Source organism: Bidens hawaiensis, unplaced genomic scaffold, assembly GCF_021521415.1.
Source record: "Bidens hawaiensis isolate Kalapana, Puna unplaced genomic scaffold, B.hawaiensis_p1.1 tig00038989_1, whole genome shotgun sequence".
Lineage (NCBI taxonomy): Eukaryota > Viridiplantae > Streptophyta > Magnoliopsida > Asterales > Asteraceae > Bidens > Bidens hawaiensis.
The window spans coordinates 78,546-150,634 of NW_027505582.1; the positions used below are offsets into that span (position 1 = coordinate 78,546).

At 37.7% G+C, this 72,089-nt stretch overlaps 2 protein-coding genes and 2 non-coding genes across 4 annotated transcripts; 2 read left to right on the forward strand and 2 right to left on the reverse strand.

Annotated features, from left to right (window-relative positions):
* Nucleotides 1–28,429: 28,429 nt before the first annotated feature.
* LOC143614086 (uncharacterized) lies at nucleotides 28,430–29,239 on the forward strand. Its single transcript, XM_077087620.1, has one exon. The coding sequence runs from the start codon at nucleotides 28,430–28,432 to the stop codon at nucleotides 29,237–29,239; it is 810 nt and encodes a 269-aa protein (XP_076943735.1).
* Nucleotides 29,240–29,431: 192 nt separating this feature from the next.
* On the forward strand, nucleotides 29,432–32,007 carry LOC143614087 (uncharacterized). The gene is made up of 3 exons (XM_077087621.1): nucleotides 29,432–29,873; nucleotides 31,206–31,375; nucleotides 31,621–32,007. Exons 1-3 carry the CDS (start codon nucleotides 29,432–29,434, stop codon nucleotides 32,005–32,007), a joined length of 999 nt encoding a protein of 332 aa, XP_076943736.1.
* A 2,193-nt stretch (nucleotides 32,008–34,200) lies between these two features.
* TRNAC-GCA (transfer RNA cysteine (anticodon GCA)) lies at nucleotides 34,201–34,272 on the reverse strand. The gene has a single exon. It is a non-coding gene; the product is annotated as a tRNA-Cys (tRNA).
* A 1,787-nt stretch (nucleotides 34,273–36,059) lies between these two features.
* On the reverse strand, nucleotides 36,060–36,131 carry TRNAQ-UUG (transfer RNA glutamine (anticodon UUG)). Its single transcript has one exon. It is a non-coding gene; the product is annotated as a tRNA-Gln (tRNA).
* Nucleotides 36,132–72,089: the final 35,958 nt, after the last annotated feature.

Consider the following 72,089-nt stretch of genomic DNA (forward strand, 5'->3'; position numbering starts at 1 on the left):
CCTTTCATGGCTGTGTTGAGAAGGAGTATGAAAAAGAATAAGTTTTGCTGGGATAGGGAGGCAGACACAGCTTTTCAGGACTTAAAGTCGCATCTAGGGAACCTCCCTACAATTGTGTCCCCGTTGCCGGGAGAAACCCTAATTTTGTACCTCTCCCATACTGACCAAACCATTAGTTCGGTCCTCATGGTGGAAAGGGGAGGAGCTCACGTGCCTATATATTTCGTTAGTCGAACGCTAAAAGGTCCAGAAGAAAGGTACTCCCTGATAGAAAAACTGGTCCTATCTTTGGTATACACCGCCCGGAAGTTGAGGCATTATTTCCGAGCTCATGTGATTCGGGTACTATTTGATCGTCCTCTACAACAAGTCCTTATGAAGCCAGAAGTTTTAGGGTGGCTAGCTAAGTGGGCAATTGAACTGGGGGATCATACGATTAAGTATAAACCTCGGGCCGCGCTCAAGGGGCAAGTATTAGCTGACTTCCTAACAGAAATCCCGTCGGGAGTCAAAGAAAAAAAAATGTAGAGAAAGAGTCAACGTCAATAAACAAAGCAGAAGAAATTGAGGTCCCAAAGGAGGAATCACTATGCAACCTTTATAAGGACGAGGCCTCAAATGAAGGGATGTGTGAAATTCACATGGGAGCTAAGATGGTAGTGGCAAGAGATATGAGGGCCGGTACCATTGGCCCGCTATGTTTTTAAGTGCGGTGAAAGAAATACAGAAGTGTGATAGCTGTCAAATACACCCCCATGTTCCCAAACAACCCAAGATCAACCTCATCCCAGTCAGTTCCTCCTGGTCGTTCCAAAAATGGGGGATTGACATAGTGGGCCCATTCCTTGAGGGGTCCAGACGAGCAAAGTTCTTAGTGGTCGCCGTGGATTACTTCACTAAATGGGTGGAAGCAAGCCTTTAGCCACCATCACGGGGAAACAAGTGAAACGGTTCATGTGGGAAAACATTGTATGTCGCTTTGGGCTACCACACTACATCGTCAGTGATAATGGGAAGAAATTCGCTAACAACCCCTTCCGAGAATGGTAGCAACAATTAGAAATCAAACAAATATTTACCTACGTAGCACATCCTCAGGCCAACGGTCAAGTATAAAGGATAAACATGATCTTGGTTGAAGGAATCAAAGCCAGATTGGGTAGACACCAAAACGCTTGGGTTGAAGAATTACCACATGTCCTATGGGCCCATCGTACCATGCCCAAGACAAGCCATGGGTAAACACCTTTCAGTTTGACGTACGGAACCGAGGCAATGATGCCAGCTGAGATTGGGTTGCCAACTAACCGAATGTATGGGACAGAAGCTGAGAACGAGGAAGATCTCTATCTAAACCTAAACCTGGCAGAGGAAAGAAAAGAAATGGCAGCTCGAAGAGAGGTAGAGTACAAGAAAAAGATAGAAAATATTACAATGCCCGGGTCAGAGAGGTCAAGTTCCGAATAGTAGATCTTGTCCTTAGGGAAAATAAAGCAAGCAGACAGAAGGATTAAGGCAAACTAGGCCCCAAGTTGGAAGGTCCCTACCAAATCACCTGGGTTGGAGAAAAAGGTTCATACAAACTAGCTCACCCCACGGGGAAGGAGGTGCCAAGGACCTGAAACTCCATGCAACTGAGGAAATACTATTCCTAAACCACCAAGAAGAAAGGGAAGTGATGTTGTGGACCAGAAAGGGTCCGTTTTTTTGGTAACACCTTGAGAAAACTAAGTAACCTCCCCGAGAGGAAAACCAGCCGTTATAACAAGCTTTAAATGGTTTCTTTTTGTTTATCCAAAAATGTAATGCGTGGTTTAATAAAACAAGAAGGATTCAAGTACCTTTTGTTTATCATGCAAAATGTTATGTTTCATACCCAATCATGCAGTTGAGTACTTATAAAAAAGACATTAGAAATATCTTCATACCTTCTCTGGGAGGGTAGAAAGGACTTTCCCCAAGGGAAAAAAGGATTCAATCGATCAAAGCTCGCATAACTCACCACATTGCTAACTAAAGGGAAAAATTACCTATACTTACCCAATATCCTCGCTGACGAGCAGGCCCTGAGAGGGGAATCGCATACACACCTTTGTGTCACAAAAGGCATAAGGAAGGCCTCGCCGATAGGCTAAATGGTTAACCAAACGTGCACCAAAACCTACAAACAACCTCCGAGGTTCACAAACAAAAACAACTACCACATTAAAAAACCACATGATAAACAAAAGCAAAGCCCATGAAGGGGCAACACAGTTACATAGTTCCTACAAAGTTCATAAAAACAATCGGCAAAGTACCACAAACCAACGGTTGGACAAAGTACAAGACACATAGTTATTAATGTTCAAAAGACAACATAAACCAAATACTAAATGAACGATGCGCCTGTTCAAGGATAGGAGATGGTGGGTCTACCACTTGGGCTAAGGCTTTTATTTCTTCCACTAAAACACCTGGAGTAGTAGAGAGCTGAAGCAAGATAGGTGGCACAATAGCATTGTAAGTGCGAAACATTTCCTTGGCTTCAGCCTCCGCCGTATTAGAGAAAGTAGGAATCTCAAGGAAAGGGGTTCCCTCGGCACTGTAATCATGACATGCTTTCAAACCATGCTGAAAACCGGAAGCAAAGACTGCACGGTTCAGAGAGTCCCGCGCTTGAAGAACCTACCGACATGAATGGGCCCTCTCATAAATCAGCTTCAAACCCTTGGTTGTGATCCACTCTTTCTCGCTCTTCACTTTAGCTAGCTCCTGGTGAATATGGTCGGTCTCCTCCCCTAGTTTCTCAATAATTTTGTTCTGCTGCTCCCAGGTTGCATCAGCATTCTTGGAAAGATCTTCATACTTGGCTCGTTCCTGGGTAAGGGAGGCCTCCAGCTGATGTATCTAGACCAGTGGGGGAGAAGCCTCCGACTACAGAGGCACAAAGAGGATGTTACAAAAAAAGGTGGGGTGAGAAGGAAACAAATATCTTGAAGAAGAACTTACCGCAACCAACTTCTCCTAAAAAGCTTTAAGTGACGAATGAAGAACATCATCTCCAACAACCGGTCATTAGCAACAGCTAGCTCAGCAGTCAAGCGGGAAATGTGGTCCTTGGAGGTTTTCAAACCTGCTTCCTGGACAGGAAGCTCCAAATTCTTCTCTTCAGCCACAACAACCTGCCTCCTCATCTCCAAGACCTTTTTGCTACTTCTCTCCAAAGACCTTTTCAACACTATTTACTCTTGACTCTCATGGAAGGAAAGATTCAGCTCTATCAGTGCCTTCGGGGTTACATCCCCTAAGACCAAGGTCCGATAAAAGTATGTCCTAGATTCACCAACCAAACCATCAGCCGTCAAAGATCGAACATGAGCATAGTTAACAGGAGGGACTACCTCAGTTAAAAACTCATGAGCTAATTGGGGGGAATGAACTAAAGCATTCACCATTAAGCCCTATTTAGAGACAAAAACACCCGAGGAAGGTTGCCCACTCTCAAGAGGAGCCAAAAATACATGAGGAGGGTCTTAATAGATTTCCGTCTATTTCCCATGAGGATCGGTGTCAACATCTTGAGGTGCCATGGGTCTAGAAACCACATCAGTCTCGTTCACTGTCGGAAAGCTGAACTCAGTATCAACATCCACCACTTCGTGGGAGGTAACATCAGGAGAGTCAGAATGCATTTTTTGGCCAAGGAAAGGTCGCTTGGCTTTGCGCAACTGATGTACATAAAATTATACATCTTTTTAGCATCAAATAGTCTTTAAAAACTGCAACTCCTATCAAATAATATAGTTCAGAAGGCTACTTATCATATTAAAATGCAATTTCAGGTAAAACCAAGCCTTAAACGAAGAAACAAGTGAAAAGACGAAGAAAAACAAAAGAAAACTCAAAGAATACCCTCAACCACGAGACCATGCCTCAAGGACCACGCCCCCATGCTTTTGAACCCAAGAAAAGACAAAAATCTACAAGAAAAGACAAACACTGGAGAAAGAAGCACGAGGCCGTGCTTATGTCACGTGGGGTCGTGGTCACCTTACAGATAAGACAAAAAGAATTAGCACATGTCATTAAAAAGCACGGGGCCGTGGTGAGTCATCATGTACGACCTGACAACATTTAATGCAACTAGACATATGGACACGGGGTCGTGCCTCTAAGGGCACGGGGTCGTGCTTACCTCCTCAGACTACCTATAAATAGAGGAGAATGTTGCATTGATCAAGTGTGCTTCAAGAAAATCTCTAAACGGGTTTCTCTTATTAAAACGCTCACTTTACACTCATATTGAAGATCTTGTGAAGAGTTTGAATGCTTGGAGGTTACAATCATCATCCATCATCATCATCAACATCATCATAATCCATCATCATCATTAAGAAGGGGGATTCATCCACATTTGGTCAGATTGTTCTAGTTTAATCATGTGTTTGTTATCATCATCTCTTTTAATGTTCATAAAAATGCTCATTATGAGCTAAACTCCATTTACCATCTTACGTGAAGTCGAAGACTCACTAAAAAATAAATTGATTATACTAATTAGATAGTGATAAACGGGTGCCAAACACAAGGAGTTTGTGGAAAATGTGTTACTAAGTAGATTTGTAGTTAATCTAGATTAAGCTAAGTGTAAAAAAAGTAAATTCAATGATTTGGTTGTTTGATTGGAATAACAAAAAGAACTAAAACAATTTAACAAGTTTTAAAACAATATGAGAAAATATGTCTTCCCTCGGTTTCAGGTTTCAACGAATGACAACATAAATGTTTAACTGAGATGAACGATAAAAATATAGTTCGTGCTTATGCAATGATTGTGATAATTGAAGACTAAGTACTTGGATTATAAATGCAAGGTAATCACTCAATTATCAATTAATTTGTCCAACCCCGAATCCCTCCCGATTAATCTCGATTGCTTACAGCACCAAGAACTGACGGTTAAGAATACGAACTCAACAAACTAACAATCTACTAATCAATTCATAAACACCATAATAATTAAATCAATAAGATCAAATTATTATCTCAAAAATTTCATAAACATTCAATCAATATTCATAAAGAAACCTTACAATCCGAGGGAAAACACAAAGAGAATTATCCGAGCATGATTCGGTTCATCATCCTTTCGATTATAGTAATCATACGAATCACAAAACAAAACTAATGATTGTAATTCACACAATATTGTTATCTACTTCCAAATTCGTCCATAGGATGTTCTCTATTGAAATGTATATGAAAAGACCATCAAAAACTGAATAAAAAACAATAGGCCCGTCGGTTACAAATGCTGGATCGTGGCCCACGGTCCACACCGCGGGTCACGGTCCACTCCACGGTTGAAATAGAAGCCACGGTACGGTGGCTTCTGCCATTTTGCTTAACTCGGACCGTGGCCCACGGTCCCTAACTAACCCCGTTTGGTATGGAATGGAATATTTAAAGTAACTCAAATGATCCGATCCGACTTATTACATAACAACTAAATAAATAATCAAATAACCAACTATATGCATCACTAACTTCTTTTTTTTCTTTATTTATATAATACTTGAACATTGAATCTCTAACAAAATCTTTTTTCAACTAAAGCATAATAAACATAATGCTTAATATATCCTATTGATAAATACTAAAACAATTACGAAGAAACCTATTAAGTCGGATCATCTCGCAATATAACACTGTGGTTGATTAAATGAAAGAATAGGCCCAACAAAGTTTTCTAAAGTAACCAACCCCCCGCCCCTCTCATTATCCACGCTCATATATATAATGTATGAGGCCCAACCCCAAACCCACACTCGCACTCATCCAGATGAGGCTCAAACTAATTGCCTCTATCACTTTTGCATTCATGCCAAGCTAAGATCTCGAAATGCACTAATTGCACAAGTTCTATCGGAGAACATCAACCTTCTCACCAATCATTACTTTCTCAATTCTCAAGTGTAAACGAACATGCTATGCAAGTTATTGCACCGAAAGCATGCTAACCTTGGTTAGAAAACTACATAATCTCCTTTTAAAAAAAACTAGGCAACATGTTAGTTAGGGAATTGTGATCATGAAAAGGGACCAAAACCTTACCACGCCATCTTACCACTTTCTGGTTTCTTTAAAAAATTTTAAAATTTTTCTGACTTTTTGTTTATTTTTTTACAAAAGAAAATTTATAAAACAAACGAAATTTTCCTCATCCCCACACTTGGGACACATTGTCCCCAATGTACGGTTTTGAGAAAAATGAAAACAAACTACTTCTTAAACGCAACCTTCTTCTCAACATAACCTACAATACTTAATCATAATATTTCGTCCGCCACCCATCCGCCCAAAAATAAATAAAAACAAAAATTATAACAACTATACAGAAATATACAGAACGGTGTTCACCTGGTAAAACGAGACTCAATCAGGAGTAAGGCGGTTGGGCTGGCCCAAAGATGGACGTCATGAAGTCCGAAAATTGCCCAAAGGTAACCGCCCCATCGTCACTGCTACTACCTTCTCCTTGTGGTGATGGTGGTGCCATTTATTTCATTGGATTGACCGTACAGAACCATCGTACGGTGGTAAAGTTGTGTAATCCACAACTGGTGGATCCGGTATAACTGGTTCCCCCGCATGCCATTGTTCATGCATCCGTCGATTCCTAGCATCCAAATATCGCATGTTTATCTCGTGCTCCCACCCGTAAGCTTGGGCACGGTTCCACATCTCCAATCTCTCATGTCTCTCCTTTTCAGCCCGCTCAGCATAGGCCCCCATGAAGATCTGATGATCAAATAATGCACGCGACTCCCGACCAATTTTCATACGTTGAAGGCCTATACCTTTCTACCACCTCATTCATTGACCCCACAGGGGCCCAATTATTACCATATGAGTCATAACCAGCCGAATAATCCCAACCCCCGTGTTGGGATCCGCTACCACCACCCAAATCCATGAAATCTGGCTCACCCACTTCTTCCACTTGCTCATCCACATCTGCCTCCACATATTCTCTTATTACTCTCCATCACGTTATCACTCACAAGCTCGTGATGTCTATCAGTTCTTGTGTATACCCACCCCGGTAAATCCGTCAACTTGAAATCTTTGAAAACTTTGGTCATTCCCACCGAATCCTCATTGATTACACCATGATTATTTAATAATGTCGTGATCAGTCGACAATGCGGTATTAACTTCCACTTATTGCTTTAACGACTGATCCAAATGTTGTGGATTACTATATATCAGAAATAAATGAGGGGTTTTCTGCACATTAACGCATACAACACGGGAATATCAATGTTTCTCACTATCGAAATGTCCCCCCGACGGGGCACCACATTGTATAAACAAATAGATATCAACAATTTTGCCACAACCTTTAGGGCATTTCTCCTAATCTGATTATTCCAACCTCGACCCCCTTTAAAGACTTTTTCTAACATGTTGTGCCATTGGGGATGCTTGTCAGAACTTTCAAACAAATCTTTGGCAGAAGGGTACACATATGAATTGCTCGGTTTACTGTCAAATAGAGCGATCTGATTGAAGGTGTCAAATGACATCACCACTACATGTCCACCCAACGTTCCAATCAATTTCATGTATGACCCCTTCTTGTATGTGGGACATCTCAATGTGGACACCCACTCCTCAATTTCTCTATCATACAAAGTGTTACTCTATCCATCGTAACATTTAAGAGTTGCTTCCCAACCTAAGTCCTTAAATCTTTCAATTAACCCGAATGCCTCAAACCCGGGATCCGTTACCTCTTTCTCACACATATACCCCTCGATCTGATTTTTCAAAGTGGCCAGTTTATCAGTAAACAACTCCGCTTGCCATTCCATCGCGTACTTTGACAACACCCCACCTCTCCAAGTGGGTTTTTCAGTTGGTATATGCACCTGCGCTTGTATTTCGTGCAGTCTTTGCCTTTTTGCTTGGGCTGCTCGGCCGCTAGATGATGATGCCTTCCCTTTTCCTTTATCCGAGGTTATACCCATCTACACACAACAAACAACCCAAACAAACCAAATTAAGTCAACATATACCTCCCCACACTTGCTTGTTACTATGGTTGTGGATAATCACTCGTTAATCAATTTACCAAAAATTTCGAGAATTGCTTCAACACATGATTTCCAACTTAACAATATAACAACCATATGTTTGTAACACTTATCCATTATCCATAACCATAATGTACACCCATTATGCTAATTACTCAAAAAAGCAAGTTGGTATATAGTTCAAATCAATTCTACCTTAACAATTTTTCAATATGTACAAGAAAATTGATAACGAACATACCTTGAGAGTTGAATAGGATGAACACTAACTCTTTCTTCACACAATAACAAAAACCCCCAAAATTTCTTAAGAAATTCGTCAACCCTTTTGCTTAACAAACGGATTAACACTTAACAATGAGTGGAATTAGGCTTGTTATTGTTAATCCTCATGAAAATCTAATGAAAATAGGGTAAAAAAATCTTAGAAATTGATGGTGATATGAAGAAGTTAGGATGTGAGGGCTAGGGTTTGTAGAGAGGAATTGGGGCGAGGCTGATGTGAATTTGAAAGTTAATAATGAAGGTATATGTGAATTGTTGTGTAGATTGGTTTTAACAATAATTTTTAACTTGTTTTTTAACCCCAAAACCGAACCCACAAGTGTAGTCCTGACTGGACCGTGGGCCACGGTTCACACTGTGGTCCACGGTGTATCACATTCTGTTCGCCCGTCTCAGGTAGACCGTGGCCCACGGTTCACACCGTGGGTCACGGTTCAGTTGTGTCCATTGGAACAGAAGTCACCGTACGGTGGAGAAGCCGTTCACCGTGCCTCACGGTCCCTTCACCGTGATCCACAGTTCACTTTTTTTTTGTTTTAAGAAAAAGAACCAAAAATAACAAAAATGATCAAAAAATTACTTACCAAATCAAAAAGAATAATTACCCAACCCCCCATGAGAAACTCGAGTTGTCCCCAACATGGTAAAGAAATTCATAAAGACTTCCCCACACTTGATTTGGACAAAATCCAAAGCGAGACAAGTAATTTTTAAAACCAAAGTTGACAAAAAAACTAGACTAAACTGTACAACATACCTGGACCTTTACTAAGTGGAAGCATCCGGTGAGCTTAGGAAGAAACTCACCTTGTCATCTTCAAGCATATTAAGATCTTTACCTTCTAGGTATGGTTTGAGGCGATGTCCATTCACAACTTGTTTGACTTCATTTTGCATATCTTCAATTTCAACATCACCAAACCTCCCTACTCTTGTGATAACATATGGACCCATCCATTTGCTTTTTAGCTTCCCGGGAAACAATTTGAGTCTCGAATTGTACAACCATACTTTTTGCCCAACTTCAAATGTTCTTTTCCTTATCTTAGCATCATGCACCCTTTTTAACTTTCTTTATACGTCGAGGCACATTCAAACGCTTCATCCTGGATTTACTCTAGTTCACTCAACTTCAACTTCCTCAACTTTCCGGCTTCAAGATAATCCATATTAACACTCTTAAGTGCCCAGAATTCCCGGTGAGCCAACTCCATTGGTAAATGGCACCCCTTTCCATACACCAACCAATAAGGAGTAGTACCAGTCGGTGTCTTGTAAGCGTTTCGATATGCCCATAACGCATCATCCAACTTAACCGACCAATCTTTCCTATCTACCCGAACCATTTTTATCAAAATTTCCTTAATTTGGCGATTGGAAACTTCAACTTGACCACTCGTTTGAGGATGGTAAGGTGTTTCAATTCGATGATTAACACCATAACGTTTTAACAACTTACCAAACGTGAAGTTCTTGAAGTGCGATCGACCATCACTTATAATTACTCTTGGGATACCAAATCTTGAGAAAATGTTAGCTTGTACAAACTTACAAACCACGGAATGATCCTTAGTCCTTGTTGCAACCGCTTCAACCCACTTTGAAACATAATCAACCGCAACAAGAATGTACAAGCACCCACACGAGTTCAGAAATGGGCCCATAAAGTCTATGCCCCAAACATCAAAAATGTCAACCACCAAAATGGGTTGTAAAGGCATTTCATTCCTTTTTGATATACCCCCCATTCTTTGATAATTCAAGCACTGTCGGGCATATTCATTAGCATCTTTGAAAAATGTTGGCCAATAGAACCCTCATGTTAGTACTTTATACCCTGTTTTTTATCCACTAAAATGACCCCCACATGCTGATGAATGAGGATGCGTTAAAATCTCATGGACTTCATTTTCAGGTACACATATTCTAAGAACTTGATCCGCTCCAACCTTGAATAGGTCTGGTTCATCCCATATGTATTTCTTAACTTGGGAAATGAACTGTTGCCTTCGTTTCTTTGACCAATGTTCCGGAATCACACCCATGGCTAAATAATTAACATAATGGGCATACCACGGTGCGGTTGAGACGGCAAGCAACTGTTCATCCGGAAACTTTTCATTTATCTCCATCGGATCATCAACACCTTCAAGTGGAATCCGAGACAAGTGATCCGCCATTACATTCTCACAACCTTTCTTGTCCTGGATTTCAAGATCAAATTCTTTTAAAAGTAACACCCATCGAATCAAACGAGGTTTTGCATCTTTCTTTTCCATAAAATATCGGAACGCGCTATGATCCGAGTACACCACAACTTTACTTCCCAAAATATATGACCGAAATTTATCCAAGGCGTACACCAACGCATGTAACTCTTTTTCGGTAGTGGTGTAATTCAATTGCGCCTCGGATAAAGTTTTGCTCGCATAATATATCACCACCGGCTTTTTCTCCATTCTCTGACCCAATACTGCTCCAACCGTGCTATCGCTAGCATCACACATGATTTCAAACGGTGGTCTTCCCTCTTGCATAGCTAAAGCATCTTTTTTTGTTCTTCCATCCGCAAAGCACACACGTGTACCTGCTCAGAATCATTACTAATACAAGGTTCCACACAATCTTCATCATATTCATGAGGAATACAATGATCCATCAAATTTGCCATAAAACATTCTTCACCACTCAAAGAATTAGCAACGTTAGTATAAACATTAAGGCGCATTTTTCGATTACCAAACGCCATGTCAACGGTACCAAATCTACAATCAATGATTGCATGGGCAATGTTCAAAACTGGTCGACCCAAGATAACATTTTGTTGTTGACTTGAGTCACCCGATGAATAGTCCAACACCAAAAAATCCACAGGATAATAGAAATCCTCCACTTTCATAATTACATCTTGCACGATTACACGGGGGAGTTTATGAGACAAATCTGCCAATACAACCGTGGTCTCAACACGTTTCAAATGACCAAAGTCATATTGATCATACAAATCCCCCAGGATAATGCTTACTCCGGCCCCAAGATCTAGTAATGCCTTAGACATTTGAAAATTGCCAACTTGAATATTAATTAAGGGCGTTCCAGGATCTTGGAGCATAGGAGGAATATCTCCTTTAAAATCCGCACTTACCGGCTCGGTTAAATCCACCCGCTTAGGCACTTTTTGTTGCCTCTTTTGGGTGCACAATTCTTTCAAAATTTTAGCATAAGCGGGTACTTGCTTAATTGCCTCAAGTAGAGGTAAATTCACTTTTACCTGTTTAAATACCTACCACATTTCCTCATTTTGAGGACCCCGTTTAACAATTACGTTTTTCTTACACGGGTCAAGCAAATCCGAAGGGAATGAAACCGCATTTGGTTCGACTTCCTTATTTTTATCTATAAAATTTGGATCTTGACCCGAAGTTTGTAATGGTTTTTCAAAAGTGACATGTTTAGTGGGTTTATTAGTTATAATTTCATTATCACTTTCATTACCCGTAATTTCTTCAACTTCCCCATCAGCTTTATACTCTTTACCACTTCTCAAAACAGTTACATGGTTAATAGGAACATTACGAGAAGAACTATGAGAAGGATTTACCTTAGTGTCACTTGGTAATTGACCCATGTTTTTCTTTAAGTCTGACACTTCGGTTGCATGTTGACCCATTTGAGTGGTCAATGATTGAATGGCCTTATCACGAACATCATCCTTTTGCATGCGAATCTCATCAAATTGATTCCCCCTTTTCATATCTTGTTGCATCACATTGAGCATCTCTATAACTTCATTTCCACTTGATGAACCTTGACCCGCGGACCCACTTTGACCACCACCCCTTGACTATTCCCGCCATGAAAATTACCTTGATTGTTATATTGTCAGCGAGGAACATAATTTCCTTGAAAATTCAGGTTGGATTGAGTAGCCAGATTTCCATAAAGAAAACTCGGATGATTTCTCAACCCAGGGTGGTAAGTATTGGAGTTCTTATTGTAATTCCTACCACCTCCCTTTTGAAGTGCATTCACCTCCTCCACTTGCACTTGACCCACCGTACACACCTCTAAAGCATTACCTAACTCATTACAATTTGTACAAACATAAATTACCTGATAAGTAGTTTGTACCCCTCCTTCTTTCACGGCTTGTACTTGTGGTCTTCCGACTATCGATCTTGCTCTTCTTCTGGTTTGAGCCTTTCTCTTTGATGTAACCGAAATTTGTTCCAAATATGCCCAATCATCTTGTTCATAGTTAGTACCAAATGTGCCATTTGTGATTGATCTCAAATCCCGTTCATCTTCCATGCTCAACCCCTCATGAAAAGCATTCAACAACTTCCAAAGAGCAATACTGTGATGAGGACAATTTTTAATCATCATGTTAAACCTCTCGAATGCTTCATGAAACATCTCACCCGATTGTTGTTGGAAGGTTCTCAAACTCCTTCTTGCATCATTAGTCTTCTGGGCCGTGTAGAATTCTTCCAAGAATCTTTGTTGCATTTCGGCCCAAGTATAGATGGATGCGGAAGGCAAAGTGTAAAACCTTCTCTTTGCCTTGTCTTCCAACGAGAATTGGAATAAAACCAACTTAACCTCATCCGATGTAAAACCTTGACCCCCCAATCGTGTTGCAAATGGAGTCACAGGCCTCCAAATGAACGTAAGGTTCCTCCGTTGCTAGACCCTTATACTTAAGTAGACTTTGGAGGGAATTTGTTCTCACCTCAAATGTCCTCCCTTGTTGGTTGTGAGGAATCACCACCGGAGACGGATTATTAGTAATTATCGGTCGGAAATGAGCTACAATACCCCTTATCATCTCTCTTGCATGCCTTCTTGGTACCCCCATTGGTACTCTTGGTGACCCATTTGCCTATAAACGGGCCTTGGAGGTGCAAATTGTTGAAACAGTGGTTGGGGCAGTTGTTGTTGAAATTTTTGATCTTGTTGTTGCCCTTGTGGTTGCCCTTATCGTGGAGCTTGTTGTTGTTGCATAACCGGTGGCCGTTGAACTTGTTGTTGAACAACAACCGGTTGTTGTTGAACAACCGGTGATGGTTGTCTATTAAGCTCTTGCACCGATTCCGTTTGTTGCCATTAACCATAGGCAAAATTTCCCATATTTAACCTTTGACTTCCATCACCTCCCGCATAGTACCCTTCCACTTCATACCCCTCAAATTCATTGTCAAACCCATACCCATAATTGTCACCTTGCGTTCTTGAATGTTGCATTAAAGGTGGGGGTTGATATTGGTAACTTGATTGTGGTTGTTGAAATGTTGGTTTTGGGTTTTGTTGAGATGATGATGCACCAAAGGTGGGAAAAAGGTTGGAAATAGATGGCAATGTGGATGATTTTGAGTAGGTGTACTGAGCAGTGATGGGTTCGGTTGTGTGAGTTGGTCTCAGTTCACTTGATGCAGTAGGTATGGTAGTAGTGATCGGTGGAGGTGGTATACACGGAGGTGTGGATGGAAATGTTTGACCTGAAGTAGGAATTGGTGATTCCATGGTGTCGTTCGATACAGTTGGAGAGCCAAGAAGCTTGTTCTCCCTAAGTAGGACTCGGTTTCTTGGAAGTGTTCGGTCAATCTCAGGATAACTAGTGGTGATAACCTGTTAGATCTTCTAGTATGCATACACCTGTAGGTACCTGCACACTAACACAACCAGCGTAAACCCAAAAATAACAAACAAAAAACTATAAAAGCTAACACACGTTGCGCACTACTCCCCGGCAATGGCGCCAAAATTTGACATGAAGTCGAAGACCACTAAAAAATAAACCGATTATACTAATTAGATAGCGATAAGCGGTGTCGAACACAAGGAGTTTGTGGAAAATGTGTTACTAAGTAGCTTTGTAATTAATTTAGATTAAGCTAAGTTCAGAAAAGTAAATTCAATGATTTGGTTGTTTGATTTGAATAACAAAAAGAACAAAAACAATTTAACAAGTTATAAAACAATACAAGAAAATATGTCTTCCCTCGGTTTCAGGTTTCAACGAATGACAACATAAATGTTTAACTGAGATGAACGATAAAAATATAGTTCGTGCTTATGCAAGATTGTGATAATTGAAGACTAAGTACTTGGATTATAAATGCAAGGTAATCACTCAATTATCAGTTAATTTATCCAACCCCGAATCCCTCCCGATTAATCTCGATTGCTTACAGCACCAAGAACTGACGGTTAAGAATACAAACTCAACAAACTAACAATCTACTAATCAATTCATAAACACCATAATAATTAAATAAATAAGATCAAACTATTATCTCAGAAATTTCATAAACATTCAATCAACATTTATAAAGAAACCTTAAAATCCGAGGGAAAACACAAATAGAATTATCCGAGCATGATTCGGTTCATCATCCTTTCGATTATAGTAATCATACGAATCACAAAGCAAAACTAATGATTACAATCCACACAATGTTCTTCTACTTCCAAATTCGTCCCTAGGGTGTTCTCTATTGAAAAGTATATGAAAAGACCACAAAAAATGAAATGAAAAACAATAGGCCCGTCGGTTACAAATGCCGGACCGTGGCACACTGTCCACACCGTGGGTCACGGTCCACTCCAAGGTTGAAATAGAAGCCACGGTACGATGGCTTCCGCCATTTTGTTTAACTTGGACCGTGGCCCACGGTCCACACCGTGGCCCACGGTGGACTTTAACCACAAATTCCAATTTTCCACATAATCCGAGGGAATACACAAAGAGAATTATCCGAGCATGATTCGGTTCATCATCCTTTTGATTATAGTAATCATATGAATCACAAAACAAAACTAATGATTACAATCCACACAATGTTCTTCTACTTCCAAATTCATCCCTAGGGTGTTCTCTATTGAAAAGTATATGAAAAGACCACCAAAAACAAAATAAAAAACAATAGGCCCGTCGGTTACAAATTCCGGACCGTGGCACACGGTCCAAACCCTGGGTCACGGTCCACTCCATAGTTGAAATAGAAGCCACGGTTCGATGGCTTCTGCCATTTTGTTTAACTTGGACCGTGGCCCACGGTCCACACCGTGGCCCACAGTGGACTTTAACCATAAATTCCAATTTTCCACATGTTTTGACTTCTCTCGTGTCTCCGGTTCCTTCGGTTTCTTCGTTAGACACCATACTGACTCCAGAACATCCTTTTTGCCTGCAATTAACCGCAAAACAGTAGTTATCCAATTTCCATGAAATTAACACTTAATGCATATCATTTCTTATTGTTTAAGAACACTTACGGGTCATCCTCCGATGCATCTGTCACCATCTAAAATCTATGAAGAAGCTTTGTTTTACTTGATGATTATGTGAACCATGTGGTTTAGCTTGGTAAAGTACATGGTTATTTGTCAATTATCCATTGATGAAGAAATGTTTTATCACTTTAACTCAATACATCAAGGTTTATGACTAAAAATCATTCATGATCACTCATGTCTTGGAAACTAGAAATGGTAAAAATAATACTTTGGTAATTTATTCAAGATAAAACATGGATCTCTATGTTGCACTTAAAAATGATGAGATATAGGTTATGATCTATTTCTCTAGTTTTGATAATTCTAAAATAACATTGTTAACACGATTGCTTAGGTTATCATGATAGTTAAAGAAATCATATGTTAATGGAATGTGTAATTATAACCTTTCCATTTTACCCACCATACTTCATTCGAATTTTAATCTTTTTATGAATATTTTCACATTGAGGACAATGTGAGATTCAAGTGTGGGGAGGGGAATTACTTGACTAACTGCTTGCTCAACTAATTAAAAAAAGTCTCTATACAAAATTTTGGTAGAAAACAAAGACTATTTTTCATAATCAAACCAAAAGAAAGTCTTGGAAATTTTTTTTGCAAATAACCTAACTAAAAATCTATTATAACCAAAAACATGAAAAAGAAAAAAAAAAAGAAGTTTTGTAATATTGAGAACAAATTTATGAAAAATATGGCGTTTATACCCAATTCCTCCGTTACTGCGAGATAAACCTCATGCCATATAAATATTTTTTCGGAAGCATTGAGTGAGTCATATGTTTCGTGTGATTTAAACCTTGTCACAAATGTTCATTTCAAGACCGCATGAAGCATTGTATAAGGAAGAAGGTAATATTGTTACAAACCCCTCAAACCATTCTCCAAATTACAAAACTCTAAACCAAAACCTCACCACTTTATCCTTCTCACCGGTAAAATACAACACTGGTCTTTTACCGGCAGACCCTAAAGATCTGGAAATGCATTCTTTCGATTTCAATTTCCTTTGCTACATACATTTTGCAAAACCTAGGTTGCCTCCAGAACTTAGGGAGAGATTTTTTCTCTTTAGCAATGAGGTGAGGAAAAAGTGGCGCCAAGACGAACAAAGGCCACCATTCTGTGGAGTTTCCAAAAGCGTAATGAAAAGAAGTACAAAAAGATATGAACGATACTTAGGATGCGGAAACTGGTCCCACGAAGGAAGATGTAGAAAAAGTCAAACTCAGTCTCAACATGAATATACCGAACTAATGAGGGTGGGGGCTATTAGGCTCAAATCTGAACGATTCATTAGAGTTGGGAGTTACGTTTAGAGTAGGATTGAAGAAGAACTGATTCAAATCCTCGACAAAACCGGTCTTAACGATCTGACCCTAAAAGAGTCACTAGGTTAATGATATATATATATATATATATATATATATCACAAACGGGAGAAAATAAGCTGACCATTGAAGGCATCTTAAGATTCCCGACAATCAGCAAAAATTGTATTTACCATCCTCATTAACCAACAAAAAAATACCAAATCCCTATAAAACCAACCCATATTACCTTCTGATCTATGCAACCCTTCACAAAGATGGAGATTTGAACTTGTTACAAGCTTATTTTTCACATGTCACATTTTGGCTAAGAGTGTTCACATACATACATCACATGTATGATCAGATATATAAACCGAGTGTGAGTGAACATTGTGAGAACGTGACGTTTTGCATAAACCATATGTCATAAAAACAAATCACCTTTCTATATATCACTACATATATTCCTATGATTTAAGGTTGGTTATTTTGTTCCCATTTTCTTAGAAGTCTTTTGGGGATATTTGAAGCTATGGTCCTAACTTGCTATTTTTAGAGAATATTTATAAGTAGCTTGCTTGAGGACAAGCAAGGTTCAAGTGTGGTAATGTTTGATGTACATAAAATTATACATCTTTTTAGCATCAAATAATCTCTAAAAACTGCAACTTCTATCAAATAATATAGCTCAGAAGGCTACTTATCATATTAAAATGAAATTTTAGGTAAAACCAAGTCTTAAACGAAGAAACAAGTGAAAATACGAAGAAAAAAAAAAGAAAACTCAAAGAAAACCCTCAACCATGGGGCCATGCCTCAAGGACCACGCCCTCATCCTTCTGAACCCAAGAAAAGACAAAAATCTACAAGAAAAGACAAACACTGGAGAAAGAAGCACGGGGTCGTGCTTATGCCACCATGGGGGCATGGTCACCTTCCAGATAAGACAAAAAGAACTATCACATGTCATTAAAAAGCATGAGGCCGTGCCTCAGAAAGCATGGGGCCGTGGTGAGTCATCATGTACGATCTGACAACATTTAATGCAACTGGACACATGGACACAAGGTCGTGCCTCTAAGGGCACGGGGCCGTGCTTACCTCCTCAGCCTGCCTATAAATAGAGAAGAATGTTGCATTGATTAAGTGTGCTTGAAGAAAATCTCTATACGGGTTTCTCTTATAAAAACACTCACTTTACACTCATATTGAAGATCTTGTGAAGAGTTTGAAGGCTTGGAGGTTACCATCATCATCCATCATCATTATCAACATCATCATTATCCATCATCATCATTAAGAAGGGAGATTCATCCACATTTGGTTAGATTGTTCTAGCTTAATCATGTGTTTCTTATCATCATCTCTTTTAATGTTAATAACAATGCTCATTATGAGCTAAACTCCATTTACCATCTAAAATCTATAAATAAGCTTTGTTTTACTTGATGATTATGTGAACCATGTGGTTTAGCTTGGTAAAGTACATGGTTATTTTGCAATTATCCATTTATGAAGAAATGTTTTATCACTTTAACTCAATACATCAAGGTTGATGACTAAAAATCATTCATGATCACTCATGTTCTTGGAAACTAGAAATGGTAAAAAGAATACTTTGATAATTTATTCAAGATAAAACATGGATCTCTATGTTGCACTTAGAAATGATGAGATATAGGTTATGATCTATTTCTTTAGTTTTGGTAATTCTAAAATAACATTGTTAACATGATTGCTTAGGTTATCATGCTAGTTAAAGAAATCATATGTTAATGGAATGTGTAATTATAACCTAATTTAATCAACCAATGGGAGGCTGTGTGAGTTAACTACAACCACTCGAAGTTGTTAGGATTGGTATTTGAGAAATCGAAGTCAATCCTAATCGTTCTACTTTACCAACTATTTGTCTACTTAAATTGGCATTCTCGTGGTAGCATGCTATTAAGCACAGGATAGACTTGAAAATACACATGCTATTTTCTATTATGCCATAGAATATATTCACTCAAAAATGAGGAATATAGTCTATCATATTTATTAGGGCAAGTTTATCACGTGTTTACTTTATAATCATCAAGGATAAATGGAGTGGATTCTTGATCTTAGATGGTAACCTTCATATAATTGAAATACTCGTTTAGAACTTCTCTTCTTGTCACCTATATATATTATAAGTATTTATATTTTATAAAAAGTTTGAAAATCAAACCCAAAATGATTAAAACTTTCCGTTTGAACTAAGCCAAAGATTCATTATTAGAAACATTTGTGTCTACGGATTGATACTTGGTTCTTACCAATACTATTCTACATATACGATAGGTACACTTTCCTATTTTGTGTGTGTTTAGTTTTAGTAGAAATCGCTTTTATAAATTTAAAACACAATCTTGTGCAAAGTTAAATCCCCAACTCATTAATATTTCCACCCACTAGCACATCAACATCAGCAACCGATTCTTCAAAGAAGCATTAAAGATCTCATATATGAGATCCTTGCTTTTGGAAGGCCCTTGAACATCAGCACTAGCAGGAAAACCCGGAGCACTTGAACCCTGAGACACAGCAGCCAAAGGTGTAACAGGTTCTGATGCATCACCCATTTGAACTGGAAGTGTCACAAACTCGGCAGACTTTAAAGAGCCCTTTTGAAGGAGCTCTTTCAAACGCATCTTTGCAAAAAAAAATAAAAACATGTGATTAATACCAGATACACATAGAAGTAGATAAAGGGGGTAAAAGAACCACCGACCTCGATCATCCACAAATATGGTTGGAAGAGTCGACGAATATAACCATATTTTATTCAACCCAACTAGATACAACAAGGGTTCAGGATAGGTCACGACCTCAGTTGGATTCTCTATCAAGAGTTCGTATAATTGGTGCTGGCTTGTAGGTAGGACGGGAGCTGGGTCGTGAACTTTAAAAGATATGGAACGACAGCGAGATAATTCAGGAGCGAAGGAAGAAGAAACGAAGATTAAACCATCTTTCCAATCACGGGAATAAAAACCCGTTGGCATTTTGGAGTAACAGGGAAGGTGACCGGATTGGCGTTCGAACGTGAACCGGTCACAGTCTATTTTCAAAAGGTAGAACCACCAGAATAGAGGAACCGTCGCAACACCTCCCAGCGCCCTACAAGCTACTTCAAAATGTATCACTCTTAGAAAACCCAATGGGTGAACTTGAGAGAAACATAGCATGTGGTGTTTTATCAAAGCGAGTTGAAACTCCTATAAGGGATAGCGGACATTCACACACTCAAAATTTTTCATGTACAAAGCTATGAGTCCATCATGAATAGCAGTGGTGTCACTAGGATCAGGGAGAGTAGGAGACAATGAGAGGGGAATATGGAATTTAGAACAAAAAGATAACATTTTAGCTTGAGAAATTGTGGAGGTAATGGTGGAAAAACCCTCACGACTCATGATTTATGAAGATCAAAGGGATATAGTACTACCTGGTGGTAAAACGGCGGAGAAAGGAGGGCATCGGAAGACAGAAGGTCGCTGGAAAAGTGAGAGAAAAGGGGTGGGTGAAAAGGAGAAGTGAGTGAGATGGGATGTGCAGTAGGTAATTATTATTACCTCGATCGGGTACCGTGCGTAAAAAATATTTACCGCCCAAAATAATTCCCATTGGGCTGGGAATTGGGCCTAAGCCCAGGACAAGACAACCCACATTAAGGCCCAAAATGGAAACGGTGTATAAAACTTGGGCTGATAGAAAAGGGAGGGCTAAATGACTAAGTCCATTATCGTCACCATAAATAATAACGATAACTGACTAGGGGAATTGAAGAGCTTACATAGGATACAGGCCCATAAGAACAAGCCAAATAAGAGGAAAGCCCAGGCCCAATCAAGATGGAGTGGAATGGAGAGAATATCAGTGAAAGGTCTTGTCATGGTTGCAAGAAAGCACTGTAGCCTGGTCTAGGTGAACGGCTCAAGAAACATGGTCTCCTAGGCTCAATGAATTGTAAGGCATGCTGGATTAAAAGAAGGCTAAGGAGGGTTCAACGGAAAAGGCATGGACCCGAGGAAAATAGCTTGCACCTCAAAACTTTAGTATTATACTCTATGTAATCCTCATCCTCTCTTCTCCTATAAGAGGGAATGAGCAATATTTGTAATAAGCATATTATAATCAATAATACATTCATACTTTCACATAACTATATTCATTTGCATTTGATCAATCATTCCCAAGTATTCTATTACCTAAGAATTCATCTAGGGTATCAACAGTTCCATATGTGTGTTTGGATTTGGGTATTAACTCATTGTGTGATGATTGTGATTTAAAAAAAGTATGTGATATTACAAGAGGTAGAACTAGGGTTGTTAAAATGTATGTTGAACACTAGCATTCACGTGTGATGATGAACGCACCGTTTTCCCATCATTTTCCCATTACAAATGAAAAAGGGCATAATGGGATATAATACATTGAAAATTATTCGAAGGAGGAACATACTCCCATTGGTAATGGAAATGGGGAAAATGGGAAAGAATGTAGTGAAAATGATTTAGAGTATACAAATTTGAAGGGTAGGGAAGAAGATGATCTTTGATTATATTGCAGAAGATGATGATAATCCTATAGATAGGAGTGTTATTTGGGTTGTACTTCCGGGTTTCGGGTTTCTCGGGTCGGTTTCTCAGGGTTGAGAAATTTATTTTGAGTACTCATACTCAACCCTAATCTCTACCTTGTTACTCGGGTTCAGGTTATTCAGGTTCATGCTTGATGAGTACGGGTTGATCGGGTTTTGAGTATTTGACCGGGAGAACAATATATATAGATAAATGATCCGATACATTAATATCTTATCGTACAATAGGTACGCGACTTTCTTCGCCCTTGATTTTAAGAAACCCTAAATCACCCGCTCTACCCAACGATCTCCTCTATGTGACCAATCACTGGAAAACGATCTCCGCTCAATCCATCTCCACCTCCACCACTCGCTAGCGCTATCAAAACTCTCTTTCACCATCATCGGCGTCGACAACAAAACTCTTCGGAAAAACACGCATAACGCCGCTCCCTTTTGTTCACAAGTTTCTTTTTGATAAGAAATGAAATTGAAATTGCTAAACCTAATTGATCAAGTAACCTTGAAATAGATCCAATTAATCATCAATTTGAAGCTTCAATTGCTCAATTTTTGACTTTGAGTGATGGGTTTTTAACCTTGAATGTATCGGGATTTAAGCCTGGACGTTTTAGGTTTTTAGCCCAAACATTTTAGGTTTTAAGTCTAAATGTTATAAGGTAACATTGAACATTTTAGGATTGGAAATTTGGCTTAGTCTAATATTTACTACTTAACATTGATTGATTTACCCTTGTCGTTCTTGATGATGCTAACCGGAGACATTATATATATATATATATATATATATTAAATCACAGGTTACGGTTTACTCACAAATACTTACTGTTCATAAGTGAAGCCAGTTACTTTATGACACATGTGCAAGGCATTGCAAATTTCAAGAAGACAGATAACTGTATGCTTCTTTGTCTGTATCTGTGTCCTTCTTCAGAATCTTCGGCGACGAAGATGAAAGAAACGAAAGCCATCGATTGATGTTGGATCTTGGATTTTCTCCACCTTTCATCGGCGATTTCGACCACGTTCCGCCGCTGCTTGCTGATCCCGACACCGACGTCGTACGCCATCACTATTTTCTCCAATCGTTGTGTTGTCAATTTTTTTGGTCGGCGCTTGATTAGGGTTTTTAGTCTTCCTTATATCCTGTCTATATTCGTAACGTGTTATGTTATGCAGTGTCTTATTTCCCGCTTTACATACTGTTTTGTAGTGAGTGTTCTTATTATTATTTGGTGGCTTTATTGACTTTAGTTTCTTCTTTGAGTTGTTTGACTTGGCAATTACGGTTGCCTCAAGAGTTCATTATGCCTTACCTTACTTCAACTCTTTAAAGTGTTCAATTGAAAGCATTTCATTCATATGTGGGCAGTCACAATTAGGGTTGTTTTTTCTAATTCTTTCATTAACTTTTTAGATTTTTGTTATATATCGTATGTTTATAATTGTTTGTTTGCTGCAGTTGGTTCTGCAATTGGTTTTTTCATTTTAAATTGGAAGCGTTAGTTGTTTAATTTTATTTTTCCTTCTGTCTATGCATTTGTTTTTCTGATAAATAGGTTTTGTGGGATTTGTGAGGCTTTTTTGGCTTTTTATATGGGAACAATAAGAAGGATGAAAAATCATAATCATGCATATCGCTATATATGATTATAAATTCATCTGTGACCACTTTGGCTTAGTAATCACAGAACATGTTTTTCTTTTGTTTTCGTAGGATAATGTTTTGTTACTTTGTTCTCTTTGTGTAAGTTATTTTCTTTGAAAGCTATATGGATTACGGTATACCTATAATTGACGAACATGAAGTTTAATATACAAGTCACATTTTATTTACATAAATTCATATTTTTGTTGCCTATTTGATTTGCACAAGAATGTGAGTGAGTTTACAAATTGGTTGACAAATTTTAGGTTTATATATGCTTTAGCTGTAATGTAATTTTGATTGCTTCTTTTGTTTCTCAGTTGCATAAAGGTGTGGCAATAGTATTATCTAAAGGTTTGAAACACTAAGTGGTTCAAGGGTCTTGCCTCGGTTGCTTTATGTGGTAAGTCCTCGAGTTTATATACTTTTGTTGTCTTTAATTTGTGTTTATATGTGGTGTTTACATGCAGTACTCAGATTGTAGTTAAATAGGTTTTGATAGTGTTTGTGTTACCTTTTGGACCTTTGTGTTGTTAGGTTTCAAATGTTCGATTCTGCACGAAGTAATATATACCAAAACTATGCACCCATTGTTTATGGAAAAGAATCAATCGGGTGGTGGATGCGGTGTCCAGGTGGATAATTATACACATATCTTGAATAAATTCTAATTTTCTTGAAGTAGAACGATTCAATGGACTGTTGTTTTGTTGGCTGCTTTTTCTTGACAGAATTATAACGTCAGATGTCCAATATGTTCAAAAAAGGGGGTATACTATCACACACAACAGATAATTCTAACTTTCTGACACCTTTTTCTTTAACTCATGGCATAACTAAAAGGGATATATCTTGATGGGCCAGAAATGAGTAATGTAACAGCACGCAGGTTCCGGTTTTAATTAAATATCTTATGGGTCATTATTCATCTCAATCTGGTGTATGGCGGGTTATAAAAAAACAGAGCTGGTTTCTCGGGTTTGACAATAGTAAAGATCGGATATAGAGGAAATGGGCGGCTGCTAGTTTAATAGCGGTTCAGATTTTTCAAGAATGGAATTTTGGCTGTTTCTGCAGTTTGTTCTGATAATAGGCAGGTCGGCACCAACGTAACATTCAAATCCAAAACGTAGCGTAATGCAAGTTGTTATATGAACTTGAAGCAACTTCAGATTCAAGAAAGCAACTCATAAGTGCCATATCAGCTAGACGTTTTGGAAGAAATTGGAAATGTCAGAGAAGTGCATTGTTTTAAAGAGGTCGTATTGTCACTTGTAATTTTTGGCTTTGGTATCTTAGATGCTTATTATAAACAATGTAATTCAATACATTTACTAAATTCAAATAGTTTACTTAGTAGTTTAATTTTATATAATTTTGTATAGTTAAGGCAGGTTGGCTAGAGATGAAAGAATGGAATAGTCAGAGTACCTGCACGAGTACCGTCACAACATGCAAGTACGCTAATTAGTTGATCGAAAGTTGCCGCCCGTCGCGAAGCTAGGGGTAAAAATCCTAGTTATATTAAATTACTAATCATAGTTATATCCAACAGTAGAGGTTGTAACAAACTCCTTTAATTAAATATTTTGTTGGGGATTTTCTACAAACCAGTATCTTTGGATATCTGAGAGTCGTGAAAAAACTATCAGATTAATTTGAGCAAGACTTGATTATGATATTTGTAAGAGTATGAAGAACTAGAGAAGTTACATATGATCAAGATGAAATATATATTGGGGTTGAATCAGTTATAACTGCTTAGGAGTTATCACAACAACATGTTTGAAATTCAAAACAACATATGACGCTCATGTTGGTTTCATTAAAATTAATAATAATCTTAATTACGAAATTTAATTAAATAAAATTTCTCAACCCCAGCCAGGGGCTGCCGCCCCTTGGACCCTGCTACCTGGGCAACGCCCCCTTGGAACCCCCATGACTTAGGGAATTCGCCCCTAAGTAACAATATGATTATACATTATAATAAGATCAAATAAGTGTGCATCCCGTACCTTTCTTATTTAGATTTATATTACAATTAACTTGATCAACAAGTTAATCCCTAATTACACTAAAATCACTAACATATTTAATATTAAAATGACAAGTATTAATTTACAGGATGATGAAACTGTAACACCCTCTCTATGATGTGGATGACACTAGTAAGTCCTATCAACCGCTGCTAGTGGCAACAATAGGTTTGGGTAACGTCTAAAATGGGTCAGGCTTGGGTTGCATCCCACACTTTTCTAATGTCTTAAATATGATTACAAAACTAAATTTTGTTATAAACAGTAAATTTTTTTAACTACTAAAGAGGTTTAAAAAGTTTTAGTCTTTTTAAACGATTTTAACCATTTGACTCTCTGTTAAATTTTTAACATCTTTAACCCATTTGACCCGTTACAAATTAACATAGCCTACATTGACCCAACTGTATAAACAAGCCAGAATTGCCCGTTTTAATTTACCTAATTCTGCTCTATTTGCTTTGCCTACAAAAATTTAAATATATCTATCAAGAACCTGATGTTGTCAAGTCTATATATAATAATAATTTAATATTCTTTTTTCCAGCATTGACTGAATGAACTCAAGGTAGTGGACCGCTCAGGAGACAAAAAGACACCTTTTAAATTCGTTAAGGACTAAGTTTTGTGCTTGATCTTGGTACTAATTATGTTTGAGATTGCTTATTTTCACCAACTTATAATTTATAAACTTTTTAAAAATTAATAAGGTGTTTGGGATTGCTTATATTATGAGAGGAAAAGTTACACTTTTGTAGCTTATTAACTTAATGAAAAGTTATAAGGATGTAAAATAAGAAATCCCAAACACCCCGGCAATAGACTCGGTTTTTGTGGAGACAAAAGCAGTTGTGACTCAAATACTTGATTAGTATCGTCTTCGTACTTCATCTAAAGCATGAATGAACGATTCACAGTGTAGGATGTATTGCTACATGAAATACAAGTGTTTGGTAATTGAACAGCTAAAATCAATTCAAATACCTTCAAATAACTTGAATAATCAAGATATTGATTAATGATGAGTACAAAGACAACATAATTTATCAAAAGATATTATGAAACTTTTTTGTTACATCAAAAGTTAATTTTGGTAGCTCGATATATACAAAAAGTAAAAGGTGCATAGTTGAATTCATCTTAATAAGTGTTGTTTATTTTAACAATCTTAAGTTCAATTTATACAGTTCAAAGGTAATAACACGGATTCTTTTCTATGTTTTATGACTTTGTTTATTATAGGCTTTCAAGACTAGAAAGGCTTAGTTCGAACAAATTTTTCCTAGAAACTTGTTCATGGCATGGAATATATTCAACTAGCAACGGCTTATACCGTGTATATCTTATAGTTGTAGTGTTTAAACTTTCAATTGATTATTGAAAAATTTAAAACTAAAAGACATGATTATGTTTGGGTTTATCAAATAGTTGTGGTCTTGTGTAATAAACTGAAATTTTTTAGAACAAGAGTACACAACTATGTACGTGTTATGTGAAGCTTCCGACGTAGCCAATTCATTCGACACTTGTAGTTTCCTTTGAATTAGGAGTGGCGAGTCTAATGGTTGTTTCCTTTGTTATTTACCGTAGGCCTATAAATGTCTATACGTTTTGAGTCTAGGTTTGATGAATTGATCTAAGTTTCTTTCTAAATTATGTCCGGTTTCTATCTTATTTCTTTGGCTAATAAATTACTGGATTGAACCACATCAGTACGTTTTTATGATATGGACGTGTGGTTTTCTAGTAAGAAAGGGAAATTTTTTAACCGAAGTGCACAACTATGTCTTTTCTTACAAAGACATTCATGCAGGTTACTTGATTTCAAAACCATAACAAGCGATTGCATAAACAAGATAACAAGGAATAGTTAAAGACACTTTTCTGGGATGTTTAAAGACGAACACTACTGGTGCTGAGAACGCAATGACAAAATCAGATGTGTGGTGTTGAATGCACCTTGGAACAAAAAACTCTTGTGATACATCAAAGAACAAAGATAATATATTCCTTGCAGCAAGTATTTATATCTGGGTTGTGGCTAAGGGTGTTTGGATGCAAGTTTTCATATGCTGGGTATGAAGAACAAGTCAGGTGACCTGATAACCATTTCCTTAAAGATGAAGATAATTAGGTCATTTTACTTTAACCTAAAAACTGAGCAGTCTGTTTATTACTGCTACTTGGTAATATTAATCAGTCCAAAAATCAAACTGTATGGCAATAATAGGTAATCAAGGCAATTCAAGATACCAACACCAACAAAGCAACGAACAATAAAAAGAACAATTAAAGTGAATGTCCAGAAATAGCAACGCTATATTAATGAGGCAATTTGACATCATAAGCTCATCCATCACATGATAAGAGCTTGTTCTGTGCATTGGAAAACTGAACAAGTTGTCCTAAGATGGCAATACAGAGTTTTTCGACAAAAGGGGATACGTGAAAGATACACACGCACTTTAGACAACCCTATTATCATACAAAACATACTTGAAACTACCTGGGAACCACACGCAAGCCAACAAAAAGCTCTGTGTAAAATTCTTCTGTGCAAAATGTTAACAAAAGATGTTTACCACAAAACTACTTTAAGAGCTACATTAGTCAACAAGTCAAGCAAAACATTTTGATCACCTTATCAAGAGTTTGAGTAATAAGAACATAAGATGAAGGAGAAACCAAACATGTACAAAAGGAGATGAAGCTTACTTCATAATCTTTTAGAGCAACCGTGGTTATTCTTCAGTGAATCAACAAGTCAAAAGGGTTAACACTAGTTAGTTAATGAACACATAATCTATAAGAAGGAAAAGATTTTGTCAATATATGTTTTTTATTATTGATTGTATTGCCTCTTATTTATCCTTGATTTTTGGCTTAATTTAAGCCTTTTGATGTATATAACCTTTGTATGTGATTACTGAAATACACACATAATTATTGAAGATACCAAACTTTTATGGTATCAGAGCGTGGTTTTACAATCAGCTCGTTCTTATTTTCAAAACCCTAAACACAGCCGCCTACTGTTTCACCATGGCAGGTGAAGACCAAACCAAATAAACCCAGCTGCTGATCATACTTCTCCTTACTACCTGAACCCCTCTGACTATCCAAGGCAAATGCATGTTAATGACGCCTTGAATGACAACAACTATCTTGATTGGGTCCAAGAGATGGAGACTTTTTTGTTTGCCAAAAACAAGGTTGGGTTCGTCGATGGAACCTTGAAGAAACCAGAAACTGAAGATTCTAATCACGCGTCATGGTTACGCTGTGACGCCATGATTAGAGGATGGCTAACTACAGCCATGGAGAAAGAAATAAGAGTTAGTGTGAGGTATGCTAATTCTGCCGAAGAGATATGGAGTGATTTGAAAGATCGCTTCGGAAACGAAAGCGCCCCTAGGGCATACGAATTGAAACAACTGCTGATTTCAACTAGCCAAGATGGGTCCTCTGTGTCGGCCTATTTCACAAAACTAAGAAGTTTATGGGATGAAATCGGGTCAACCATCTCTGTCCCAAGATGCTCCTGTGCAGGATGCACTTGTGGAATAAGCAAAAGGTTAACCGACTTAAGAGACAAAGAAAGATTGTACGAGTTTTTGCTCGGACTCGACAGCGATTATTCCACCATCATAACTCAAATTCTTGCTATGAAACCCATTCCTACATTATTAGAAGCATACCGTCTCGTTTATGAAGATGAACAACAACGTGCCGTGTCTACAGGGAAGAAAACCAACACCGACTCCGCTGCATTCCAAGCTTTCATGAAACGAGATGGAGCTGCTGCTGCGCATAACCAAAACGGGCCCAAAAATAACAAAAGGATCATTGTAGACAAGGCAGAACATTGTGACTTTTGTGGGAAAGATGGTCACAACCGTGACGTATGCTTCAAGCTAGTCGGTTATCCGGAATGGTAGCCCGGAAAGGGAAAAGCAGAAAAAGGAAGGACAAAGGCGGCATGCGTAGAGGCTGTTGCTACATGCGGCGAGCCAAGCCGAAACGAGTCAAGCCCTATACCGGGGTTGAATGCAGAACAATACAAGCAATTCATCAATTTATTCACAGCAAAGAACCCATCTAATGTGGAAGTTACTCAACCAATGGCTAACATGGCAGGTAGACTCGAAGAAGGTAACAGATGGGTTGTAGACTCGGGTTTCACTGAGCATATAACCCACAGTTTTGAATCGTTCCTTGGTAACATAGAATCATCACAAGAATTGCCCGTGACTATACCCAATGGTGAATCGGTACCCGTTAAGGGAAAAGGATTGTGTGTTTTGCCAAATGATATCAAAATTCGTGACGTCCTATACGTTCCAGAATTTACATGCAACTTGTTATCTGTTAGTCGTTTAACTCAAGATCTACGTTGTGCAGTAACCTTTTTCCCGGATTTCTTTGTTATGCAGGACTTGAGTTCGAGGAAATTGATTGGGACGGGTAAATGTCAACAAGGTCTATACCGGATGAGAATGGTGGGAAATAAAAGGATGGCTATGGCGTTTACGAATAACATGTGGCATCAACGTTTGGGACATGCTTCACACAGTAAACTTTCGTTTTTTTGATTTTGTTTCATTTAAAACTGATGATGATGTTTGTGATTCATGTGCGAAAGCAAAATTTACAAGATTACCGTTTATTACTAGTTTTATTAAAGCGAAAGATTGCTTTGAACTTTTACATTGTGATATATGGGAAGATATCGCACGCCCTCGTTAACTAGAGCAAACTATTTTTTGACTATTGTTGATGACTTTAGTCGATCGGTTTGGGTTTATCTAATAAAACATAAGTTGGATGCAAGTGATTGCTTAATTTCCTTTCATAAGATGATTAAAACGCAATTTAATAAAACTGTAAAAAGGATTCGATGTGATAATGGAGGGGAATTCACTTCGAACCGAATGACAACCTTTTATAGAGAAAAAGGGATATTACTTGAAACGACATGTCCGCACACTCCGCAAAAAACGGAGTCGTTGAGCGGAAGCACCGACATTTACTTGAAACCGCAAGGGCATTAAAATTTGAAGCGCACTTGCCATCCACCTTTTGGGGTGAATGCATTTTAACAGCTGCATACATAATAAATAGACTTCCATCCAAGCTCTTAATAATGTAATCCCCTATGAGGTTGTTTACAACCATAAGCCAAGTTATGATCATATGAAAGTCTTCGGTTGTCTTGCTTACTACCGCAACACCGAAACGAAAGGTAAGTTTGAGGAAAGAGGGAGACCGGGTATATTCTTGGGATACCCTTACGAAACAAAGGGTTACAAAGTATTCGATGTCAAGAATAATAAGATGGTGGTATCAAGGGATGTGAAGTTCGTTGAAAACATGTTTCCGTATGGCAGCATAAACATACAAACTGAAAATGAAGAATCAGAGATTTTTGAACTACCACCTTGGTACCAGCACACTTCCCATGAAGCAACCACCAACAACAATCAAAATGAAATATCAGAAAATGATGTTGGTTTTGTTCCTGAAGACAATAATGTTAGTGGTGTCCCTAAAGACATGCATGGGGAAACAGAAGCCACGTAACATGAACCAAATAATTTTGAAACAAATGAAAATGTTCCAGTAGAGAACAATGAGTCCATAGCTTCTCACAACAATATTGGCCCAATAGAAAATAACCCAACCAATGATGTTGGTCCTAGTGACGAACAAACAGAAAGTGTTAACGAGGTCCAAGAACCGGCTATTAGGAAAAGAAACCGACTCGTCCGGCGCATCTCAATGACTACATCGTTGATCTCCCACCATCCGTAGACCAAGCATTACCCGCCGCCAATCAAGATTCCTCTACGGTACACTCAATTGCTAATTTTATTTCTTATAAAAATTTCACTAATTCACATAAAGCCTTTTTGGCGGCCATTGGTTCAAACGATGAGCCCAAAACTTTTAACGAAGCCATACATGACGTGAATTGGAGAGAAGCGATGAAGAAAGAAATCCCTGCTCTTGAACTAAATGGCACGTGGAGCCTTGAAGAATTACCAGAAGGAAAGCGAGCTATCGGATCAAAGTGGGTATATAAAATAAAGTACAAACCGAACGGGCAAATCGAGAGGTACAAGGCAAGGTTGGTAGCAAAGGGGTTTACACAAATGGAAGGGATTGACTTTCATGGCACAAACTCATTTCCGTAAGAACACTTCTAGCAATTGCCGCCAAAAGAAATTGGATTATTCACCAACTTGACGTCAACAATGCTTTCTTGCACGGAGATTTAGACGAAGAAGTTTACATGAAGATTCCACAAGGTTTTGAATAGGGAAAAGAAAACAAGGTGTGCCGACTCAAAAAGTCACTTTACGGCCTAAAACAAGCATCAAGAAACTGGTACCAAAAGTTTACTTCGTCGTTGCAACAAATTGGCTTCAAGCAATCTGGAGCCGACCATTCCTTACTCATATTCAAAACCGAGAGCTCCTTCGTTGCAGCCCTCATTTATGTGGATGATGTCATTCTCGTGGGCAATGATATGGAAAAGATTAAAGAGACCAAGACGTTTCTTGACAAAAAGTTTAGTATTAAAGACCTTGGGCTGCTCAAATATTTATTGGGGATAGAAGTCACACGTACTCGAGAAGGAATAGTTTTGAATCAGAGAAAGTATATCCTTGACATCCTTGAAGATAGTGGCATGACGGGTTGTTGACCGAGCGCTTTTCCCATGGAACAAAACACGAGACTTGGAAACGACGATGAAGAGGCACGCACTGATGCAAGTAAATATCGAAGACTGGTGGGTAGACTTTTATATTTGCAAGCCACTAGACCGGACATTACTTATTCAGTTAATGTGCTAAGCCAATTCGTAGGGGATCCTCGCATTAATCACATGGAAGCTGCCATGCAAGTACTGAGATATTTAAAAGCCACACCTGGCCAAGGATTATTGCTCCCAAAAGAAGGGGAACAAATTTAGTAGGATACACGGACTCGGATTGGCTTGGGTGTCCCGATATGAGAAGATCAAGAAGTGGTTACCTACTACTTTTAGGTGGGGCGCCAGTGTCATGGAAATCAAAGAAGCAGTCAGTTGTGTCACGATCCTCGGCGGAGGTTGAATACCGTGCGATGGCCGGCACAGTAAGCGAGATTCTTTGGTTACGATGGCTTTTAAGAGAATTAGATGTTGTGCAAGAAGGCTCGACACAACTGTTTTGCGACAACTTGGCTGTCAAACACATTGCAAACAATCCAGTGTTCCATGAAAGAGCGAAACACGTAGAGATGGACTGCTACTTTGTGCGGGAACGTGTCGAATCAAAAGAGATAAACCCATTACATATCGATACCAAGTCTCAAATCGCTGATCTATTCACGAAACCGTTGGGAGCTCGACAACTACAGTTATTACTCGACAAGTTGGGCATTCGCAACCTTCATGCTCCAACTTGAGAGGGAGTATAAGAAGGAAAAGATTTTGTCAATATTTGTTTTTTATTATTGATTGTATTGCCTCTTATTTATCCTTGATTTTTGGCTTAATTTAAGCCTTTTGATGTATATAACCTTTGTATGTAATTACTGAAATACACACATCATTATTGAAGATACCAAACTTTTATAATCCAATATTATAATTGTTATAATATTCAGATTCTCAATCATTTCAATTTATACCTAAGATTCTTCAGGTACCTACATTTACCGGTTAAAATAATTTGTTGAATAAATGGTGAACGAACAAGAACAGGGCATGTTAGTTTAATAATAATCGAACAAATGACTGAAGATGTTCGTTTATCTTCATTTGTTAATAGTATAAATGAGCGGTTATTAAGCGTGAACGGACATAAACGACATGTATAGTTAAAAGAAAATAAAAGTGAACTTAATTGTCAAGGCAAACGGGCCACATCAAACAAACAATTAAGCCGACCCAAACCGACCAATACACCTATTAATATATATTATGTAATACGGAGTATTAAATAAAAACTATAGAAAAGCTCAATAAGAAATATATTTCACATGTCTACAAGTATTGAGTTACATAAAAAGAATATATCACAAAGTAGTGTTAAAACATAAATCCATTAATCTCCGGAACAGATACGTACATACAAGACAAGAAAAATAACTGAAGCTAAAGCTTTACACAATCTATAAAGAGTAAGTATCACCCTACACAGTGATAACTGAGACTTCAATACATACGATTATGGATCGGTTCAGTAGCAACCCAATTCAAAGAATGGATTTAACAAATGACTGACCTGGGTATGATTAATCAAGAGTGAGAGAACGGTAGATGGAGCCACACAAATCAAAAGTTTCTCAACCCACAGTGGAATGACAGCAGGAGCGGATTTTAATCACCATCGGAATAGAAACGGACAAATATAATGTAAGCAATGAAGTGAAATTGAAGGTTTCCTTGTAAACTCCAGTTTTGCCCTCCACACCTTTGCATTAGATGTTGTATTAAATCATGTAAAACTCTTAAACAAAAAAGTTCTTAACATACCCATACCATGCAAAATGCTTTATAATTTACAAGTATAGATTAAACACTCAGGTGATTGTTCTTATTATGAATGACCAAAACAGGATTTACAAAGTGGTATAGAATACCCTTGTCACTTTAGGACACTATTGGTGACATTAAACATATGTAGCCCAATTTTGTTAGCTGAGAATGTGACATTAATGTCCGATCATACCTCACGAGTGACATGGCTCAAGAAGCACTGAATGATGCAATGCGGGTTCAAGTGGTCTCGCCCGTGTGACACTCACAGAGAGCTAGCTGCAAATGACCAGTGATCATATCGTGTTGACTTGACAGAACACTTAGAGAAAAGAGTTTACAGAACACTTGTTGGCAAAAAATAAAAATTGAAGGGCCCAACCGGGTTCGAACCGGTGACCTATTGATCTGCAGTCAATTGCTCTACCACTGAGCTATGGACCCTTTGTTTGAACTTACTTTGAATGGTTTTATATTATACTAATGACTGTTATTATTATTACAAATATTACAGAAACTTGACACCAGGACCATTGTGCTAACATGAAGGAGTCAATATATAGAATGGAGACGAAGAGAAACGAAATCAGCCTCAACAATTGTTCCGGACAACAGTTCTCCTGTTTTGTTCTCAGCCATTAACTATTAAACAATGCACCTACCTTATTCTTAAAATGTATATACCTTCAAATGCTTCTAACAGAAAAAAAAAATTTTAATTCAATCTTGGCTTTGGAGTACCGGGCCATCCTGAAGTATCGGTTAATGATCCCTTTGTTTCCGATAGATGAGCCGTGCCCGGTTTGCCGTAAGGTTTGTTTGGATTCTTTTGGCGAGCATGCGGTTCACTGCAAAGAGTTGTCTGGGTTTAAGTACAGGCATGATTTAGTGAGGGATGTTCTATGCGATGTTCTTAAACGAGCCGGAATTTCGGCTAAAAAGGAAGCCCCCGTAAACTTTCTTACGGATCTCAAGAAGGAAGATCTACATTACGACCGGCCGATATACTTGTTTTTGGGTGGGTATGGGGAAACACGCTTGTGTCGACCTCACAGGAGTGTCCCCTCTTGTTGGGATTAGGGACACTGGATTTGTAGCAGGCCAGGCAGCATTGAAGGCGGCATCGGGCAAGGTTGCTAAACACGAGAGAGCTTGTTTGGAGAATCAACACGTGTTTATCCCCTTCGCCTTTGACACTTTTGGTTTCTTAGCTCCGGATGCCGTGGACTTTTTGAATAGGGTTCAGAAAGTTGTGTATAGTAACGTATTAGCCCATAAGAATCAAAACTTTGTTTTTAGTCGGATTGGGTTTGCTATCCAAAAGGGGGTTGCGGCGCAGCTTGTTGCCCGCTTACCTGCCACTTCATTGTAAATCGTTTGGATGTTTCTATGAAATATAAAAGGAGCGTTAATTCAATCTCAACTACTTGCTTGATGAAACTCTTAAACTCAACCCGGTTTTTAATTATAACACAAGGATGCAGATTCTAGATTTTGGAAACATATTCTATCAAATTGTCATAAGATCAAAAAGTAAATACATAATACAATAACACTTTATGAGTATATCATGCTAAATAAAGACCAGATATGCTCAGGGCCTCATTGGGAGCGGCATCTCTATCTTATGGTTACCTTACCTACGGGTGGGACATCAACCTCCTGCAAAGCGCCACCTCACCACTGCCTCTTGTAAGCATGCCGCTTAAACCATGTGAAGCGCTAGGAACATCACCTAACAGCATAGGCGCGCTTTCTAAAACCAAGCCTTACATGCTTCATATGTTACTGTAAATCAATTATATAACTTGTATTACCCTAAGAAAAGATTAAAACTTTGATATAAAACTAGGTGATGATGTTTGGTCACTTTGGGTTCACTCGCTACAGCAAGCAAATGATATAATTGTAAAGTTGAGTGGGTCGAAATTGACACCTCTACTTCCAGCACCGAATAGTGGACATGTTTCTATGAAAAATCATATTAAGTGTAGATCTTATTTTTTGTGTGCATTTGGGAATGGTAGAACTCACATCTTGCTATTAGATGATGCATAATCTATACATTCCTAATTAAAACCGTGTGTTAGTTATCAAGAAAGGCATTTAACATGTTTAAGTTTCCAGAGACTCATTCAGTGTATTAATTCACAATTACGTAACTCACCTCACAAAACCATTCGTTCAAAATGAAGTTTAAAGTATAGAAAGCAAAAAAGGGTACCAAAAAGAGGTCCTACCGGGAGTCGAACCCAGGTCGCTGGATTCAAAGTCCAGAGTGCTAACCACTACACCATAGAACCAGATGCGACACCTTGTCGATCTAATTTTATATGTATATCGATTACAGTAGACGATACATTCCTAAACTAATGCTTGTTTCCTACGATGATTTCTTGCTGCTTTGGAAAACTGATGCTTGCTTCCTATTTGATGATAAAAACTTCAATGCTTTGCTGCAATGATGTTTGAAATGATAATATGTATAACGAAAATGATTTGTTGCTAGGCCGACATGCATGTAATGGATATTGGATTTGGAAACACCTCCAAAAAGTGGATGAATTTATGTTGTTTTTTAGTTTATCGTCTCTATCTAATGATGTGTCCTTGCATGTTGGTGCTGCTTTCTCTTTTGATTACCCGTCCATCAAGTTGAGTATTCTGAGAGAAATCTTTAAAAATGTTCGTGAGAGAAATCTTTAAAAATTTATAGAGAATTGTAAGTGGTTGTGAGCGGGGGAGAGAAATTTTTTAAAAAAGATGAGTAAATTTGGAGGAACACTGTTTATCCTTTATTTATTTTTTAATATATTTGAAAGTGATTGTGAGTTGAGGAGAGAGAAAATATAATGATAAAAATGTAAAAGAAGTATTATTTAATTATATATAAGAGAGAAAATATAATATTATTAGTGTAATTATAGAGATAGAGATAAAGAAGCTGACGTGAATGCGCTAATATGAGATGTTAATCGAGAGTTATCTGATGAATACAATTGAGGTGGGTAGTTCTTTATAAATTTTAGGTGGCTTCTTCTATTTTGTACTGCTCATTAGGGGGTTTGTAAGTTAGCACCTTGCCGAGATTATCTTTGAACAACTTGCTTTTAATTAAGTTACTTTTGATTTTGAAAAAAATACAAAATAAAAAAAATAGGTCACAATGGTATATTCAGAATTTAAAAATACGTTACGTTCATCGAATAACATGGTTAGGAGTGAAATGCCACTCAAAACATATGTTATATTAAAAGTTATTTAACAAAACTAAATTGTATTACATACGACATGTCTTAATTTTTAACAAAATTTGTATTGAGGCGTAGATAATATAAAATAAAAAAAGACAACGTTTAAGTGAACAAATAAAAAGTATTGAATGCAATATTTATAAGATAAACTTTACTTACAACCCAATCTAACCTACCTCAACTTTTAATAAAAGAAAACTAAGTTCTCTCTCATCTACCTACACAACATAACTTTTCACCTTTCATTCACAACATTATACAAACCAATTATTTTATTACATATATCTTATTCAGGTTTTAATTTATTATATAAAAACTTGTTATAACTAATAAAATATGTTATAACTAATCAAAATTTGTTATGTTATTTTATTTTAAATAGTATTATATTAAGTATAGAATAATTATTAAAAAAAGTTACGTTCATTAAACACACTTAATTACATAGATGATTTAAGTTACAAGCGTGACACTTTATGTAAAATTATAAGTATATAAGATGAAAACTGCATAATTATTCACCAAATGAATGTTTTGTTTCCATATATGCTCAATTAGATCGATTTTTAGAGCGTTATGAGATTCTCTAATGCAAACCATGCTCTATTGGTCATATAACTTGATAGGTTTGTAATTCGTTCATTAGAGTATTGAAAGGTTGTTCATTGTCTTCATTAGAACTTCTTCATTACCAATTTGTAGGCCTGTCACATATTCAGATGGATCATAATAGTGAAGGTATGTGTCTTGTTCATCTTCAATTATCATATGATGAATGATTATAATCATAACTTTTCCTTCCATATACTTATTCCACGCAAGATATGGATATCGAAGAAATGCAAATCGAGCCTGTAGAACTCTAAATGCTCGTTCAAAATCTTTTTTAACGAACTCTTGATGTTAAGCGAATACTTTATGTTTATGATGTTATGGAGAAGTTATAGACTTAACAAAGAAAACCCATGAAGGATATATTGTCTGTGAGATAATGTGTCCTATTATATTCCTGACCATTCACGACATAACTCACATTTGGTGCTCGACCATACAGTACATCACTAAAATAGGAGATCATTGGAGGACATTAATATCATTGCACGTACCAAGTGTTATCTAAAGAATGTGTGTCATATCCATAAGTCATATGATGTAACAGATTCTAAAATAAAGGTTGGTTTACCACTTCTACTTGCATATTTCCCAACTCAATTGGTAGGATAAAGTGCATACAATCAGTGTTGCAAACCATTCATGGGAATCCACGTTCAATCCCTACATGGCCTAGTGTTGCTAAATCACCATCATTTGGCCTTCTTTGGTACTCTGGACCGAAACATGAAATAATATACCTTGTACGAACTTTATAAGTGGGGCCCTTGTTACAACTTCACTCATTCTCAAATAATGCCCTATACGCTAACACCCGCACAACTCCAAAAGATTTCTACAATGGTGACAGACCATGTAACTGTTGTAATAAAAGATATATCCTTAGATGAATATATAGATACCGACTCTATTACATGGTTACCAAAAGCTAAATAAAAAAAAGGATACAACACGTATTTATTTTATTTGGAGATATTACCTCGGGATCCACTTTTTGGGGAATATGATTTGAAGCAATAACAAGAATATTTCTAGTTTTATAATCCCTGGAGAAAAGGTTCACTAATAGACCTAGGGAGAAGTCATTTGACTTATTCAGTGGCATCATGTCTTGTTGAAAATAAATGTCATTGGTCGTACTAGCAGCCACTATGCGTAGGAATGATAGTTTTTTTATTCAAAATCTATGTCGAAAAATTGTTTGATCGTACGTTGGTTGATCAACAAAGTAGTCTTGCATCAAACATTCCTCACCCTACTCACGTTCCCAATTGCAATGCCTACTTCTTGTAAGAGGATGATCTCTTATGATCATATTTGGCATCTTTGTGAGTAACTAAATTATGATGTCGTTAATTTGACGATTTGATTAATTAACTCGTTATTGCCATGCTTCAAACTTATTTGAGTATGTTGAATTGAAGCTATTTGATAAGCTTTCACTATATGATATTGTTTAAAGAGATTGAAATGAAAAGTTCAACTTAAATGAGAAATTATATCAAGTTTGTGCTATATTTATGCAAGAAAAATAATGGATTTTCATACCAGATGATGTTATTGTTTCTTATCTAAATAAAAGCAACACACCCAATGAAAAGTTGACAAATGAAAAATTGAAGATAAAGTTAAATTGAGTGGATAATGTTATATTATCTTATATCTAAATAAAAACCAAACATCCAATAAATATTTGACAAATGGAATATATAATGTTAAGTTGACTGGAAATGTTGAATTATTTTTTCTAGATACAATCAACCATCCAATGAAATGTTGACAAATGAAAAATTGAATATAATTTAAAATGAGCAGATATATCATATTATTTTATTTTATAAGTACATAGAATACATATGTGGATAATCAAATATCTTCAAATCTACTCAATACATAACTTAATAATCAAATATTTTACACATAAATAAAATACATAACTTGATAATCAAACATCTTATATACCAATTAAAAACACACTAAAAATAAAAACACACAATAGATAATCTTACACATATATAAAATTTGGAACTAGATTCACTTTCCATAAAACTTCCAAATTAGTTGGTTTTTTAGGCTTTCTTTAGTAGATGGCAATTGCTCCTTTCGTAATTGTGTATAAAGATGCAGGAGTTGCATTTTCTTTAGACCTCTTTCTTCCTTTTGACGTGGCTTTGCTTTCTCCATGTCGAGTTTCTTTTGAAAAACGTATTATCATTGTCTTCAATAAGCTTCAGTGCATGAATTTCTTCAATAATTGCATTAGAAGCCTTACCTTTTACTTTTTATTAGCTACATCTCTACCTGTTGGACGTTGAATTGTTAAACAACTAGTATTTAGCGTTTCTAGGCTGGAATAGTCTCCTTCTTCAGCAGTCCTCGATCTTTTGGTACTACCGCCACTCTTTTCGTTCTCCACTTCATATTTAGGACAAGAACGTTTTGTGTCGAAATGTGTAGGTAAGACCTACTTCGGGTGTTTACACATAACTTCATTATAACAATGGTATCAGTAAACTTGCTTTCTGTATCTTGCTTATAAATTTTATGAGCTTCACGCTCAACATTCGTCTGGCTCATTCCGCTTTTTAAGCGTCGATATGCTTCCTCAATGCACCAACCCACTTATGAACCCTTTCGGTAAATAGTTTATAACGACCTTTAGTTTGTTAAACATATCTCTTACCAAGATTTTCTGTTTTCTGCGTGAGCTTCATCATACAACTTCTTTACTTTTTCCCACATTGATGTATATTGCTAGTTTTTGCAACAACTATAATCTTCAATAATAATACACCATGATGACATTAAAGCAACATCTTCAGCAACATCACATAAAGTTCATGTATGTTTTTCAGTATTTTATGTGGTTTGAAAATTTTTAGTGACAGAAAGTTGACTCAAGTATGAATAATAAAAAGTGTTTTCATAGTATTGATTATTTAGGTAATCTCTATAACAAAAATGATTATTTGGAAACGATGGATCCATGGTTGGGAATATGAAATTAAAAGAGATTAGAGATAGAGAAGTAAGATTAAACGTGAATATATTCTAGTTCTATCCATTACATATAATGGTAAAGTTAAAATAAAAATGAGGACAAAAATGAGAAGTGTGAGAAGTATTTGAGACCACACAAAAAACCTTTTAAAAATAAATTCAAATATAATAATAGAAAAATCATAACTCAAAATATAATTAAAAAACGAAAAAATTTAAAAAACTAAAATGTTTTCATCATCGTTCTCGTTCAAAAAAAAATTAAAAAATAAAAAAAATTGATGAAATGCCATAACGCCAAGATCAAATACACAATGACGAAAATAAACAAAAGACACAAATATAACTAAAAAATACACAATAGACTGCAAATTATAACACAGTGTCAAACAAAATATAGCATAATGTTAAATAATATAAATAACACAATATAAAGAAAAAAGACTTAATGTCAAGGAAAAAAAACACAATCAATTACCAGGGTAAAGTTAAAATACAAATGACAACAAAAATGAGAAGAGTGAGAAAGAATCCAGTCCATTGATCTTATATTTGAATGACTAAGATTAATTTAATAAATAAAAATTGAAGCAAAGGGCATAAAGGTAATAACCCACCTTTGTTGACTTTTTCTATCCACATGCAAGACACATGCCAATTCCCCCGTCATTTTAAAATGTCCATAACTTTTTCATACGATATTATTTTATTTTTTTAAAAAAATCACCATAATAATAAGCGTTTTTTTATCTTTAATATGAGTATCATATTGTTATATAAAAATAAAAATAAAATTAATGGGTTTTTTAATTGTGTTTTTTTGTTGTTCATTGTGTCATTGTGTAATATGTTGTTTCCATTGTGTTTTACGTTTCAAGTCATTGTGTTCTATATATTCACCATTGTGTCTTACGTTTTAGGTCATTGTGTTATACGTATTCACATTGTGTCTTACATTTTAGGTCATTGTGTTATACGTATTCACCATTGTGTTTTACGTTTTAAGTTATTGTGCAACATGTATTAATCATTGTGTTTTATGTATTAGATAATTTGCTGTTATTTTATCATTATTTTTACATATTATTATTACACAATGGTGTTATTAGTATTTAAAAGAACATAATGATGAGTTGAAAGATACAATGACGAAAAAACACAATGACGAAAAAAGACACAATGATAAGCGAAAAGACACAATGGTGTGCGAAAAGACACAATGACGATAAAAGATACAATGATAAGCGAAAAGACACAATGGTGTGCGAAAAAACATAATGACGAAAAAAGACACAATGACGAAAAAAGACACAATGATAAGCGAAAAGACACAATGGTGTGCGAAAAGACACAATGACGAAAAATGACACAGTGACGAAAAAAGACACAATGATAAGCGAAAAGACACAATGGTGTGCGAAAAGACACAATGACGAAAAAAGGCACAATGATAAGCGAAAAGACACAATGGTGTGCGAAAAGACACAATGATGAAAAAAGACACAATGAGACAAAAAAGACACAATGACGAAAAAAGACACAATGGTGTGCGAAAAGACACAATGACGAAAAAAGACACAATGATAAGCGAAAAGACACAATGGTGTGCGAAAAGACACAATGACGAAAAAAGACACAATGATAAGCGAAAAGACACAATGACGTGATTTTTGTTTTAAATTTTATATAACAAAAATCATACTCATATTAAAGATAAAAAAACGCTTGTTATTATGATGAATTTTTTTATTTAAAAAAATATCATACGAAAAAATTATAAACGTTCTAAAATGATGGGGGTATTAACATGTGCCTTGCATGTGGGGAGAGAAAATGTATACAATTACTTTTATACCCTTTCTCCTTTGGTCCCCACTTGACACATGTCAATTATTTATGGCTTCTCACACTTCTCATTTTTATTACATTTTGTAGAATAACTTGACCCTCAATGACCGAAATAAACACAAAACACAATAATAAATAAAAGAAAAAATGATCTTTTCACTCACTATTGTGTATTTTTTTAGAACGAGAAAGACGATGGAAACATTTTTGTGTTTTTACTTTTTCGTTTTTTTATTAAACTTTGAGTTATTATTATTTTTTTATTATTTTTGTGAGTTTTTTTTTGTTGACTACAAATCTTTTTCATACTTTTCATTTTTGTTCCTGTTGTAAAATAACTTGACCATTATGTGTAATATAATACATAGAATTATTAGATAATTTTAGATTTTTTAATAACAATTTCTATCAAAGAAATTAAAAAACCAATAGAACGCAGACACGTGGCAAATAAGATAATAGCAAAATTCTATTAAAAAAACCTTAAGATTTTTAAAGATTTAACAAAAAAAAATATTACAAACTCATATTAAAAAAACACATATTTTTAAAAGTACTCCGTTATTAATAAAAATGAAATTTATATCAAAATATTCGTAAAAAACAAACAAGTATGTATTTTAGATTTATAAAAAAAGTTAAATAATATAAACTATTAAAAAAATCCAGATTATATACAAACCTAATTGTTTGAAAAGAAAAAAGAAAAAGAATATTAAATTATAGAAAACCCATGTGTTAAAGTTGGTGTCTTGTGAGCGAGTTAAAGTTGGTGTCTTGTGAGCTAGGTTGAGATCATAACCAGGTTGTGAATTAAAGTTGGTGTCTTGTGAGCTAGGTCGAGATCATAACCAGGTTGTGAGTTAAAGTTGGTGTCTTGTGAGCTAGGTCGAGATCATAACCAGGTTGTGAGGTAAAAAGGTTGTTATCTTTTCTTTTCTTAAAAAATTGCCACGACCTCCTCCAAAAATCACCAATAAAGATGGTCTAAGGGGGTTGCTATTTGTATACATTGATAATAGTAAGCTTACCCGTGCCGCTAAGCGCGGCCATGAAATTCAAAATTGATGATATCCATCATTGGCTCATTATGTTACATCCATAATTAAATTTCGCAAGTCCATAGTGCATTATTTAATTATAGCACCATTCACAACGCCATTTTTGCAATAATAATTAACATTGTTATTGTTATGTATTTTTTTATCTTCCTTACCACCAATCCCAATATATAACCAAATGACAATGAAACCAAAAAGTTCAGTGAAAATTAAATCAAACACAAATGAAAAAAATCAAAGAAATACAAATTACAATGAAAATTACGACAAACAAACAAATGCAATGTTGTTTAACGCTTATACTAGCCCTAAAGCGAACCTAGGCTTAATTATCACTTAGTTATCGCCACTAAGGAGGTTAAAATAAGTCCAAAAAAATCATCATAATCTTTAAAATACAAAAGTAATCACAACCATCACAGACAGTAGCTGTCGCCGTTATAGATGGCCAGGGCCATGGGCAACGATCAGTGACATTCTTATCATCATCAAGTCAAAACAAAAGATTCTAAGTCAAAAACAATGGACAACATAAGGCACCACCATGTAACTCCAATATGGTCATAGACTGCCTTAGCAGCCGACAAGGCAACAACTATTAATATTCTTATCGGAGATGCCAGCAACCGCCACTGACATTGTTATAAACTTATAATCATTGACAAAAAATATGTAGGAATTTATTCGTCGCATGGACAGCCAGAGCCGTCGGCAACAACAGGAAAACAAACATTTCTTTGTTTATCTCTCTAAAATCATCGTTCAACCGCCAACGTCAACAATCACTAGAAAAAAGACTAGACATGAGACAAAGAGACATAAGGCGTGGTAGATGCAATTTCGCCGTAGCCATTGACAGCTGGAGCTGCTAGAATCAACGGCGACTCTTTGTTTCTCTCAGTCTTATTAAAATCACCATCCACCTAACCATTTGTATACTATCATCAACTCAAACCAAAAGGTTCAGAACCAGAAAAAGACGACAACGTCACCCATCACCGCTACAGACGTTCGGAACCGCCGACAACAATAGATGACCGTCCAAGTCTTCGTTTTTTTGGTCTGGAACCACCATCCAACTAATTTCTGTCTCCAGACAAACATAAAACAAAGAACCATTGATGTTTAAAATGAAAAGGGTTAGATATAAGATCTAGATCTGAGAGAAAAAGAGAAGACAAATTGATATGTTAGTGAAACAATGTAAAAGATTGGTGGTCTTGCAACAACACTCAAGAAGAGCATGTGTAATATAAGCTTGCAAATACTTGATAAGAAATTACTTATTTACTAGTAAACATCAATTTGATTGTGGAAGAAAGAACATCAAGCAACATTAATTAAATCTGTTGCACGATATCGAATTTTAAATCTACAAATCCTTCATGCTCATGAACCCCTAAAATCGGAACAGTACGTCCGTCCATGGAGACTCACACGCAAACACACACACACATGTAATTAATATGTCAGCGTTTTCCAGTTGTAAGTAATCGAAACCACAATTTCCGGTTCTTCAATCAATCTTCATCTTCACAAAACGAAAATATATATTATTTTAATTTTATTTTCGCTAACCAACCGCCCAACCTATCATTTTTTACTAGCAAAATTGCCCACGCGTTAACGCAGGTTTGTGCAAGTTATCTTCTCTTGTTGGTTTGTAGTGTTTACCGTGGCGTGTAATGGTTTATCAGTGTGAGCACGTTGGTTGTGGGAGTTTTTCTGTGGGGGGGGGGGGGGGGGTGGGGGTGAAATACACACTAAAATATTAATTGATGCATATATATTTGGTACATCGTGTTTATTTAAATAATAAAGTAGGTTTCTGGTGACGTGATCAACTTAAAGGATTCAATGCATGTACATATGTTCAAATTAAAGCTAGTAGTAGTTGTTGGTTAAAGAATGGTAAAAAAGGTAAAGGGTGGTCGTACATGATTTGGTTGTGCACATGTATACGGGTTTTTGCATATATATTGGATCAATGATGGTATAAAGTAACTGGTACTTAGGTTGCAGAACAAAAAAATGGTTATTTGGTTCTTTACAAACTGACAAGTAGGATGTGATGGGAATTTAAAAAAGAATATGACATTGAGAAACTTAAATAGTGGGAGAGACAGGGTCTCCATGAACAAAGCCCCCTTTTTGCTGGTAAACCAACTAATGTGGTAGGCATGCCCTAACGGTTTGTTGATGACCGCAATCTCATATAGTTTTGTTGTGTCAGTCATTGTAAACATTCTTCCGTTTGTAATGTAATTGATAATGGGTATCCACAAGTGCAAGGATATTGTCGGGATTGCAAGGGTTGTCACATGGGGATCCACTTATCTCGGAGTAGAGACCATATGCTGTATGATATGTTGCGGCTTCCATGAGTTACGAGCATGTGCAGGAAGTTGCTAATGTTTCCCAAATTGGACCTATAAGTTGATTTTGATGAAACGGGAGGGAAGGCTGTCTCTTTAACCTGTTCCGCTATCATTAAAATTTAATAACAACATTCATAAACACAGACCAGGCCTCCGAAACAATGAAGTACAACGCGTGTTGACAGGGCCGGCTCAACGTTCTCGGAGACCTAATATAACTAAATGTTGAGGCCTTTTTATTTTCTTTTCTTTATACGTATCGCGCTAAAGAGTATACAAGAATTATAGAATATGGATGATATGCCGTGATAATGGATATAAAGCTATCATTCTTAGCTTGTGACTCATCATTGAGTTACTAATTCTAAAAGAACTCTATTTTTATAATCTCATAATACATAACTCTTATTTAAAATGGAGGCCCTATAAATCTGGAGGCCTAAAGCCATTGCCTCATTTAGCTTACCCACGAGACTGCCCTGCGTGTTGACATAGAATTCCGTTGGATCACATGGAAGTCGTTCTTACATATTCCCTTTTTGTGTTGAAGGGTATTTGTGTCCATATTGTTGTTGTCTTAAATAAATGTGTCATATAATGAAATCGTTGGCATGTTTAATATGCAAACTATGTAGTCATTTGAAGGGACATTGTGTAATCCTAAAGCGTTTGTGATTGTGACATAATGGGCACAGGATTCAACGTTTGGTAGTCGTTTGCATGTCATGGTTATGGGGTTTCGAAGAATCAAGTCGTTGGTTTGTAGCAACATATGACATATGAGGCCATCCAAGTGCAAGTATATTGATTTCCATGGTGAGTGGTTGGATGGGGAAGTGAATAATTGATCGAGGGCCACAATCAGCCATTTGATCGTCAATCGGATACACATTCCAATCATTCTTGCGTACCAACAACAATTTTTGGTTGGTATCAACTGAAGAACTTGAAGAGTGTAATTTTTCAAAATCTGTTGTGGACCGTAGTTGATGCCACTCTTTGCAAACTGCCTTACAATTTGTGATGGCCTTTGTTGGTAGGCATGTGATGATGCAAAAATGAAGTATCTCGACACCTAAGTCATGAATGTGTACATCGATTCCTGCAGGTGACAATTCAAGTGTAGATGTGATTAAGAACTTGTCATAATGGTAAAGTAATAACATATTGTAACATAAAAATACAGTTGTAAAGTTAAAGGTCTCTATCGGTCTTGCAAAAAAGCGACAAAGTGACATAGTTATATACAAGTGTATATGTATATTAAAACGTTAATCATAGGATGAACATAAAGCACCTATTTTGTTTTTCAAGATCGTCATTGTTAGGGCATGAATTTTATGCTGATGATCCATTATCCTTGACTGTCTTATGGATAAGTTATCCTTGAAATATGTCTCAAGTTACAAAGGATCGAGGATCCTCGGTATTATTTGTTTACTAATGATTGTATTTGAATGGTGATGTGTTAGCTAGTTATAACGACTATATGACTGAATCTACCTCAAAGTTCGCTACTGGAAGCTCCCAACACGTGGTCAATGAACGTTGAAGGAGTTGTGGAAGAGTGGCAGATTATTAGGAAATATTGTTGTTAGGACTGATATTTTCTCTGCTGAGGATATATTATCCTTGAAGATATGTCTGGATCAGTTATACTCCCGAAGAGCTCCAGAACCATGTTGAAGATCAAGGATCCTCAGAGGTTAATATTATTAACAATTGTTTCATGTGTGTAGGTTAATGTTCAACAGAAGTAACGGCTATGTGACTTGGTCCTCCTTAAATCTCGCAACTTGGAAGCTACCAGCACGTGGTCAATGGACGTTGGAAGACTAGTGGGATAGTGGCGAATAGATAGGACTTATTGTTGTATTTATTTTCTATATATCGAGATAAGATCGATTAGATATGACACTGGTATTCACACATACTCAGAGCATAACTCACTATTCTCTCTATACACGTTAGCTACTACTGTAACATCGATCTAATCTCCACAACCTTCGTAACCCTTTTTTGATATTAATAAACTGGTGATCGACGAGTTGTCATCACCCGGGGTTTTTTTTCTTTTGATCTAAACAAGGTCAAAAGGTTTTTCCTCGCAACAAATCATTGTGTTCACTTCATTTTTGTTCATATAATTGTCATTGTTATCATAGCACTAGATCTCACGTTGACAGATTTGGATACGTTATCCTTAGCTGATTTTTATTCAAAACAATCTGGCGCCCACCGTGGGGCAATTGGTGCTATAATCCATATTATTCATATCATTTTCAATCTTTTCATACCCATATCACTATCAATGGCCTCTCAATCAACCTATGCTTCGTCAACCATGCCCTCTACGGTTCCTCTCTCATCAAGGACTTTGCCACCGATGCCTCCGCCAATCAATGGAGCACAACGGCCTGCTGCTACTGGAAGCAAGACGCAACTACCAGTTTTCCAGAGCTCGAAAACCGCTGCTGCTGCGCCGATGGTTAATATTAACAATGATGTTTCATCTATGTTTTCGTAGGTTAAAGCATACATGAAGCAGCAGAACAAGACCAACCAGAGGATCCTTTGTGAGATAGAAGATCTCAAGAAGAATAAGAGGCCAGCGGGGGATTACACTCCTCTGATGCCCAGGTTGCTGGATTTCACCTGTCCAGGATCCATGGCTCAATTCACACAAGGATCATCTATCCTTCAACAGGGGTACATGGGTCAACAGGCTCAAGGATCCTCGTTGTTTCAACCAGGATCATCTATCCTTCAACAAGGGTCCCTGGGTCAGCAAACTCAAGGATCCTCATACTTCCCACAAGGATCATCCATCCTTCAAACAGGATCCTCTGGGTTATATCACCAAGGAACCTACAATTCCAAACCTCAAGGATCCTTATTTCCGAATCAAGGATCCTCAGAAATCCAACATCAACGATCCTCCGAAGTCCATGAAGGAGATATAATCCCCATGCAGACCATAGCTTCTGGAGGACCAACTTCTATCACAGATTCTTCTTATCCCACTACTTATCCGGGATGCCGACCTTCACCCAGCAAAGAGGTAACTTGTATGATCCTATATCCTTAGATACTAACCGTAGTTCTATGCAGGATACATGTATCAACTAGGCTATGTCCAAGGAGCTACAGAAGCTCAAGGATACGATATCCAGTGTTCCCGGGGTGATACGTCCAATTCTTGAGATACCGGAGGGAAGCCACAAGTTATCCAGATTTGCTCCACCTATCTGTGATGCTGAAATCCCGAAGTGATTCCAAACCCCCAACATGAAGACTTACGACGGAACCACTGATCCTGAAGAGCATGTGCCACAATACAGAGAAAGAATGGAGATCAATCCCATTCCTGAGAGACTCAAGGAAGCTTGTTTGTGCAAAGGCTTCGGATCCACACTGACAGGATCAACATTAAAATGGCTGCTAAGTCTTCCTCCCTTCTCAGTTACTTCTTTTTCACATTTAGTTAACTTGTTCAACAGTGAATTTTCTTGTAGCAGGAAATTTGAGAAGTTAACTAGTGATTTATACCGAGTTATCCAACCAAGTGATGAATCCCTTAGGGATTTTGTTACGAGGTTCGGCAAGGAAGCTCTAGAAATCCCTAATCTTGACATGGGTACTGCTGTCGAAGCCTTCAAGATGGGACTTCAGAGGGGCTCCCCCTTTATGATGATCTTGTGATGACTCCTTACAGGTCTCTAGATGAAGTAAGGAACAGATCTCTAAGGTTTATACGACTGGAAGACGACAAAAGGATCCAAGAAATATTGGGGGCTCAAACAAAGCAAGAATCCTCTAACAAGAAGCAAGGATTCTCGTTCAAGAACAACAAATCGAAGCCCTAATCCAAATTCAACAATCAAAACATTCGAGCTGTTGAAGAAGAGGATGATGATGAGGATTACCCCAACATTTCAGAATATTGTTTCTCCGTAGATACCCATGGCTTAATTTGTGCCATGAAGTATCTAGGGGAAAAAGCTAGGTGGCCCCGAAAGAACGAGAAGACAACCACCTTCAAATACAAATCTAAGTGGTGTGCTTTCCACGAAGAATTTATCCACATGACAGATGAGTGTATTGGCTTAAGGAGGGAAATTGGATGCCTCCTGAGCAAGGGCCACTTCAAAGAGCTCTTGGGAAAGAAGAAATCCAAGATCCAGGATCCTGAAGATCTTCCACAAAAAGCAACACCACCACCACCAGATGCTCACGTGATCAACTTCGTTTCCAGATACTACGACATATTTCAAACTTCTTGCCCTGCAGAAGAAGAGCCCGCAGAAGAATTCAAGTTGGACGATGAAAGAAGACCAATCATCCCTACTACTCGAATGACTGATAAAAGAATCTTCTTCAATTCGAGTATCCAGGATCCTCACCAGGATGAACTGGATGTGCGAAGGGTCAATTTCATCTTTGGAGGATCAAACATATGTGGAACTTCCTTCTACGCAGCAAAAAGGCTCGCCAAAGAGATTAAGTTGGATAACGGAGACCGACCAATAGTATCCACCACTTTGACGACAGACAAAAAGATCTTCTTCGATGAGGAAGACAAACTAAAAATCCAGGATCCTCACCATGAAGGTTTGATTATAATTTATTTATCGCTAACCATTATCTACGCAGGTTCCTGTTGACGGTGGGAGCTCGGTCAACATCATCCAGCATGATGTCCTCAAGAAGATGAACATTCCAGATTCCGAGATCGTCCCTAGAACATCAATGCTAGTCGGTTTAAGTGGAGAAACCAAGAAGACATTGGGGGACATCAACCTCCCAATTTATATTGAAGGGTTAAATTCATATAAAAATTTTTGTGTTATTGATAACCTTTCTTGTTGCAATGTTATTCTAGGTAGGCCCTGGCTTCATAGAATGAAGGTGGTGGCCTCAACTTACCACTAATGCATCAAACTACCTACTCCATGGGGAGTTGTGAAGATAGTTGGTGATCAGGCGGAGGCCAAGAACTATTATTCCTCATCAATGAAGCCGATAGCCAAGAAAACTATAGCATAGCAACCACAACAACATCCTAGGGACATGCTGGAAGCTCGGGAGAAGGACTTAAAGGAAGTATTCTTGGACCCCGAGGATCCAGATGTGAAAGTGTTCTTAGGAACCAGTATCCCCAGTCAGATTGAGGATATGATATCCTTCCTAAAACGAAGAAAATCCACGTTTGCCTTCAAACATTCAGACATGACAGATATTTCTAAAGAGGTAATTACTCATAAGTTAGGCCTTGATTTATCTATTAAACCCGTCCATCAGAAGCGAAGAAAATTCGCTCCTGAGAGGAACAAGATTATACAAGAAGAAGTTGAAAAACTTCTTAAGGCCGGTATGATTAGAGAGGTTCAATATCCTCGATGGCTGGCTAATGTGGTTGTTGTTTCAAAAAAGGATGGAAAGTGGAGGGTGTATGTCTATTTTACAGATTTAAACAAGGCATGCCCCAAGGATCCTTTCCCGTTACCACATATAGACTCCATGGTGGATGCAACGGCAGGACATGAAATACTTACGTTTATGGATGCTTCCTCTGGATTTCAACAAATTCAGATGGAACCATCTGATCAAGAGGATACTGCATTCATGACTCCTACCGGCATATACTGTTATATGGCTATGCCATTGGACTAAGAAATGCAGGGGAAACATACCAAAGACTGGTCAACATGATGTTCAAGGATCAGTTAGGTAAAACCATGGAAGTTTACATAGATGACATGGTGGTGAAGTCAAAGAGATCCGAGGATCACCTCAGGGATCTTGAAGAAGCATTCAATATCCTTGACCAGTATAACATGAAACTGAATCCGTCAAAATGCCACTTTGGTGTTAAGGCTGGAAAGTTTCTGGGATATATGGTGACTAAAAGAGGAATTGAAGCAAGCCCAGAACAGATTGAAGCCATCATCAACCTAAAGTCGCCGGCAAATGCCAAGGATGTCCAAAGGCTCACGGGAAGAATAACCTCTCTCAACAGGTTCATCTCAAGATCCTCCGAGAAGTGCAAAGATTTCTACGACATTCTCAGAAAGAATAAGAAGTTTGAATGGACGGAAAAACATGAGACTGCGCTCAAAGCTTTGAAGGATTACTTATCCTCAGCTCCAGCTTTAATGAAACCTGTGGATGGAGAATCCTTATATCTGTACCTAGCCGTTTCAGGAAATGCTGTAAGTGCTTTCCTTGTGAAGGATCATGAAGGTGAACAACATCCTCTTTATTATGTAAGTAAAAGTCTTCTAGATGCAGAAGCCAGGTATTCTCATTTAGAAAAGTTAATTCTTGCACTCATTATGGCTTCTACTAAATTAAGACATTATTTTGAAACTCATACTATTATTCTGAGAACTAACTATCCTGCTAAGAATGTTTTAAGAAAGCCAGAATTGTTAGGTAGGATGGCTAAGTGGGCTGTGAAGCTGAGTGCATATGAAATTCAATAAGAGCCTAGAACAGCTATCAAATCGCAGGCACTCGCAGACTTTGTGGCTGATTTCAGCAGTGACATGCAAAAGGAGGCTGATTTAGAAGTCTAGCAACTAGAGCAAACCAAGGATCCTTGGATCCTCTTCACAGATGGAGCATCCAACATAAGAGGAACAGGATTGGGCATACTACTGAAATCGCCACATGGGGACATAATACCCCAGTCCATTGCATGTGCATTTCAAGCCACTAACAATGAGGCAGAGTATGAAGCACTCATAGCAGGTTTACTTTTAGCCAAAAGCATGAGGATCAGGTATCTTCAAGTTTATATGGATTCTTTACTTATAACTAACCACTTTAACGGCTCTTATACCGTAAAAGGAGAGAATATGATCAAATATTTAGATATTGTGAAGGAATTAGCAAAATCCTTTGAATTGTTTAGCATAGTACATGTACCAAGGGAAGAAAATGCTGGGGCAGACGCCTTAGCGAATTTAGCCTCATCCTTGAAAATTCTAGAAGATACGAAGATCCCAATTGTCCACATACTCCCGCCAGCAATAGGAGAGCAAGAAGTTGGGGAGATAACAAGTGACAAACAGATTGTACTTTGGGATCCATTATCATCAGATAGTCAAGGATCCTGAATCCTCCCAATCAAGAAGTACATTCGAACTGGAGAGATCCTAGCTACGGAGAATCTGAAATCCTTCAAACTCAAGGTTTCACAATATATTTTATTAGATGATATTCTATACAGAAAATCTCTTGCAGGTCCATACTTAAAGTGCATAGAGGATCCTAAAATCCAAGAAATACTTAAATACTTTCACAAAGGAGATTGTGGCAACCACACAGGGGGAAGAGCATTATTCTCCAGGATACTTAGGACTGGGTACTTCTGGCCGACGATGAAGAAGGATGCAATGGAATATTCGAAAAAGTGTGATGCTTGCCAAAGGCATGCAAATATCCTTCACCAGCCAACAGAACCAATGTATCCTATATCCTCTTCATGGCCTTTCATGAAGTGGGGAATGGACATTGTTGGTAAGCTACCAAAGTCACCAGGTGGAAAGGTCTTTATCCTTGCCATGACGGACTACTTCTCTAAATGGATTGAGGCATAAGCATTCGTACAAGTCCGAGAAAGGGAAGTTATATATTTTATTAAAAGGAATATAATAACTAGATTTGGTATTCCTTCTGAAATTATATGTGATAATGGTTCCCAATTTATTGGGAAAAGAACAACTAACTTTTGTGACAGCTGGGGCATAAAGATGATTACCTCAACTCCAGTGCATCCCCAAGCTAATGGTCAAGCGGAGTCTAGCAACAAAATCATCATCAACAATTTAAAGGAGAAGTTAGGAACCAAGAAGGGTAAATGGGCTGAAGAACTGCCATATGTTCTTTGGGCCGACAGGACAACACCCAAGAATGCAACGGGCCAGACACCCTTCTCACTGGTGTTTGGATCAGAAGCAGTTATTCCTGCAGAAATGGTGGTTCCCACAGCTAGGACATCAATCCGTGATCCTGAGGCCAATGTAGAAATCCTGCTTGAAGACTTGGATACTGTTGAAGAACTCAGAGACCTGGCAAAGATCAGAATGGCAGCTTATCAACAAAGGATAGCTGGGGCATACAACAAGAACATCAGGATTAGAAGATTTCAAGAGGGAGATTTAGTTTTGAGGAAAGCCTTTCAAAACACAACCAATCCGGCTGATGGGAAGTTAGCACCCAAATGGGAAGGTCCTTATCTGATCGAGTCGGAGGCAGGAAAAGGGGGCATATCATTTGCTCACTATGGAAGGCAACAGGTTACCAAGAGCATGGAATGCTATCCACCCCAAAAATTACTTTTTCTGATCAGGATCAAGTATCCTCTGAGGATTGAGTATCCATAAAGGATCAAAGATCCCCAAAATCGGTAATATCTATCTGATCATTTATCCTTTTAAATTTCTTATTACTTATTTAAGGATAACGTATTCTTAACATTTTTGTTTCTTCCAAGTTTTAAGTATCAATGCAGGATATTAATAAGATATGTAATAGTCAAGAGGTTGGCCACCTCTCCTTTACATTTAAGGTACTAATCTATTTCCCTTGGCCTAGCCCACGATTGGGTATGACCCCCGATGGTCATATCCCCCAAGGTTTAAAGGTTTTCACCTTTATTATAAATTAGAGTTTCTACACTCTCGCCTGGAGCACATGCTATCCAACGTATAGTCCGGGGCAGCAGGACCAGTACACGCTTAATGGCTGACAATTTCGTTGCTTTATGCTATATGGAGGATCTTACGATTTATGGTAGACGTACCATACCACTGGTTGATAACGTTTTCACGTTATCTTATGTTTGGGCTAAATCCCGGTTTGGGCGAGTCCCCAGTTAACATCCGTATTTGGGCTTGTCCCCAGTTTTGGGCTTGTCCCTAGTTTCGGGCTTGTCCCCAGTTTCACGGGCTTGTCCCTAGTTGCACGGGCTTGTCCCCAGTATTTTATTTGGGCTTGTCCCCAGCTTAATGAGTTTGATCCCAATTAACATTATAAGTTATTTGCAACAGATTTTCTTAGTTCATCGTGAAAGCAAAGTCTTATGGATTCAAAATCCTTAAATTACTTCTCCAAGGATCGCCGAAGGTTCTATATTTATGATAACTTAGGTCTACTTAGACCTTGTGGTATGATCTCTACTTTTAAATTTAAATGGTTTATATAGGATCCTTATAATTTTTTTTTTAAGATTTAACATCTTTGAAAAATTTCTTAAGGATATTATATCCTAAAATTTTTTAATTATTTTTCTAAGGATGTTATATCCAAAAATTTCTATAATCGCCTTTTCTTAAGGATATTATATCCTAAAATTTTACTTAGAATTATTTTTTCAAATTCTCAATAAGACTAAGACTATATCAAATAAGCTTAAAACAGATAACAAACAAGTAGTCAAAAGATTTAGATTATCATTAATATAAGTCACTTGGACTTATCCAAAATCCTTAACCCGGATTTAACATCCACCAGGGTTAAGTAAAGGCTACTAATTGTTCTTAAGATGCAGGAAAATAAAAGTAAAAGGCACTAAAGGTTTCATCCCCACAAACAGAGGATCCATCCACCTTCAGTACCCCTGAAAATTGTCTTGAGGATCAGCAATCCTTAAACCCTAGTTGCTATTGTTTATTACAAACCAAATTATCCTTAAAAAACATCAACACAAATAAAAAATTGGGCTCGTGCCTTGTCTTTTATATCCTTCATCGCCCACTTATGCTGCATCTTCACCCTCTACAGCACCTTCTCCTTCACCGGCTTCAGCCACCTCCTTGACTCCACTAGTCCCAGCCTCGTTTTTCTTAGCCATCTCCTCATCATCTTCACCACCAAGAGCCTCCTAGGCAGTCTTCCATTTTTTCACATCCCAGGTCGTATTATCGAAAGCAGGGTCACCGGCCTCCTTCTCCATCTTGATCCGTGCTTGGAACACCGACCTAGCGGCCAACATCTTAGCCTCGTCTGTAGCCTGCTTCACTGCCTCTTGGTGCTGGGTTTCCGCTAAGGATAGATGATCCTCCAACTGTTTTTTGTCCTTGGAAAGTTGGATCATGGCTTTCTCCTTGGCAACCACGGCTTTCCCTAGCCCTGACAGCTTCTCACTCATCTGGCTAATGACTTTTTCATAATGCTCCTTGAAAGCATTCATAGCCTACAACCAACGAGAAGAAAAAAATTAAGAGGATATTGGATCCTTAAATCGATATAACAGGATACAGGATACTTACATAGAGGACTGTGTCATAATGGGTTTCGGGATCGGAGGACCTCGTTCTTTTAGAAGCCGCAGACTTAGCTCTGGTCGTTGCAGTCTTAGGCTCGAACTGGTTGCTGCCTTCAGAGCTTCTTTCTTGATGTCCGGGGAGGTGACCATACAATCAATGTCTTCTAAGGAAAACTTGCTAACTGATTTCTAGGATTTCTTGGCGCCTACAAATGATAAGTTAACAGATAAGTATTCTAACTAATTTTATTTACCTTAAAATTACTGTAATAAACTTACTTGACATACTGGAACCCGAGGAGATATCACAGAAAGCTTCAACAAAGCGGGCTTGAAAGGTTCTAACCTCGGTATCCAATGCAAGGAACCGTTTTGTTTTCTCTTCTATACCAGGTAATTTACCCAAAGAAGCAAAGTTGTCCACTGCAAACAAAAAGAAGATTCAGAGTTAAAATTAAAGCATTAAGGATCCTACTATTTTCTAAGGATCCAGGATCCTACCCTTTCTAACCCACTTTGAAGGAAGGTCAATCCCCCCAGGTATGGAGTCACGTTTTACGAAGAAAAACTGATTCCTCCACAATAGGTCGTTTAAAGTTACTTTCAAGATCGAGTGCGGTTGTCGAGGCTTGGATTTCAAGATGAAGCGGGAAGGACCGTGGGTAGTAAGGGTGTATAGATGTGAAAGCTCTGGGAGACCGAAGTCGATCTTTTGTTCCTCGATGATTCTTTCTATAGTGCTGAGAACTCGCCACACCATGGGCATAGCCTGAATATAGGATATGCCCGTGGAATCGAAAAAGCTTTGGGTAAAGCAGGGAATGGATAGCAATAACCGATCAAGAAAGGACAAGCCGGCATACAAACCCATGTCTGAGAGTAAATGTCGCATCGGATTCCGGCATCGTATGTACGGAACTCCGTTCCTGACGGAAACAATGTTCGGAGTTCGTCTATCTCGGGGTCTGTTAGCTTTCAGATTTCGATAGAAGGGTTTGCTATCAGGTTTGGTGGTCGCATCTTAGATAATCCAGACTCATCGGACGCTTGGTCGGAATGGTGTGAAGGGGAAGAAGCAGACGAAACAGTAAACATTATTCCAAAGACAAAGAAAATAAGAGAAGGAAGAGATGGATACCTGATGCGTCGCTTGGATATATGATTATAAGAGAGATATAAGGCGGCATATATAGGCGGTTATGATTATCTCAAGGGCCAAATGGTAAATATGTCTGGCAAACCGTCCCATCATCCAGTTTTCGCAGAAGTTTGAATTTCAAAAGGACAGCTGTGTTCCACTATCACCCGCCATTTTGGGGGCATTTTTAGGACTGATATTTTCTCTGCTGAGGATATATTATCCTTGAAGATATGTCTGGATCAGTTATCCTCCCGAAGAGCTCTAGAACCATGTCGAAGATCAAGGATCCTCAGAGGTTAATATTATTAACAATTGTTTCATGTGTGTAGGTTAATGTTCAACAGAAGTAACAGCTATGTGACTTGGTCCTCCTTAAATCTCCCAATTTGGAAGCTCCCAACACGTGGTCAATGGACGTTGGAAGACTAGTGGGATAGTGGCGAATAGATAGGACTTATTGTTGTATTTATTTTCTATATATCGAGATAAGATCGATTAGATATGACACTGTTATTCACACACACTCAGAGCAGAACTCACTATTCTCTCTATACACGTTAGCTACTACTGTAACATCGATCTAATCTCCACAACCTTTGTAACCCTTTTTTGATACTAATAAACCGGTGATCGACGAGTTGTCATCACCCAAGGTTTTTTTTCTTTTGATCTGAACAAGGTCAAAAGATTTTTCCTCGCAACAAATCATTGTGTTCACTCCATTTTTGTTCATATAATTGTCACTGTTATCATAGAGCTAGACCTCACATTGATAGATTTGGATACGTTATCCTTAGCTGATTTTTATCCAAAACAATTGTTAGTTAGTATTTTCTTTATAATACCGAGATAACGATCCGTTAGATATCACTTGTATTCTCACACACTAGAGCAGAACTCATAATTCTCTCTGCACACTAGCATTCATTGTAACACTGATCGTAATATCCAAAACACTTGTAACCTTTTTTGTGATTAATAAATTGGTGATTGACGAGTTGTCATCACCCGGGGTTTTATTTCCTTTGATCTAAACATGATCAAGGGGTTTTTCCTCGCAACAAATCACGGTGTTCATTCCAGTTTCGCTCACATAATCATTGTGATCATCTTAGAACTAAACCTCACAATTACAGATTTGGATACATTATCCTTAGCTTATTTCTATCCAAAACAATTTGGCGCCCAACATGAGACAATTGGTGCTATAATCCATATTATTCCTATCAATTTTCAATTTTTCATACCCATATGACTTCCAATGGCCTCTCAATCAACCTCTGCTTCATCAACCATGCCATCTTCGGTTCCTCTCTCATCAAGAACCTTGCAGCCGATGCCTCCGCCAATCACGCCAGCACCACGGGCTACTGCTGCTGGAAACAAAACGCAACTACCAGTCTTCCATAGCTCGAAAAACGCTGCTGCCGCTCCGGTGGTCAATACTAACAATGATGTTTCCTCTATGTTTTCGCAGGTTAAGGCTTACATGGAGCAGCATAACAAGACCAACCAGAGGAACCATCGGGAGATTGAAGACCTCAAGAAAACTAAGAGGCCAGTGGAGGATCAGACTCCCTTGATACCTAGGATGCTGTATTTCACAACTCCAGGATCCTTGGCTCAATTCACGCAAGGATCATCTATCATCCAACAGGGATCCATGGGTCAACAAACTCAAGAATCCTTGATCTTTCACCCTGACTCATCCATACTCCACCAGGGATCTATGAGTCAGCATGTTCAGGGATCCTCTACTTTTCAATAAGGATCGTCTATCCTTCACCAAGGATCGATGGGTCAACAGATTCAAGTATCTTCTATGTTCCAGAGAGGACCACCGATCCTTTAACCAGGAAGCTCTAGGGTATATCACCAAGGATCCTATAATTCCCAGCCTCTAGGATCCTTCTTCCAGGATCAAGGATCCTTAGGAGTTCAACATCAACGATCCTACGAAGTCCATGAAGGAGATATACTCCCCATGCAGACCATACCTTCTGGTGGACCAACTCCTGTAGCAGATGCTTCTTATCTCAGCCATTCTTCCGGAATTCCGAGCTTTACACAACAAAGAGGTAATACATATGATCCTATATCCTTAAATGCTAATCGTGGTTCAATGCAGGATGCAGGTATCAACCAAGCCATGGCTAAGGAACTGCAGAAACTTAAGGATATGATATCGAGCGTACCCGGGGTGATACGTACAATCCCCGAGACACCGGAGGGAAGCCACAAGTTATCAAGATTTGCTCCACCTATTTGTGATGCTGAAATCCCGAATCGATTCCAGACCCCTAACATGAAGACTTATGATAGGAGCACTGATCCTGAGGAGCACGTTCCTCAATATAGAGAGCGGATGGAGATCAATCCAATCCCTGAGAGACTCAAGGAGGCTTGTCTGTGCAAGGGCTTCGGATCCACATTGACAGGATCAATATTAAAATGACTGCTAAGTCTTCCTCCCTTTTCTGTTACTTCTTTCTCACACTTTGTTAATTTGTTCAACAGTCAATTTCTCTGTAGTAGGAAATTTGAGAAGTTAACTAGTGATTTATACCGAGTTATCCAACCTAATGATGAATCCCTTAGGGATTTTGTTACGAGGTTTGGCAAGGAAGCTCTGGAAATCCCCAATCTTGACATGGCTACTGCTGTTGAAGCATTAAAGATGGGACTTCAGAGGGGCTCCCCCTTTTATGATGATCTTGTGATGACTCCTTGTAGGTCTTTAGATGAAGTAAGGAACAGAGCACTTAGATTCATACGACTGGAAGACGACAAAAGGATCCAAGAACGATTGGGAGCTCAGAAAAAGCAAGAATCCCCTGACAAGAATAAAGGATCCTCATACAGAAACAAATCCAAGCCGTACACCAAGTTCAACAATCAAAACGTACGAGCGGTTGAAGAAGGAGATGATGATGAATATTATCCCAGTATCTCAGAATATTGCTTCTCCGTAGATACCCATGGCTTGATTTGTGCCATGAAGGATCCAGGGGAGAAAGCAAGGTGGCCCCGAAAGAACGAGAAATCAACCACCTTCAGAGACAAGTCCAAATGGTGTGCTTTCCATGAGGACTTTGGCCACATGACGGATGATTGCATCGGTTTAAGGAGGGAAATTGGATACCTCCTGAGTAAGGGCCATTTTAAGGAGCTATTGGGAAGGAAAAAGTCCAAGATCCAGGATCCTGAAGAAGTTCCACAAAAAGCAACTCCGCCCCCACCATATGCTCAAGTGATCAACTTCGTCTCTGGAGGGTCATACATATGCGGCACTTCCTTCTCCGCAGCGAAGAGGCTCGCTAAGGAGACCAAGCTGGATAACGGGGAAAGACCGGTTATATCCACCGCCTTGATGACTGACAAAAGGATCTTCGATGAAGAAGATAAATCAAACATCCGGGATCCACACCATGACGGTTTGATCGTTACTTTGTTTATTGCTAACCATTATGTACGCAGGATCCTAGTAGATGGTGGGAGCTCGATCAATATCATCCAACACGATGTGCTTCAAAAGATGAACATACCGGACTCGGAGATCATTCCAAGGACGTCGGTGTTAGTTGGTTTCAGTGGAGAAACCAAGAAAAAATTGGGGGACATTAACCTCCCAATATACATCGAAGGGTTAAATTCTTACCAAAGATTCTGTGTTATAGATAACATTTCCTGTTGCAATGTTATTTTTGGCAGGCCCTGGCTACATGGGATGAAGGAGGTGGCTTCTACTTACCATCAATGCATAAAACTTTTTACCCCTTGGGGAGTAGTAAGGATAGACGGTAATCAAGTGGAGGCCAAGAACAACTATTCTTCGTCAATGAAGCCGACGACCAAACAAACTATAGCATAGAAACCACAACAACATCTTAGGGACGTGCTGGAAGCTCGGAAGAAAGACATAAAAGAAGTATCCTTGGATCTCGAGGATCCAGATGTAAAGGTGTTCATAGGATCCAGTATCCCTAGCGGTATCGAGGAGAATATAGTATCCTTCCTTAAACGAAGAAAAGCCACCTTTGCCTTCATGCATTCAGACATGACAGGTATCTCTAAGGAGGTAATTACTTATAAGTTAGGCCTTGATTTATCTGTTAAACCTGTCCATCAGAAGCGAAGAAAATTCGTTCCTGAGAGGAACGTGATCATACAAGAAGAAGTTGAAAAACTTCTTAAGGCCGGTATGATCAGAGAGGTTAAATATCCTTGGTGGTTAGCTAATGTGGTTGTTGTTTCTAAAAAGAATGGAAAGTGAAGGGTGTGTGTCGATTTTACTGATTTAAACAAGGCATGCCCCAAGGATCCTTTCCTGTTACCACATATAGATTCCATGGTGGATGCAACGGCAGGACATGAGATGCTTACCTTTATGGATGCTTCTTCTGGATTTCAACAAATTCAGATGCAACCATCCGACCAAGAGGATAAAACATTCATGACTCCTACCGACATATACTGTTATATTGCTCTGCCATTTGGACTAAGAAATGCAGGGGCAACATATCAAAGACTAGTCAACATGATGTTCAAGGATCAGTTAGGCAAGACTATAGAGGTATACATAGATGATATGGTGGTGAAGTCAAAGAGAGCTGAGGATCACCTTAGAGATCTTGAAGAAGCATTCAATATCCTCGACCAGTATAACATGAAACTGAATCCGTCAAAATGCCATTTTGGTGTTAAGGCTGGAAAGTTTTTAGGATATATGGTGACCAAAAGAGGGATAGAATCAAGCCCCCAGCAGATAGAAGCCATCATCAACTTGAAGTCTCCTGCGAATGCTAAAGATGTCCAAAGGCTGACAGGAAGAATAGCTGCTCTCAACAGATTCATTTCCAGATCCTCCGAGAAATGCAAAGATTTTTACGACATTCTTAGGAAAAATAAGAAGTTCGAGTGGACGGAAAAGCATGAGGCTGCACTCAAAGCCTTAAAGTATTACTTATCCTCAGCCCCCGCTCTGATGAAGCCTATGGATGGAGAATCCTTATACTTGTACCTAGCTGTATCATGAAATGCTGTAAGTGCTGTCCTTGTGAAGGATCATGAAGGTGAACAGCATCCCGTTTATTATGTAAGTAAGAGTCTTTTAGATGCAGAATCCAGGTATTCTCATTTAGAAAAATTAATTCTAGAACTTATTATGGCTTCTACTAAATTGAGACATTACTTTGAAACACATACTATTATTTTGAGAACTAATTATCCTGTTAAGAATATGCTTAGAAAACCAGAATTATCAGGAAGGATGGCCAAGTGGGCTGTGAAGCTGAGTGCATATGATATTCAGTATGAACCTAGAACAGCCATCAAATCGTAAGCACTAGAAGACTTTGTGGCTGATTTCAGCAGTGATATGCAAAAGGAAGTTGATTTAGAGGTCCAGCAACTAGAAGAAACCAAGGATCCATGGATTCTCTTCACAGATGGAGCATCCAACGTAAGAGGGACAATATTAGGTATCCTACTAAAATCGCCCAAAGTACAATCTGTTTGTCACTTGTTATCTCCCCAACTTCTTGCTCTCCTATTGCTGGCGGGAGCATGTGGACAATTGGGATCTTCGTATCTTCTAGAATTTTCAAGGATGAGGCTAAATAAACGAACAATGAGGCAGAGTATGAAGCTCTGGAATATTCAAAGAAGTGTGATGCTTGTCAAAGGCATGAAAACATCCTACATCTACCAGCAGAACCTATGTATCCTATATCCTCATCATGGTCTTTCATGAATTGGGGCATGGATATTGTGGGTAAACTACCTAACGCACCAGGAGGAAAAGTATTCATGCTTGCAATGACTGATTACTTTTCATAATGGATAGAAGCAGAAGCTTTTGTTCAAGTACGTGAAAAAGAGGTGATATCTTTCATTAAAAGAAATATTATTACTAGATTTGGTATCCCTTCAGAAATTATTTGTGACAATGGTTCTCAGTTTATCGGGAAAAGAACCACTAACTTTTGTGACATTTGGCGCATAAAGATAATTACTTCAATTCCAGTGCATCCTCAAGCTAATGTCCAGGCAGAATCAAGCAACAAGATAATCATCAACAACTTGAAGAAGAAACTAGGATCCAAGAAAGGAAAGTGGGCCGAAGAGATACCTTATGTTCTTTGGGCTAATAGGACAGCACCCAAGAATGCAACGGGCCAAACACCCATCTCATTGGTGTTTGGATAAGAAGCAGTAATCCCTACAGAGATGGTGGTTCCTACAGCCAGAACGAGCATCCGTGATCCTAAGGTCAATTAAGAAATCCTCCTCGAAGACTTGGATACTGTTGAAGAACTCAGAGACCTAGCCAAGATCAGAATGGCGGCATATCAGCAAAAGGTAGCTGGGGCATACAACTAAAGCACAAGGATCAGAATATTTCAAGAAGGAGATCTGGTCTTGAGGAAAGCCTTCCAAAATACAACCAACCCAGCCTATGGAAAGTTAGCTCCTAAGTGGGAAGGTCCCTATTTGATTGAATCAGAAGCTGGAAATGGGGCATATCATTTGCTCACTATGGAAGGAAACAGGTTACCAAGAGCATGAAATGCTATCCACCTCAAGAAGTACTTTTTCTGATCAGGATCAAGTATCCTCTAAAGATCGAATATCATTAAAGGATCAAGGATCCTAAAATTGGTAATATCTATCTAATCGCTTATTCTTTTCAATTTTTATTGATCCAAGGATAACATATTCTTAACGTTTATTTTTCCAATTTTTAAGTAACAATGCAGGGTTTTAATAATATGTTCAGAGATCAAGAGGCTGGTTACCTCTCCTTTACATTTAAGGTACTTTACTATTTATCTTGGCCTAGCCCACGATTGGGTATGACCCCCGATGGTCATATCCTCCAAGGGAAAGGTTTTCACCTTTCTTATAAATTAGAGTTTCTACACTCTCGCCTGGAGCGCACACTATCCAACGTATAGTCAGGGGCAGTGGGACCAGTACACGGTTAGTGGTTGACAATTTCGTTGTCTTTGGCTATACGGAGGATCCTACGATTTATGGTAGACGTACCATACCACCGGTTTATAACATTTTCATGTTATCTCACGTTTGGGCTAAATCCCAGTTTGGGTGAGTCCCCAGTTCACATCCGTATCCTTGGGCCAGTCCCCCAGTATTTTGGATTGTCCCTAGTTTAACACCAGTTTGGGCTTGTCCCCAGTTCATGGGCTTGTCCCCAGTTCACGGGCTTGTCCCCAGTTGCACGGGCTTGTCCCCAGTTTATTTTATGGGTTTGTCCCCAGCTTGTTGGGTTTAATCCCAGTTAATACCTTAAGTTGTTTACGACAGGTATCCTAAGTTCAATTATAAAGACCGCAAAAGTATCAACACTTATGGACTCAAGATCCTTAATTTATTTCTACAAGGATCGCGGAAGAATCAACATATATGGTAACATCTATTATGGTATGTCTTCTACTTATTGATTTACATTTACTTGATTTAAATCTTTATAAGTTCTTTTACGAAAGGATCCAAGATCCTTAATTTGTTTTAAGAAGGATATTCTATCCTAAAAGCTTTTTACTCAAAGATATTTCTTAGAACTTTCAACAAGATTAAAAATATATCAAACATAATTTTAGAATAACCAATAACATGCAAATAGACAAAAGCTAAGTTGTTATTGTTATTAAGTCACCTTGATTTAAAAAAAGTCTTAACCCGGATTTCACCATTCGAAAAGATGGACCATCCACCCAGGTTAGGTAGGTTGTACTAATTGTTCATAAGTGCAGGAAAATAAAAACAGGGGCATCAAAGGCTTCATCCCCACAAACAGAGGATCCATCCACCTTCGCTACCCCCGCAAATTTTCTTAAGGATCATGGATCCTTTACCCTATTTACTACTGTATATTACAAACCATAACCATTGTCCATAAAAACATCATTAAACAAAATAAAGAAAACGGGCTCGGGCCTTGTCTTCTATATCCTTCATCGCCCGTTTACGCAGCTGCTTCACCCTCCACGGTTGCTTATTTTCCTTCTTCAGCCTCCTCTGTATCCTTCACTCCACTTGCACCTGCTCCACCTGCGTCAGTCATCTCACCTTCTTCTTCGTCCTCGCCTCCACCCAAGTCAGACAAGGCTTGCTTCCACTGCTTGATGTCCCATGAGGATCTATAGAAAGATGGGTCGTTAGCTTCTGTTATCAGCTTGATCCTGGCCTGGAGAACCGATTTAGCTGCCCAGATCTTTGCCTCGTTGGTAGCTCGGTTGATCTCATCCTACATTTGGACCGCGAGTGTGGATGCGTGATCCTCTGCCTGTTTCTTTTACTTGGTTATTTTGGAGAGAGTCTTATCTTTAGCAGAAGCCATGGACCTCATCGCAGCAAGAGTCTCCTTGTATTCTCCAACAATCTTTTCATGATGGCTTTGAGCAGAATGAACAACCTATATAAGAAAAAAGAACAAGCTTAGGAGAATACTTGATCAATACAGGTTGATAGGATAAAGCATCCTTACGGTCGAGAGCATCTCGAGAAGCTGTTTCGCGGTCTCAAAGGGGTTCTCTGCTTCGGAGATCTTCTTCCTCTTTGCTTCTGACTTGGCTCGGGTTGTGACTGGACGAGGCTCAGACACTGGAGTCGATTTCGGGGTCTTTTTCTTTGTGAACATGCAGTCAATGTCTTCGAAAGAAAACTTCGATGCGGATTTTCCAGACTTCTGAGCACCTATAAACAGTAATTCGCAGATAAGTTTACAATTACTTTTGTCAATAATAAAATTTATTATACTTACTTGACATGTTTGACTCTGAGTTTGACTCCTGAAAAGCTTCGATAAACGTGGCTTGAAAGGTTCTGACTGTAGGATCCAGTGACAAGAATTTCTTGACTCTATCTTCAACTCCAGGAAGCTCGGACAGTAAAGCGAAGTTTTCAGCTGCATCAGAAAGGAAAAACTATTAGTATAAGAATCAAGTATCCTTTTGTTGCAACCTAAGGATCCTAGATCCTACCCTTCCGGATCCACTTTTTGGGAAGAGCGGGTCCACCCGGAATAGAATCCTTCTTGATGAAGAAAAATTGATTCCTCTAGAGGGTACCATTCAGAGTAACCTTGGAAATAGGGATCAATTGGCGAGGTTTCGGTTTAAAAACAAAACGTTTGGAGCCGTGGGTATCCAAGTTGTAAAAATAAGCTAACTCCGACAAGCCAAACTCAACACCTTCTTCCTCGATTATCCTTTCTACAACATGAAGAACTCTCCAAAACATAGGCATGATCTGGATGTAACTGATTCCCTTCAAGGTGAAGAAAATTTGGGTGAAATCAGGAAAGGGATATTTGAAGCCTATTAGGAACGGTTGGGATGGAAAACAAACCCAGTTTTTTGACATGCAGTCGCTGCGGGCTGAGGAATCGAAAGGTCGGAAAACAGTGTTGGCCGGAAAATGTGATTGGATGTCGTCAATTTCTGGATCCGGGAACTTACAGATCTCGAAAGATGGAGCTTGAAGGATACCTTGCGAGTAGAGTTCGTTGGGGTCGGTATGGTCGGAAGAGGAAGAGGATACAGAAACAGTAGACATGATCAAAGAAAATAAAAGAAGAAGAACAAAGGATATCTGAGTGACAGTTGGATGTGTGGTTATAAAATGGTTATAATCATCGCATATATAGGCGGCGTATATTTATGAGTTTAGTGATAATAACCGTCTAACACACGTCTAATCGTCTCCTATTTGCAGGGATTTGAATTTCAAAATGACAGCTGTGTTACACTATCACCCGCCATTTTGGGGGCAATTGTTAGGGCTGAATTTTATGCTAAGGATCCATTATCCTTGATTGTCTTATGGATAAGTTATCCTTGAGATATGTCTCAAGTTACAAAGGATCGAGGATCCTCGATATTATTTGTTTACAAATGATTGTATTTGAATGGTGATGTGTTAGCTAGTTATAACGACTATATGACTAAGTCTACCTGTAGCGGAAGCTCCCAGCACATGGTCAATGAACGTTGAAGGAGTTGTGGAAGAGTGGCGGATTATTACGAAATATTGTTAGTTAGTATTTTCTTTATAATATCGAGATAACGTTCCGTTAGATATCACTTGTATCCTCACACACTAGAGCAGAACTCATAATTCTCTCTACATACTAGCATTCATTGTAACACTTATCGTAATCTCCAAAACATTTGTAACCTTTTTAATGATTAATAAATTGGTGATTGACGAGTTGTCATCACCCGGGGTCTTTTTCCTTTGATCTAAACAAGATCAAGGGGTTTTTCCTCGCAACAAATCACGGTGTTCATTCCAGTTTCGTTCACATAATCATTGTGAATATCTTGGCACTAAACCTCACAATTACAGATTTGGATACATTATCCTTAGCTGATTTTTATCCAAAATAGCATTGTGGTTGTTTGTTTATGACTTATGGAATTTAATGAGTGTGTGTTGCAGGTGTGTGTTGAGTGTGAGTTGTAGGTGATGTTTGGTTTTTATAAAAGGGAGTGATTATGAAACTGAAGTATGAATTTATGCGATTTTTCAATGACCATAATTATCCATGATGAAGCTTTGAATGCGCGTTTAATTCCACAATAATGATTGACGTTACATGAACAATATTGAGTTTCGTTCAAAATTTATGGGCTACATATCATTTGATATCATAAGCTGTGTACATAGATTCGATATATGTAGGGTTGTAAAAGACAAATGACAAGTAAATATTTTTTTTAACTTCACGTGCAATATGTGCATCCAATTGTATTTACAAAAACATAAAAGTAATATATTTTAATTGATGAGAAAGCTTCATATGACAAAAATTATAGATATTAGAAATAAATAATTTGGAGGTTTATGAAAAATTATTAGTACACTTTTGGCATTTTTTATCCCATTGGACCAATTTCCATTTTAGCTAAAGCATTATCCATTTGACTTGTTTGAGACAAAATATGACCTAAAAATAGCCATTTTAATGAAAAGATAGGTTATATTGCGACGAATGCCGTTTGTAATGGTACTGGTTTCGTATGTGGATAGGCATTCCATATTTTAATAAGACTAATAAGTAGGACAAAGACTTATGATTTTTGCACATTTCATCAAATTGATTATAGTTATTGTTCCGTTTTTATATGTTTAAATCATAAAGTTATGGGAGTTTGGTGATATAGTTCTCCTTTTGTTATCATAGTTTTCATTTTGTTAACCATCAAATGTTATAGTAAGGCAACAAAACGAGTATGTTATTCGGATTTTAGGGTTATTATAATTAGAAGACAACTGATATCATTAATTGTGAAGGCTGTTAACGGGTTTTGATAGCTATATGAATACACATTCCATATATGTAAAAAGGTGAATAGGTAGTAGATTTGTCTTCATTCCATGTTATGTTACAAAAAAATACTTCAACAAGTTACCATTAAGAAAATATAAGGACTAATTATCATACCTCATATTATTATTATTATTATTATTATTATTATTATTATTATTATTATTATTATTATTATCGTAATGGAGAAGTAGATAATAAATATTAGTAATTCCATAAGCATCTCAAAAGAGGATTAGTTGGTGTCATAAGGTTTGCATGCCTGGATGACGGCTTCTAGGTTGGTTGCCCACCATGCATCATCCCAATCGTTGTCGTTAGTTTCACAGGTTGGTACGCCAGTTACGGATGTGGGTGGTAGGTCAATACACACAATGTTATTGTCTTCTTCATTAATTGTGTTGCCGGTGAGTGTGGATTTTGTTGAGAACCAACAATGTTATTTTTGTTAATAAAAACAAAGCATATAATTTGTAGTTAAATCATATGAGTAGTGAAATAGGTTGCAGGTGTACTCGAGAATTGTCCCTTCATACGTTTTCTTGTTAAATCCTTTGTTGGAGCAGAACCCGTGTTTGTGTTGCTTGGGGGTATGAGTTTTCCTATTCTCATAGTACTTTGTTGGTGTGGGATTTGTTTCTTCATTGACACCTTTTTAAGTATGTGAATCAAAATGGTGTGTGCACATATTTAAGATGAACATGTGTAGTGGAGCTTTGTACTTACCAATTTCTAAGGGCTTGGTTTCTTCATATGTTCCCTTGTCCAACCACATCCTTTCCCTAAAACATTGTGATGTAGTTTTAGTAACACGCTATATATAAGTAAGTAGTAATGGAAGAGCATATTGTGTTAGTGTGATGTACTTTTTTTCTTCATGAAATGAAGTAGATGCAATGTTTGTTTGTGACATCATGAAAGTGTTGTATGCATTACTTGGATTAGAATTACCAATGACTAAAATGTTGTAAGAAGAATGGTAGATGTATCGTTGAAAGCAAAGAATGATAAGTTTGGTTATGGGGAATGGGATATGTTGGTGAAAATGAATTGTCATTGAATGGATGGATAATTATTAGGTAATGTTGAAAGTGAGACTACATGATTGCCACCAATGAACAATCGTTGTATCAGCCTATAATTATACAGCTACAGAATATCAATTAGGTACAATTAAAAAAATTAAAGATCCAGAATGTGACAAAGAAAAATCATATAAAAAGTCAAACTAAAATCAAATAGTACATGATCATTCACTTTTAATGAATGAAAAGTCAAAGTAAGTTCCTTGTAAAGTCAAATTGTAGCATGATATTGGGTTCTTACTTTGTCGACATTGAAATATTGCATTTAATTAGTCCTTTTGAAGGTTAAAAATTATACATGTTTTCAAAGTTTTCAATACCTTATAGCTGATTATAGTTGACACCTAAAACTACGGAGGAACATAAAAGGGCGCGACATAATTTGTATCACAGCTCAAAAGACTCTAAAAATAATATGTGTAATTTTTAATTTATTTATTCAAATCATCGTACACAAGAGTTTCACAAAACAAAATTATTCAAAACATTACAAACTCAAACTTTCAAATAATTCTTTGTTTTTATTAAAACCTAAGGTCCAAACTAAGTATTCAAAACTTCACATCATCCCAAATAACTACATGCGATATGCATAAAGATAGATATATTTTGTCAACGTGTAACATCCTAAAATTTATAATAATAAATAAAGGTATTTGTGTTCGTTAAACATGTGTTCATATTTAATTAAGATTAAATATAATAAAGAGTATGGACTGGTGGGGAAAGATGAAATAAGGGATGATATGGGCTTTAGGTTCATGGGCCTGAGAGGGTATAAATACCTCCTTAAACCTCCCTAAAACCCTAAAACCCTCATTCTTATCTTCCTTATTCTCTACAAACTCTAAAACACACACACATACATCTCCATACACGGCCGCAAGCAAGGAAAGAAGATCTGAGACCAAACCGAGCTATATCTTGTTAGATCTTTGATATACAAACAAGATACAAGATTATTTTTCATAACTGAAGCTAACCGTAACCTAACAAACGATTAAAGGTATGTTCTTTATCTTAAAGATTTCGTTTTTATGAACGGTTTTCCATGAGACTTAACTCTAGAGTAGATTGGGTATAGATAAGCCATAAAGTTACAAACTTGATGTTTGAAATGATGATGTGTGTATAACGATGTTCTCACAACTAGCTTTAAATTTATTAAACAAAAATCCTAAAGAAACCACACAAAACCGGAAAGTGTACCGATTACTAATAATATAGCACTATGGAAGTCCGAGTGTCGAACACAAGGACACGTGAAAACGTACTCAATACTTAACCCTAAATAAGACTCACCTAAGAATAATATTTATTTTTAATTGATTTTTGAGTATTAACTACTTAACCTAACTTAAATTAACTTAAAAGACTTAAATTAAGAAAACTAGACGAAACTTTGAGAATAAGATTGATCAATGGAGAAAATCGTCTACCTAGGTAAGAATCCTGTTGAAGGTATAATAAGCGAATGGATTTTAGAATCTCACGACACCGGTTCCTAAGGATGACACAACTAAGGTTCACTCAGGAAGCTAGATTACCTCTCGGTCTCACTAACAAACCCTAACCTACACTTACTTGATTTTAAGAACTAACCGGGTGACGAATTGTTAAAGTGCTCTAATGCCGACTCTCCTCTTGGTCTCACCGACACACTACCTAATGGAGACGAATACAACGCAACCAAGGATAGAGGAACAATTTATTTAAACTTAAACTAGGTCAACTAATCGCTCACAAACCCGAACCTGACAAGAACCGAACCCGCTCTCGCGCGATCCTAATCCTAACAGGTAAAAGCTATGAGACGAGTTTACTTCATATCACCTGTCGGTCTCTAAGAAGGTGTCTACCCGCTGATTATATTCAATTAATATACTCACTTAAACCCTACGGTTGTACTTCCCTCAAACAAACCCTAAACACCAAGTAAAGAGTTCTAACAAGCAACAATCAATCAAAATTCATTCAATTAATCAAAGCAAGAGGTGTATGAGTGTAGTTAACAAATTCATAGCCACTAAACACAACCTAATTCAATGTTAAAACAAACTTTACATTAACAATTCAAGCCATGATCATCAACAATCCAAACTACTTACTAAAACCTAACAATAATTATCTAACCTAGGTAGAACTAACAAGTTTAGCTACACATTAAGTTTGGACAGCAGCTAATAATGGATTTAAACATCATAAACATCAACATAAACATAATAAAACTCATTCAATGATCAATAACAATCAAGC

What these genes read in the sequence shown, in the direction of transcription:
- LOC143614087 (XM_077087621.1), top strand. Translation starts at nt 29,432, where the DNA reads ATGGCAGGTAGACTCGAAGAAGGTAACAGATGGGTTGTAGACTCGGGT. An exon ending in TTTGGGACATGCTTCACACA is followed by an intron (nt 29,874 to 31,205) that starts GTAAACTTTCGT and finishes ATTCACATAAAG; the next exon opens with CCTTTTTGGCGGCCATTGGT. An exon ending in GAGCTATCGGATCAAAGTGG is followed by an intron (nt 31,376 to 31,620) that starts GTATATAAAATA and finishes GGTTTTGAATAG; the next exon opens with GGAAAAGAAAACAAGGTGTG.
- LOC143614086 (XM_077087620.1), top strand. Translation starts at nt 28,430, where the DNA reads ATGCATGTTAATGACGCCTTGAATGACAACAACTATCTTGATTGGGTC.